Below are 72,089 nucleotides of genomic sequence, written 5' to 3' on the forward strand. Positions count from 1 at the left end.
TGTGCCACTTACCTTCCTTCTTTGGAGACACCACCACGAGTGAAACCCATTCTGAATTCTCCGTGACGTGAAAGATAAAACACACTGAGTCGATTAATCTCTATCTTCAAGTCATCATGTTGCATGGTCCCCAATCTTTGAAGTTGTAGCATTGGCTTTGCCTTGGGCTTTAAATTTATCTTGTGCTCAATCATAGTCACTTGTCGAAGATCCGTATACTCTTTTGCAAGAAAACCATTAAGCATATCAAGGTAATGCTCCTTCTCTTCCTTCATCAAAGAGGATCCAAACATCTTTGTATTGTTAGTCCTCCTCTCATGTTTCGGCATGGTATCCCTATCTAAAACATGAAGATGAACCCCAAACTTATCCATAGGAATCTTTTTGAGTATGTTTTACCTCATTTGATGGTCATCATATTGCATAAGAAAGTCCCCCATCTTCTGCTTTTGTGTCATGTTCACTTGTTGCATATCCAAGGCCTTCTGATCCACCTTAGTAGGAATCCCAAAAAATCTAAAGGAACTTACATACCACATATATCAAATCTCGACCTTTTTAATCACCCCAAGAGCTCAGACAACAGAATTATAAGTGGGCTAACTTGATATGAAAGGGAGAAGCTTCATGGGGGCAAGGAAGCCCAAGATTTTCCATGGCACGTTGACTCATGATGTTCATGCGGCCACTCCTTCAATAGACATGCCCAAGACATTAGCTTATGGCATAGAAGATGGATTGGCCTACAAGAGCCTTGGATAATTACAATGCACATGGCCACGGTCTAGGCAATGAAAACACTCTACTTGGGCTGGCCCCCTCCTTCTCTAGGTTGAGTATTTTCAGGTCATTGTTGCTGCAACAACTGATCTTGAAGGCAAGCAAACTCATCAATGAAACAATCCATGGAACTCTCACCTTGAGCAACATTTGTGTAATAGCCGATTTTGAAGATAGTAAAGGTCACAAAGCCAATTTCATCTTTGTCTCTTTCTTCTTAGTAATCCCAATTGTGTTTGAAGCAACGGGTTGGGCCACCACTTGTTGTCCTTAAGCCACCGCTTGCTCAAATCCGAAATATGCGGCAATTGTAACGGAGGAAATTGATAAACTCATTGGTGTGGATTTCATCTATGAAATTGAGCACACACATGGCTTTCAACAATCATGATTGTGCCAAAGAAAAATGGAAAATTGAGGGTTTGTGTTGATGGCTCTTTGTTTTTGTAGTTTTTGTGATTTTTAGAAAAAACAATGCAATGCGTGTCACCAACTGCTAGCTCACGCTATAGGAATTGATGACGAAAAACAACAAAATTGAGTGTAGCTTTCCTCTAGGTTCTCACCCACACTTTTAACACACGATTTTCTATAATTCCTTCTCTACCACTCAAACCTTATCTACACCATTTCTTCACAATGCACCTTCCAAATGCAAAGGCAATAGTGAATCGGAAGCTGAAGCTCTAAGAGGATGGAAGAAACAATGGTGTTTCCCCAGCAGCGCCAAAAATGTTATAGGCTACCTACCGTACCTCCCAAGAGGGAGCTCCACACAACCACAAATGGGAGAAAAAATAGACACAACAATCGTTGGGTACTTACCAATGCTTCAAGCTCATGTGCCTTGAGGCTCCCCACGCTCGCTTTCAGAAGCTCCACTCCTCCAATCTCCACCTCCACGCTATCATCGCGCAAAGTCGCTTACACCACAATGCAAGGTAATCTGCCTCTCACTCTTCCACACACACACACATGCATAGAGAAGGAAAATGCACTAGAGTACACTCTCACTCTCTCTCTCTCTCTCTCTCTCTCTCTCTCTCTCTCTCTCTCTCTCTCTCTCTTTCACAAGACAAAGCAAGAGCTCTCATAACATAAAGGGGCATTGTGTCATTTCATTATATGAGAATTTGCCTTTTAGACAACTCCCCTTATTCACACTTGGGCACCCAAAACTTACTAATTAAGGCCTTAGGTGGCTAGTATCTCAAAATGTATAACTTTTATAGTGCCTTTACTTGACACTTATTAATGTCCTTAATTGGAGGAGCATCTTTGTTAATCTAAAATGGGATTAACAAACAAGTATACACTTTGCACAATGAACATACACGGTCTTCCTCCATTTATGTTTATGCATGAGATAAGACACACTCTTATATTTATGTGTGCATGGATGAGTATATGCAATGTGATATGGATATTTGCACCATAGGACTTTTACTTGAGGGGTCTTATTTCTAAGCACAAAGGTATTTTTTCAAGACATAGGGGCCTTCATGACCACCTCGTTCATACTATTCATCATGATTGTCTTACTCAAATTTTCCATCATGGCTATCATGTTCTTATTACCCTACATTTTCCATCATGGCTATCATGTTATTATTATCCTACAAGCTAGTGAAATGTAAAATTCATGGATATCATGGTCATCAATCCATCACTTAAAAAACATGGGGTTATAGTATTGTCCATACTGTATTAATGCCATTATGTATCAAGGCTATTGTGTCCATTAAGGCCATTATGTGTTGTGGCCACTATGTGTATGAAGAAAGATGCCAATCTACTTGTAACTACATGGAGGATCTTTTCAAATGTTCTTTGAAAATTAATGTTCCCACCCACTTATCTTCTTCAACACTATCACCTCCTCAATAAAATATATCTTTTGGATCCATCTCAATGACTTCCTAGCATATCACAAAATCCTCAATTGCCTCCTTTATTAACAATAATGTTGGTATCTTCTAAGGTTACACAATAAAATTTACAAGCGTAACCATTATGACCCCTGCTTAAAACAAACTTATAATAGTAGTTTTTTATTTAACTTTAATCTCTCTCCACCCATGCCCAATGCCCTCCACCTTGCACACAAGAGAAGTGTTAGAAGATTTGAAAAGCTAAAGCAATATTCATGCTTTTCCTTTTACAACAAAAGGTTCAATGTAAGGTAAAAAAAGCCTCGATTGCATCACGAGGGTCATGATGCAATTAAAATGGTTTGGGGGCAAGGGACAATAGATGAGTGGTTAAGGTGATGCCCTTCTCCTCCTAGGAACCCGACTCCACAAAAGTGTGAAAAAGAGTGTGTTTTCACGAAAAATAAAATGATAAAAATAATAAAAAAATCATTGAGGTAGACCATACTTAAAGTTTTTTTTTGTGTAAATAAAAATTTACACACAAAAGGAAGGGTCTTGATTCCTTTTTGAGGAGTTGAAGGCGAAGTGAAGTTACCTAGCTGGAGGGGATTCTAACAGAGAGACAAATGTTATTAAGCAAGATGGAGTAGCGAAAGGGTAGGTCAACCCTTTCCCTAGAGAAGAATAAAGGGAGCCCTAGGAGCCCTTTTCCTATGGTGGGGAAAGGTTTTACCCTCCTGGCCCTTCCTCGGCCCTCAAGATCTCTAGGAGGCATCTTTAGGGAATCTGGTAAAGTGCATCCCAAGCTTGCTTGTTGGTAGTTTTACATATGAGAAAATATGAAAAATAATGCTCCTCTTCACATAGAGTGCCACTAATGTATGTGCTTATGTATCCTTGCTATCCCACGTAGCTTGTTCTATTTGTGGGAGGTGCGGAGGCAAATGCCACAGGTACATCTGAACTAGTGTCACAATCCAAAGTACTTTTACTATCATGTGCTAGTGAGATAGGGTGCGTCTCAATGCTAATGACAATATTCCAAAGCCCTTTGGCAGCCAATACATGATGCATCATATATGACCACAACAGGTGGCTGGTCCTGTCAAGCTTGTCCTCAGCAAAAGGCATCCCAAATACATCATTGCTTACCATTTAACTAATCTCTAACATCACTACGCCTACCATTTAACCAACCTACCTGAATGCAACCAAGGTAAGGCATTGCCACTTGATCACTGATGATGAGGAAACCTACAAAGTGTATGAAAAATTATAGAGTGTAGAGTGTGGAAACGATCCTTAGTAGAAATGCAAAATCGATGATAATGTTAACGATGCTATTGAAGCTGTTGAAAATGAGCTGAGGAATACAATGTCAAAGATGATTTGAAGGTCGTACAAGTAGTTCAAACTGACACTCTCCTGAGATGTCTATGGAAACCTTACAGCATGTGAACGAGCCTCAAAACGCACCCGAATTACTTTGAAACATGCTTCAAAACACATAATAACTATGTTAACATAATTAACAACACACTATGGGGTATACCTTCTCCATCTAAGAGGATAGCTCAATATGAGATAATCAAAAAAAGCAGCTCAAGGAGAAGATGACAAGGAGGTGAGGGCCAAGAGATACCAATTATTGGAGTGGAGGTCAAAGTAGCAACACACACATAAATACAGTAAAAGTAAGAAGATATAGATGGAAGCATAACACTCAAAGTAGATTGATGGGAATGAATGAAGTGACATGATAAGATCACTTACACACATTCAAGTGACATGATAAAATCACTTACACACATTCACAAGAGTGTGTACATAACACTCAAAGTAGATTGATGGGAATGAATGAAGTGACATGATAAGATCACTTACACACATTCATAGATTGACAAGAATGAGTGAAGTGACATGATAAAATCACTTACACACATTCATAAGAGTGTGTACATAAATTGATGAGAATGAGTGAAGTGACATGCTAAGATTACTTATACACATTCATAAGAGAGTGTGTATGTAGATTAATGAGAATGAGTGAAGTGACATGATAATATCACTTACACACATTCATAAGAGTGTGTACATACTCTTGACAAGGGAAAAAACCTCCTAAAGAGGAAAAAAGTTTATTGGCCTATTATTAGCCAATGTCCACACATCACTACCATATAAATGGCAAAAAAAAAACTCTAGGTTTAGCAATCTCATAGTTATTTTAAAAATGAAGTCATGTGTGCTACCATCATTAGCATAATAGTAACATCTTGGTTTAGCAATCTCATACTTCTTTTAGAAATGAAGTCATGTACTACCATCATTATGCATAATAGTAACATCTTTACCATTAATAGTTCCTTTCATCCTCAATAGATAATGAGATTTGCTTTTACCTTCATATTTGGAATACTCATGATCATTGTTACTACCCTCTTTCTTGAATAAGTCATCCTCCTCATCATCCTCAATCTTGTGTAGCTTTACCACGTTGCTCTTCTTCTTCTCTACATAATTCATTACAATATGACCTTCTTTATTACATTTGCAACATCAAATGACACAAGGCTTGGAGTCCCCTTTATTACACTTGGAACATTGAATGACACAAGGCTTGGAGTCCCCTTTGTTAGTCTTATTAGAAGTGTCAGCCCTCTTAGCATTGTTGTCATTGTTGTTGCCCTTGGGTTTGTTAAATTTTTAAAAAAGAATCCCAATTTATGGGGTTACTTGATGTTCAAAATTATTAACTTCTTTTGGAAATCTATTTTTCCTCTTACAATTCATGGCTAAAGGAAATAGCATGGCTAACATCTAATAGTGAGTCTAAGTCTTGCTGTAAATTTTCCCTTTTGCTACTTCTCATCGACCTTGACTATGGCTTTGCAATTGAAGAAGGATCTACCAAAATATATCAATATAGGTAGGCATAGACTCTTTCTCTAATTTGTGTAAGATGTCCCACTATTGCCTAGACCTAGCCTTGTATTATGGTAGAAAATTTGTTTGATTAACTTCTTGAAAGATTTCTAAGTTTAGGGTTTGTGATGGTTATTCTTGGTGACATTCCACCATAAAGCAGCACCCTCCACTAGATGATTAGCAGTGTACTTAATTTTATCTAGTTTAGAGAATTTCTCCCCCAAATAGTAATCGTTAGGCTAGCTAAGCAAAGAAAGTACAAATGTGTGCATCTCTCTTACCATCGTAATTTTGAAAACTAAAAGCTTTACGGCTAATCTTACTATCCTTCCTAGAATCTTGGGCATGTAGAGTGGTCTCAATACTCCTACGGATTCTAGAGTCTTCAAAATTTGATGACTTTAGGTTGGATGTGCCTCTAGTCATCTTTCTTTGGGATAACCTATCTTTCACCTCCCTCCTCAACTGCCTCTCTCAATAGTTATTTGATTATGCAAAGTGTTATGTTTCTCTTTAATAGACGAAACTTGTGGATTTTTCCCCATGATAGAGAAAATTTAAGGAAAAATAGAAGATAAATGATATTTTTTAAACAGAAAGATAAATAAAGCAAATAAGTAGCTTATCTTTCACTCGAATGCAAGAAGAAAGAGTTGTAGCCCCACCTTGAGGTGATTTTCCCATGAAAAGTCAAATTTCACTCTTCATTCGTAATGTAAGATGAGTGTTGATAACTCCAAGTAATATGATTTGAGTGGTAGAAAATCAAGGGAAAAAATTCAAGGCACTTACAACAACCAATGTTCACACCATTGTTGGAAGCTGAGACGATTTGGTAGCTTTTTGGAGATGTTTTCTCTTACTTGTAGACGCTAAGATTATGTAAAATTGTGTGCAAGAATTTCTTGTAGTTGATCCCTGATTATGAAAAGGACATAAGTGTTGGACCCCAAAACAATGTATTTTTAAAGCCTTACAACAACAAGTACAAGGTTTAATGAACAAAATTAATCTTGAGCTTGGGATTAAGGAATAAGAAAGTTGCCTAGGAGAGCTCACAAAAGTAGTGCTTTTCAGCTAGGGCTTGATGCTTGATCTTTGCACATAAGGTGGTCATGTTTTTGCATTTATAGGACCTCTAGGACATCACTAAACACCATGTGTAATCAGATCTTGGAGATATGGCATGAAGTAAATTTTGTTATATAAAATAATTGGTATTGAGAGGGTTCCTTGCATTCTTGAAACCTTTCAACTAAATAGCCTTTGTATTAAGGTTCCAAGCACCTAGCTCACCTGAAGGTCCTTGCCTTTTCTTCTTCCTTTATCCAAGGGTCCTTCGTAAGCCCTCCTTTGTACGTTAGCTTCCCATTTGTAAGCTTTTAAATTGCCTCCTTGATTAAAACATTGGCTCTGATACTATTAAAAGGATCTTAATACAAGGAGACATAAAAGGATCTTATGAAGGACCCTTGGAAAAAGAAATAAGAAAAGGCAAGGTGAACTAGGTGCTCGGAACCTTAATACAATGGCTATTTTGTTGAAAGGCTTCAAGAATACAAGGAACCCTCTCACAAAACAATGCCTATCATTTTATATAATAGAATTCACTACATGCCCTCCTTTTAACTTTAGCTTCCCGTTTATATAATAGAATTCACTACATGCCCTCCTTTTAACTTTAGCTTCCCGTTTGAAAGCTTTTGAATTTTATCCTTGATAAAAACAATAGCTTCGATACTACTGAAAGAATCTTAATACAAGGAGAAATCTCTCGCTGCTCCCTTATCTTTCAAACTAGAAGTGAACAACCATGTGCAAATGTCGTGATGGCTCCACTTTCCACATGTAGGCATTTTTTAGATTTCTTCCAAAATAGCCCAAGGAGCTATGATTATATTTCCTTACAAAATTGGGTTTATCTTTTACAAAAATAACCATAAGCCTTGCAGCTAAGTTTAAAACCATAAATAATTATGCTCACATGCACAAAAAATAGCATGCCGCCCTAACTATACAAAATGGGCGGTAACATAATAACAAAATGTTGGCACATGGCCAAATAATGAAGTTAACTCTGTGTGATATTGCAAATGATAAACATGCACCATGTACAACCCTACACCCATGAGTTATCCTAGTCATCTCCATTGTAGTTCTCATCACCTATTACTCAACAATTCCAAAACATGTTAGTTACATAAAATCTATTGGACTCCTCACAATCAATCCTAACAGGATACAATATAATAGGCATAAACACCAATAACACTAGCTCAGTATATAACACACAATCACTTGCAATACCAATAACAATAGCTCAATATATAACAGGGAATCACTCGCAATATTAATAAAACTAACATGACCCCAAATGTGCATATACAAATAACACTAGACCGTTAGTATTTAATTAGAATAACCCATGATACCAACTACTAGCATGGTGCAAGGGTATATTTTAGGTATCCTAAATATACCATAAAAGGGTTTAGCTAACACTTAATCTATATATTTGCATAAAATATTAAAAAAGGTACATAATCCTAACAAACTTATATGTTGGCTAAAGCATAACGAGTAAATTCCCAACTGTGCCCATTTTGGCACAATTGGGAAAGCACCATCATATAATTAATTATCATGTTTTTAATATGGTTAACTATGTTAAGGAAAAAGGCTATAATATTATCATGGACTCAAGCCACACACAAGGCTATAATATTATCATGGACTCAAGCCACACACAAGACTACCACTTTAATATGGAGGTCCCATATGGCCAGAGGCCATAGGTAGTTACTTCTATGTAAAATGGCTAGAGGCCATAAGCAGTTAGATAGAAGTAAGAGGGCAATGTGTACTGACATTACGGCATTAGGTTGTGGTTTGTTATAATTACCTTCTTAACCTTCCTTGACTAATGATGGGCAAGTGTGAGCCTCCAACCATGTTCTTTTTCATGGCAACTTCTACACTTTATCATCAATCCTCACCACACTCTATTGGCATTCTTCACCACACCCTTGAAATGTGTGATATATCCCAACTCTTACCACCTCTTCCTTGCATATGATCTAAACAAGATTAGGGTTTTGATTTCTTAACCTTTCTTAAATAACAATGGGAAAGTGCGAGGCTCCAACCATGTTTTTTTTTTCATGGCAAACTCTCGGGCGATCCTCTCACCACACCCTTGAAATGTGTGATATGTCCCAACCCTTACCACCTCTTCCTTGCATATGATCTAAACACGATTTGGATTTTAATTTATATATGCACACTTTCATGTAGTGAGGAGTTTGAGGCACGGTGAGGGATGTGAGAGAAGTAAAAGTGCATGTGTGTGTGTGTGTGTGTGTGTGTGTGTGTGTGTGTGAGAGAGAGAGAGAGAGAGAGAGAGAGAGAGAGAGAGAGAGAGAGAGAGAGAGAGAGATTGACCAAGAAGGGGGAGGCCAATGCATGGTGGAAGAGCTGTGAGAGGCACAACTAGGCAGTGGCAACGAGCTGGTACCCATGCATAGAATAAGTGCACCACTATTAACTTTGTATTTTAAGAGGCAACTAGGTGGTGGTGGCGAGCTATGCAGTGGATTGGTACCCATGCATAGCACACGTGCACCACTAACAACTTTATATTTTGAAAGGTTCATGTAAAAAACTCATTAAAAATATCCAAGTTGCAAATTACCTTTGCAAATCATGTATTGCCATCCTTTGGATTAGTAGATTTTTTGTTTTCTTTATTTATTTCACTTCTAAGCAGTATTAGATGTGATCCATTCTCATATGTTGTGATATTTTGTTATTTAAAATAATAAATATTTTTTATTTACAATTTATAATCAATATTTCATATTATCGAATGACAACAAATATGACAACAAACTTAGGGTTCACCCTATCTCAATAATATGAAATATAATCAATATTTTATATTATTGAATGACAACAAATATGACAACAAACTTAGGGTTCACCGTATCTCAATAATATGAAATATAATCAATCTTTCATATTATTGAATGACAACAAATATGACAACAAACTTAGGGTTCACCCTATCTCAATGTCTTTTATTTCAAAATGCTTAGCAATAAGATGCATATCATTGTGATCTTTGACTACTAAGAGATACATAAGATAGTCAAATCTAAAAGAAAAGGCGCTTAGAGAAAGTTAATGCTCACTTGTGCGGACTAACAACAAAAAACTCACTTATATGAATTGACAATATTTCAATGTAATGTAGTGATGCTTGTCCTTTACAAAGAGAAGAGTTTATTACTTTCAAGGACGTGTGTGTGTGTGTGTGTGTGTGTGTGTGTGTGTGTGTGTGAGAGAGAGAGAGAGAGAGAGAGAGAGAGAGAGAGAGAGGGAGAGAGAGAGAGAGGGAGGGAGGGAGGGAGGGAGAATTTGATGATTGAAAAAACTTCAAAAGAGTTTGATATTATCATTAAAAATATACTCAATGACATGATGGGAATGTGGAATACAAAAAACCAAGTCACTATACCTCTTGATTAGCCATTTTGTGATCTTTCCAAAAATGTTTTTTTTTTTTGCATGACTATTAGGAATAAAACTTTATTGAGAAAAGTATCTCTCTCTCTCTCTCTCTCTCTCATGGGCATAGATCACCTCTCTCATCTTTGTTCTTTATCAGTCTCCTTTTCTTCATAAATGATAATAATAAAACAACAAGCAATACTAGTGAGAACATTTTGTTGTAATATGATTTAAAATTAAAGCCAAGCCTGATTAGAAAAATCCTTCTACTTTAAAAAAATATTTTATATATTTATATTTTTCCCAAAAAAGGAACATCCTTCTACTTTATGTAAAACGTTCTACCCAATGGTAGTATTATGTAAAGACCAATAAGGCCTGCCCAATGGTAGTACTATGTAAAGACCAATAGGACCTACATTTCAAGAAGACCACATAAAAGGAGATCCAAAAATGTCACCCTTGACTTTGAAAATGGTAGAGAAAACACATGAACATGTATTAACTTGCTAACTCCATGATTGAGGTTAAAGTAAATTAGCTTTTGCAAGCACTAATAAGACCATCTTCCATGCAATGTCTTGTTTACACATGTTTTTTGTTTGACTAGTCAAATATATTTATACCACTATTAAGGAAATATATAAAATCCACATGGTAGCTCAAGTCCTCTCTCCATTTCCATATTATTGGACTATAAGAAAACCTATGGCAATGAAATGAAGGAAGGGGTCACATGAATTTTTGATAAAATATCCTCCAATGATGTGATAATTAAACTTGAAAATCTTATTTTGGATAGTATGGCACTTTGGACCTTCATGCCCTCTATTGACATAATCTTTGACACTACCCTTGTTAAACAAGGTCTTTGCCATTGGTCAAGTTGAGCACCCACAATATCTTCACAACAAAAAAATGGACGGCTATAGTATAATATCCTTTTTGTCAAACCCCCACTACATGACCAAATTTCCATGCCCAATCTTCCATCTTTGCGTGCTACATCAAATGATTGTGTGTAACATTAATACCAAGTAAAAAGTATTAAGTAAAACTATGAAAACATTTTCTAAATCCAATCAATGGATTAACAAGTGAATGTTATCACACTTAACATTTCAAAACGAGAAATTAGAAAACTTGAAATGGAATAATATAGATATCTCAAAATTTCTTCTAGCGTAAGCAATCTTCAAGGTATGAAACCCTCATCCTTACCTTAAGCATTTTTCAAGGTATGAAACCCTCATCCTTACCTTAATAACGGAATGTTTCCTATATCATATAGAAAAAAACTTATTTTGAACACGATCCCATGATGGCTATGAGAAGCTGAGAGATACTTGTAATATGCGTTGTATTTATAGAAAATGTATTACTTCAAATTTACAAAGATACATCAATGTGAGGATAAGAAGCTAAAATACTTTAGAATATCATTTTTCTATCAACCCCTCACATGTTTGTGCACCTACAAGTTGAGTTCATGCTTAGAAAGATGCCTTGGTACATCAATCATGCGTAGCGTTGTTGTTTGAGAGAGTCCACATGTATGAAGGAAATCTACATCCAAAGGGCATCAAGAAATACTAAGCATATATACTGAGCTAAAAATCACAAATTAATCATTAATACATGCAAAGCATATTTTTAGGAAAGGGATATTGAGACATAAAGCACCTTTATGGCATCATGGCCTCTTACTTGGACTTGAGATATTGTCACCAAATGGGCACCAATGTGTGTGTGTGTGTGTGGGGGTGGGGGGGGTGGGGGGGGGTAAAGGTGTAAGTACCTTGAGAAACCTATAAAAGTAAGAGGAAAGATAATTACAATCCTTCTAACTCCACATTTACATTCACTAGGTTAACAATCAACATAATTATTAGACTCACTTTGAGTTTATACGTGTGATCTTAATCTTATGCTAAAAACTGTGAATGAGTTTTTTTGCTGATGGATGCATGTGATAATACAACCAACGTAAAGATACTTTTTAAGTAAACAGATGTGATCATAATCTTTTACTCACAAATATGTTTGTAATTTACCCACACGTATAAGATTTGCTTATGTGTTGTACAACCACATCCAAAATTTGTCTCACAAACATGATTGTGATATCTCATGGAGACCATCATTTTATGATTATGGGTGATTTACAATCGTAATATTAATTTGCAAACCGTGACTAAAACCCATACCATATCAACTCACAACAATGCGAGTGAAATCTTACACTCATGGATGTGATTGTAATTAAGTGCATGTGTAGGGCACAATAACGTTGCATGGCTTGTTAAGAACTATAAGGTTAGGCTAAGCTCATGAGTACCTAGTGTTAAATGTGTCTAAAGTTCTGCATTTCTTTAGCATGGGTCTCTAGCCATGCAAAATCATCATCACACCTAAGATGAGAGACCACACATTGATGTGGGAATATAGTAAAGGGACTTCAATGTAGGCAGTAATCGGTCAAATATAGTAAAGGGACTTCAATGTAGGCAGTAATCGGTCAAATATAGGATAAAATAAGTAGACACCAAAGGAAAGAAAAAACCCATCTTAGGCTCAAATTGAAAATGTTTGGGTGAAAATTTTTCTTGCAGCAGTATAAAGATAAGACTTTGAAAATGTTAGTAGTAAAATCGAATGATGTGTAAACTTTTCAACAAGGAAATATGGCAAAGGTAAAGACTTCGCCTTATTTTGATACATTGCTTATTTATAACACTTGAACTTGTCACTATACTAGTCCTTTAGTGTGTTCTCTTTGTGCTCTTGTCACTCTTTAGTGTGTTCTCTCTGTGCTCTTGTCACTCTTAAGCATAGATTATAGAGCAAAGAAGTTTCAGGCTTGTAAAATGATAATTGACTTGTGCAATAAATAACATGCCCAAGGATTCTTCATAAAAGTATTTTTGTGGGTGTTGGCGAATTGGCACCTCCATCCTAACATGGCTAGTCATCTTAAGATTCTTGATGTTGGCTTTCTCTAGTGATGTGGTACATTTTGTGTTCACCACGGAAACAAACCCCATCACCAAACAGAGACATCATGATGTCGTGTATCTTAAGCATGCATGATCATGTGTCATGATGACACACATGCTTGCATTAATTTATAGGACGAAATAATTAGACACCAAAGAAAAGAAAAAACCCATCTTAGGCTCAAATTGAAAACGAGTGGTTGAAAAGATAATGGTCAAGACTTTGAAAACGTTAGTTATAAAACCGATTGTGATGTGTAAACCTTTGAAGGAAATTTGGTGAAGGTCTTTAAAGACCTCGCCTTATTTTGATACATTGATTATTTATAACACTTGAATTTGTCACTGGGCACAATAACGTTGCATGACTTGTTGAGAACTATAAGGTTAGGCTAAGCTCATGAGTACCTAGTGTTAAATGTGTCTAAAGTTCTGCAATTCTTTAGCATGGGTCTCTAGCCAAATTTTTCTTGCAGTAAAGATAAGACTTTGAAAATGTTAGTAGTAAAATCGATTGATGTGTAAACTTTTCAAGGAAATATGGCGAAGGTAAAGACCTCGCCTTATTTTGATACATTGCTTATTTATAACACTTGAACTTGTTCTCTTTGTGCTCTTGTCGTTCTTAAGCATAAATTATAGAGCAAAGAAGTTTCAGGCTTGTAAAATGATAATTGACTTGTGCAATAAATAACATGCCCAAGGATTCTTAAGAAAAGCATTTTTGTGGGTTTTGGCAAATTGGCACCTCCATCCTAACATGGCTAGTCATCTCTAAGATTCTTGATGTTGGCTTTCTCTAGTGATGTGGTACATTTTGTGTTCACCAAACGGAAACAAACTCCATCGTCAAATAGAGACATCATGATGTCGTGTATCTTAAGCATGCATGATCATGATCATGTATCATGTATCATGATTACACACATGCTTGCATTAATTTATAGGACGAAATAATTAGACACCAAAGAAAAGACAAAACCCATCTTAGGCTCAAATTGAAAACGAGTGGTTGAAAAGATTTCTTGCATTAAAGATAATGGTCAAGACTTTGAAAACATTAGTAATAAAACCGATTGTGATGTGTAAACCTTTGAAGGAAATTTGGTGAAGGTCTTTAAAGACCTCGCCTTATTTTGATACATTGATTATTTGTAACACTTGAATTTATCAGTGGGCACAATAACGTTACATGACTTGTTGAGAACTATAGGGTTAGGCTAAGCTCATGAGTACCTAGTGTTAAATGTGTCTAAAGTTCTGCATTTCTTTAGCATGGGTCTCTCGCCATGCAAAATCATCATCACACCTAAGATCAGAGACCACACATTGATGTTGGAATATAGTAAAGGGACTTCAATGTAGGGAGTAATTGGTCAAATATAGGATAAAATAAGTAGACACCAAAGGAAAGAAAAAACACATCTTAGGCTCAAATTAAAAATGTTTGGGTGAAAAGTTTTCTTGCAGTAAAGATAATACTTTGAAAATGTTAATAGTAAAATCAATTGATGTGAAAATTTTTCAAGGAAATATGGCGAAGGTAAAAACCTCGCCTTATTTTGATGCATTGCTTATTTATAACACTTGAACTTGTCACTATACTAGTCCTTTAGTGTGTTCTCTTTGTGCTCTTGTCATTCTTAAGCATAAATTATAGAGCAAAGAAGTTTCAGGCTTGTAAAATGATAATTGACTTGTGCAATAAATAACATGCCCAAGGATTCTTAAGAAAAGCATTTTTGTGGGTTTTGGCAAATTGGCACCTCCATCCTAACATGGCTAGTCATCTCTAAGACTCTTGATGTTGGCTTTCTCTAGTGATGTGGTACATTTTGTGTTCACCATGGAAACAAACCCCATCGCCAAACAGAGACATCATGATGTCGTGTATCTTAAGCATGCATGATCATGATCATGTATCATGTATCATGATGACACATGCTTGCATTAATTTATAGGACGAAATAATTAGACACCAAAGAAAAGACAAAACCCATCTTAGGCTCAAATTGAAAACGAGTGGTTGAAAAGTTTTCTTGCATTAAAGATAATGGTCAAGACTTTCAAAACGTTAGTAATAAAACCAAAGAAAAGAAAAAACCCATCTTAGGCTCAAATTGAAAACGAGTGGTTGAAAAGTTTTCTTGCATTAAAGATAATGGTCAAGACTTTCAAAACGTTAGTAATAAAACCAATTGTGATGTGTAAACCTTTCAAGGAAATCTAGTGAAGATCTTTAAAAACCTCTCCTTATTTTGATACATTGCTCATTTATAACACTTGAATTTGTCACTGTACTTTTAGTGTGTTCTCTTTGTGTTCTCGTCACTCTCACAAAGAAGTTTCAGGCTTGCGAAATGTTAATCGACTTGTGCAATAAAGAAAAGCACTTTTGTGGGTGTAGATAAATTGGCACGTGTGTCAAAAAATAATTTTTTTTTCTAACCAATTAAAAAAGGATGACCTTCAAGCCTAGCCAGTTTTTATTGAAAAAATGTATAGATTGATCGGTCGAAAGCTTAAAAAATTTGAAGCGTTAAATTCAAAGCTAGGCAAAATTCTAACTGACTTTTCTCAATTTGAACCGATAGTTGTTTTTTTCTTGACACATGTGATCTCCATCCTTGAAGATTCTCCATGACAGCATAACGTCGTGTTGACATACATGCTTGCATTATTAATTAATTAATATATAATCATAGATCTCGCCACAGTGTACTTATTCGACGCGTGTGCTATAAGTTTATATGACGCATGCTTAACAAGGCTCAAATTCATGACTTGAGGCTCACCAAGTAGAAATCACTATAATATCTTGCTATTTTTTTGGAAGTTCCCTCAATAATTGATAGAAATAACTTTAATTGCTTGAAACTCATACAACATCTAGCGTGTATGAAAGAAAGGCAAAATCTGGAATATGTTACCAATGGTAATTTTATGAAAATCTCAAATTTATACTATGGTTAGGACCCTCAAAACTCGGCATAAAAAAACGTAAGGGTTAGATCGCCTTCAGCCGCCATGGACGACCTTGCAGCTACGATTGGGATTTCCGTGCCTGTGTTCCGCTTTCTGCTGGCCTTTCTGGCGACGATCCCCTGCAGCTGGCTATGGCGATTTGTGCCAGGAGCAAGCCTGCGACACTTCTATGCGGCCATCAGTGGATTCTTCCTCTCCTACTACGCCTTCGGATGGGAATCCAATCTGCACTTCTTGGTGCCCATGGCCATCGGCTATGGTAGCATGGTGCTGTTCCGGAGACACTGTGGATCCATCACATTTGCAGGAGCCTTCGCCTTCCTTATATGCTGGTATGTGAATCCCATCCTTAGGTACCTATGTGCTGCTTTTTGGCAGTTTCCCCCCATACACATGTGCTGCTGGTTATAGGCAACCTATTAGCAATTCAGTTGCCCGTGGCAATGCTTTGCCATTTTTTTGTGGCTTTTGATGATGATACATGACTCTCTCTCCTGCTTATTGATCTGATCTCCAAATTGGATGTGGTTTTGATGATGGTATGGATCACATATTAATGCTCCCATTTGCTAATTCTGCAAGACATCAAGTAACTTGGATGTCCTTTTGCCTCTTGTGCTTTCAACTATCTTTCAATGTGCCTGTAGTAGATATTCACGCACACGTGCTGCTGCTTATTGTTCTGATCTCAGAACTGGTTGTCACTTTTGGGTGATGGTATACATCACATCCTTATATTTCATTTGAAAGGCATTTAGTAGCTCAGATGCCCACGTGGGTTTAGGTGGAACTATCTTGCTATGATGCTCTATGTCCACAGATGTATGCACATGTGCGGCTGTTTGCAAACAACTTGGCATATTTTGCTGTGCTTATTGATCTGTTAATAAAACTGGATGTGGCTGATGGTATGCATCATCCCATGTGCAAGGCATTGAGTAGCTTATATGTCCGTCTGGCTGTAGTGTTATAATTCTGTGTGTGTGCGTGTGTGTGTTTTGAGAGCATAAACAGCTCTACACAAATATACAAGATGGTGCACTTCCTGTATACAGGCCAAAATATTAGTTTACAGAGGCTACTTTTCAACCCAAACCAAATTATTAGTTTACAGCAGCTACGTGTCAAACCAAACTGAATTTTTTTTTTGGTTTTCTGTTTGTCTTATTCCCTTGCATACTAGTTCAGAATTGTTGCTAGCGTGTTAAGACTTCCTTTACTTTTTAATTTATACGTCATCTTAATTACACCGCATGCTTGAGGATAAAGTAATTAATTTCCATCAAGAATAATATTTTAATTTTCCTATCGGTAAATATATGGTTTAGTTTTAAAATTTCAAACTTAGAGCATCCTGGACATGCAATGTTGCAATAGACTGCCTTGGATTGAAGTGATGAACATTGAATGAATGTGATAAAGGCACTAACATCTTTGATTATTGGCTTTTGCAGCCATGTTTATTACATGAGTGGAGATGCTTGGAAAGAAGGGGGCATTGATTGCACTGGTACTGCTTGAATTCCTCCTCCTTTGCTACAGCTGCTGACAAATTTTATGTGTCTAATAATTTGTTTCTTCACATAAGAAACGAAACAAAAGGTCAACTTTTTATCTAAGCACTGTCATTCTCAATGATAGTTTTTTGAATATTTTTACAATAGGATGACCTGCCATTTCTTAATAGGCACCTTATTTGTGTACACACTGAGGACATGGACATGCGTGATATATATATGTATGTATATGAGAGAGAGAGAGAGAGAGAGAGAGAGAGAGAGAGAGAGAGAGTAGGGCCTTGCTTTTTGGCGCTAGAGGTGCTTTTTGAAAAAGCGGCTTTTAGCTTTTTGGTCCGGCTTAGTCTCCTCTTGCCAGTGGTGCTCCTGGCTCGCGGTCAACACAGTTTGACTTTTTGCTTTTCTCTGCTTTTTGACCAAGACTGGTGCTTTTCCATGTATGAACTTTATGGTCCCTGTCTCCTTGCCTTCTTCTACCTGTCCTGCGTCTGGGCAAGGGTTCCATCATGTGAAATAGAGCTAGGAGGGCCAAATAGTTACATTCCTGTGTGGTGAGCTTGTGCATCTGGTCTTGCTCCATATCTGTGGTGTCATCTGCTCATGTGGCAACATCTCTATGGCTTATCTTTGACCAATGGCTTAATTCTTGATGGTACTTCTTTAGAGCTTGTTACATGTGTTAGATAAAATAAATGCATACTTACCTCTTGTAGAAACTAGACAGAAGCTAGTCAATAAACATGTATGCATCATTTGCTTCTACTGGGTATTCGAGATACTGGCTAGGTAGTTTGGAGCCCAATGGACTATCACATGCCATAAATCCAAGCATTGTCCACAATCAAAAACAGCACACAAAGTCAAAGAAATTCAAAAATACATCAGAATGCAATGCGCAAGTAAAGATTCTCCTATTCATGGATTGTCTTGTCTGGTTTCATTGGAAACCTGTGCTGAGCTATCTGGCTCTCGAAGGAAACCGCGTAGTCTATCCTCAAGGCCATCTGGTCACTAGGACCGCTCGAGTGTTCATCAATAGTAATCTGGGTCGTCTGGTCGCATTGACCGTTTGACTATGAAATCCAATACAGTCATTTGGGCTTCTTGGTCGCAATGACTGCCCAACTGTGAAGTCCAATACAGTCATTTGGTATCTGGTCGCAATGACTGCCTGACTGTTCATCAATAGTCATCTGGGATATTTGGTCACAATGACTGTCCGACTATGAAGCCCAAGATATCTGGCACAAAGGCCGTCCACTGGGTCATCTGGCATCATTGCCACCCAAATACAAATCTTGCTCCAGATGGGTCATTTGGCATCATTGCTAACCAAACTAGAGCATGTCCAAATAACCATTATATAAGCAAAATAATGATCAATTTCATATATATATATATATATATACAATGAAGAGGGCTAGAGGTACAATCCATCCCTCTTGAATCTGTCTTGTTCTCAAGACGTCTATGCCTGCACTTCAAATATATTTGGACCAATCACTTTCTCATAAGCTCAAAGTATCTTTGGATAGTCCTTGAAGTACTCCTTTCGTATCCTTTTCCTCGAATACAGGATCCTTTGGGGAAGGTCCCATATATGGTTTCAATAAACTGACATGGAAGGCATTATGTATCCTCCAATGCTCTGGATAATCCACTTGATAACATACATCGTTGATCTTCTTGGTATTTTGAAAAGGTTCATATACCATCATTCCCTAACTTTGGCAATCCAAAGATAAAATTCATAGCAATACTCTCCCATAGAACATTCAATGGGTGCAATAATCCTATGAGCTTTTGTCGATCAAACTTTTGACAGATCTTTGGCAATCCAAAGATAAAATTAATAGCAATACTCTCCCATAGAACATTCAATGGGTGCAATAATCCTACGAGCTTTTGTCGATCAAACTTGATCTGTTGACAGATCAAATATTCTCGAACATATAGCTCAGTGTCCGTTCTCATGCTAGGCCAATAAAAGTGGTTCTCCAAAGCTTGAGTTGTAATCAATGATAAAGTTGCACTATGGAGAGAGGGAGAGCAAAGGAGAGAGACATCAGACAATGAACATCATGCTATGTAGCAAGAGGCTTTTACAAGGGCAATATCAGCTAGCAGATGGTGTAGAACATGTGCTTATGAATGAATGAACTGATTTTAATAAGTGAGAAGGGAAGTGGCCTTTATATAGGGAAGGAGTGGAGCTGGCTGATTGCAACAAATAACCCCATGACCAGCACAAATGAGATAAATACATATGTGCCAATAAAAGGCCCGGTCCCCACACAGTGAGATGCACAAATTCTAATACTCCCTCTGCAGTTCATAGTGTGAAAAAGTCCAAAGAAAACTGAGAGTCTGACCATGGACACCCTAGTACCGGCCATATACTGAATACATTGCGGAAGATGCACTTGCCAACCCATCTCTTCAAAACAAAATGCCACCCTGAGTAGCAAAGAAATCTGCTTGGCTCTAAATTCTCACACTAGTGTGCAGTGAACTCCAGGTATAGAATGATGAGCTGCCGGACACATTGCGCCCATTATCCCCCAACAGTGAACGATGAACACCACATTTCAGAAAACCTTGAACAATGAGCTTGTAACTCATCTAGTCCATAATCTCTGCTACATCAAGCAATAGACGTGGAACACATCCAGTCCATAGCTCCAAAAAATGAACTTGTCTTGCTAGATATTTTGCATGCTTGGAACTCTAACTCACGGTTCCCATGCACTAGAAATGGAGCTACTAACAGTCCCTTGTCTTGCCCACAAGCCTTCTCTGGTTGGAAGCACATGGGGGGGGAAACTATCTGTATATTTATAGAAGCTAACCATCCAGGTCCTCCGTGGCTTTTGCCGCCTTGGGAACACTAGAAGTATTAGAGTCTTCATCCTGTCTATGATCATTGCTCATTTCTGAGAACTTGGTCTTGGCTTGGGTTGTACCTTTGGTCTTGCAATCCTTGGCTAAATGAACCTGCTTTGCACAAGAGTAGCAGTGACATCGTCCTGTCTGTTGCACTGTAGCAAGTGCCTGATCCTGTCCACTAGGAGGGAACCTTACTTGCTCTTGAGAAATAAGAATAGATGCCTCCTCCAAGAGGGAACCCGTATCCACGGCAATAGCACACCTCTGCAAGCAAGCCTTTGTGCCACTGATGATCTGAACATTCCACAGCCAATCTCCAACACTTCTCCAACGGAATGAGGTACGAGGAACAAGCAACCCCCTCTCATAACTCAGAGAGAAAGGGGACGAACAGCAGCAAACAGTCCACTCCGGACAATTTGTAGCCATATGTCCCTTCTTTCCACATTGTAAACACTTCCCTTCTTTGGCATATTCCTCACGTTGCTTGAGAGATAATCATCTTCGAAAGAGTGGAGGTTTGTCCCCACTCATATCCTTCTTTTCTTGAGGCTCGGCTCTAGATGGGGATCGGTCTTTAAACTTCTTTTGCGGTGGATCCCGATTGTCGTTCTTTGTTTTGCCGTCCGTCCAAGGCATGTACAATGCCTCGGCTTGCAAAGCTTTGTCTTGGGCTTCCTCCAAGGTTTTCGGTCCAGCCATATATATTGCTTGCATAAGCTTGGGTTGAAGTCCATTCACAAACTTACACATTTCTATTATCGGTGGAATAGGGGTATACAAAGTAAACTTCAATGAAATAGCTAAAAAGTTGTTGAGATAAGTTGCCACATTCTCACTGACTTTCTGCATTACCTCGTCCCATTCTTTTTGCACATCTGCTTCGAAATTTGCGGGTAAAAACTTCTTGTTGAACATATACGGGGAACAAGCCTCCCCCCCCCCCCTCTCTTCCTTTTCAAGAATTTATTTAGGAACAATCCATGGGCTTATCAAGCCAAGATCAATACAACCAATGAATACAAAATCAAACAAATATGTCGATGTAGAAATCCGGGTCGGAGTTGATGTCGAGGTACGAGATTTGTGATGCCGAGCACACTACGGGGATGACCCACAAGATTCTCTTACCGGGCTAGTACCAGATCCAAGTCCAAGTCCAAATCCAAATCCAAATCCAAGGAACCCATGTCTTGTAGACAAAGTACACAAGAGATATGAGCAAGAGTCGAAGCTTATGATGACGAGGTGTAAACTTTGTTGCCCAATCTGGAGTAGAGAAAGCAGCCCACGAAAAGACGCATAGGGGTGTACGTTTGGGATCAAGTACACATGGTAGATAGCGGCCGTTGGCGTCTCGGTGCACAAATACAGTAGGTGGCAATAGATCTGATGGCGGTTGTACGTTGGTGCCGGCCGGGCAGGTATGGCTGTCTAGGAGACGGCGCAGCAACTCCAGCTGATGGCAGTATAGCACGGGCAGGCGGCGGTGCTAATTCAGAGGGCAGTAGCGTTAGCCGCTCAAGCAGTGGTGGCGGAGATGGTGGTTGTAAGCTTAGTGGGGCGTGTCGTGACAGATTCTACCACGTGTGCAAGAGATGAAGCTATAGAGAGAGTGGGGGGAGAGAGAAGGGAATAGGGATCTTGCACAGTACACCACATTGAGCAGGGAACAAGCCCCGCTCCCTTTCAGGAATTTATTCAGGAACAATCCACGGGCACGCTGGCCAGGATCAATACAACAATGAATACAAAAGCAAACAAATATGCCGATGTAGTACATTTGAGTCGATGTCGATGTCAAGGCACAAGATCTCTGATGTCGAGCACACCACGGGGATGACCCACAAGTATCTCTCATCGGGCTAGTACCAAATCCAAATCCAAATCCAAATCCAATGAATCCAAGTCCAGGTCCCAGGTCCAGGTCCAGGTCCAGGTCCAGGTCCAGGTCCAGGTCACTTCCCAACTTCAGGGCCTTGCTTTTTGGCCTTGGAATTGCTTTTTGAAAAATCGGCTTTTTAGCTTTTTAGTTCAGCTCAGTCCCCTCTTTCCAACGGTGACCTTGGCTCGCGTTCAACCAAGTTTGACTTTCTGCTTGTTCATGCTTTTTGACCAAAACTGGTGCTTTTTCATGAGCCAACTTCCCTCCCTCTTAAATCGCAGTTGTCCTCAACTGCTGCAGATTGCAAGTGTTCCAAGCACATCCATATGTTCCATGTATACCCATGTGTTCCAAGTACATCAAGTACATCCATAAGTTTCAAATATTTCCTAGTACTAGCCTTGTCGGGTGAGCTTGTGCATCTAGTCTTTCCCCATATCTGTGGTGTCATTTGCTCATCTGGCAACATCTTTATAACGGCTTTGTTCTTGATGGTACCTTTTCAGGGCCTGTCACAACACCTCACTTGGTGGACCTTGCTTTGAGAAGCATATTGGATGCTTGGGCCCGTCTTATCATCATCCATTGCATGACTCTGTCTGTCTGTACAGGCACAATTTATATCTACTTAGAGTAATGCTCATTAGATGTGGACAGAGATCCTGAGGAGGTATGGGAGAGTTTCGACAGTGAAGATTGCCAAACTGGAGTTCGATAACATGGTTTAGAAGATTGGAGAGTTCACTCGTATCAAGCTGCAGCTTGAGGAGTACGGGAGCACAATCAACAATCCTTTTCATAAACTTCTTGGTAAATTGCCTGCGTCCTTTGATTCTTTTAAGGATAATATTTACTTCCGTGTTCCTCTTTCCCCTATTGAGGAAGTCGTGAGTTATCTCCACGACAAGTGCATGCGTGCATGCTTCGTGGAAAAGGCAAGTCGGAGTTTGCTTTTGTTGCCTCTGACATGGGCAAAGGCAAAGGCGGAAAAGGAAACTCCAACAACAACAAAAACAAAGACAAAGGCAAGGGTAAATAGGATTCAAAAGAGTACAAGGACAAAAGCAATGAATGTGATTACTGTGGCAGGGCATGTCATACTGAAGCTTGCTGCTTTGCGCATCGCGATAGCTCTCGAGCAGCCAAAGCCAAGTGTAAAGCCTAGGATGCTTCCAAAGCATCTGACAAGGACAATACCAAAGACAAGGGCAAGGACAAAGTTTCAAAGGAGGGATTTGCCAAAGTTGCATACATGGTAGTCATAGATCCATCCACTTCTTCACAGGATTCACTCCTCGTGATCACAAAGATGACTTCTCTAGAAGAGGTCAATGACACACCTGAAGCGGTGGAATGGGTTGGTGATAGTGGTGCTTTTGCCCACATGACTAATCAAGCCCATATCTAGATTTCCAAAATCTGTTTTCAGTGTACAAAGCTTCTCAGAAGGGACTTGGTGTGTACTTTGATGATGAGGTCATTGAAGTGATCGATAGGAAGGCTCTCTCGGTTGTTGCCAATGGAGTCCATGATGGGGATCTCTACAAGATCACCAACTTTTCTCCCGAGATCCCTCACACTGACTCACATATTCGTCACGGACTACCTTAGCTCAATTCTCTTTCACACATCTGCTCATCCTGCATGATGGGCAAGCATCATCAAGATGCATTTCCAAAGGAGACCCACTCATCGAATACATGCAGATCTTGCTAGACCTATGGAGGTTGAGTCTCTTGGAGGGGCTTGATATTTTCTTCTTGTGGATGATTTCACTCGCAAAGTTTGGGTATGTTTTTTCCGGCTCGCAAGTTAGATGCTTTTGCCAATTTCAGGACTTGGATCGTGATGGTGGAAAATCAGTTTGAGGGTACAATTTCTTTTCTCCGAACTGACAATGGTGGCGTGTTTGTATCGTTTGATGACTTCCTTGTGTGGAAAGGCATTCATCGACAGACCACAGTTCCTTACACTCCTGAGTCCTCGGCAAAATGGAGTTGTGGAACGGAAGAACCGGACTGTAAAAGAGATTCTCCCAGTAGCATCGGATGTCATGTGCATAGTGTGTATCTACCGTGTGCTACATGCACACAAGACTAGCTTCGAGGTTTGGGGAAGCTTGGAGCTAGGCAGGCCGATTGGCGAGCTGAGCTAGGGATAGACTAACAGGCAGGCACCCTAGTATGGACGGGCGGGTGGGCGCCCAAGTGTGGACGCCCGATGATCGGCCAAGAGCCTATAAAAGGGTGGCCAAGGTTAGTCATTAGTTCATAGAGTCTCGCATGTTGTGATAGCTCTATGGTCAGGAGCCTGGATCTAGTGCAGACGTGCACCTGCTTTATGCAGTCGAGGCCGACAGTAGTCTCGAGGCCCGCGAGGGTAGCTTCGTGGCAGTATGGGACGTCACGAGGTAGAGATTGGTCGGTACGTCCATCTAGTTAGCTCAGCTCGTGGCTCGGTGGGGACAGCCAAGACTTGTGGGCTTGCCCACGGCTGTCAAGGTTGGGAGGTGAGTCAGGCCTTGATGTGGATCACATTTCCACCTTCAAGGCTGAGTTACATGTAACATGGTACATTTGAGATATCAGATTTAGCATAGGCATGATGACGAGCATTAAGTTTGAAGCTCAAAGTGCTAAGCTAGTGCAAGAACCAACTGGAAACTCGAGCATACCATACCCAGGGTGGTCTCAAGTGCTAGCTGTCTCGAGGACTCCAAGGCAAGCCTTGAGTACCTGTGGGGATCCACGCGATTGATGGGATGGAGGTATGTGATTGTGTGGAAGAGTGCATCCACCCATCGGGGCTGCAACAAACTCTACGTGGATAATTTTGTGTGGGGTTGACGGTTTGTTGTGGATCATATGGGAGAACATGACTTGGGGCCTCTCAACTTGCTGCCAATCCTCATTGTCGATTGGGTAAATCTTTCCCCCAGAAGACTGCTCCATACATCAATGCTAGTGTGATGAGGGTGTCAAAAAGCCAACTCTTCGTCCCAGGCTTGTGGAAATGTGCCTGGAAGCATTGCCACTCAAGTAAACTCAAGGCTACATATCCCCGTGCCATTGTGGCATGTGCTGCAAGAAGCATGGGGCACTGACAGTGACACCAATGTAGACATAGGATGAGACAATCTCCATAGGATCCCCTCGATATGTGAAGCTCAATCTGGAGGTGGAGGGGCGGGAGTGTTAGAATGAAGGTTGTAGCCAAGCACAGACCCCCGCCCCCCCCTCCCAACACACACACACACACACACACACACACACACAAAAAGTAATGGTGAGAGTACAGGGAGAGGCACAAATTGCAATGTATTGATGAGTGCCAAAGTACAACATAAGTGAACTTTATATGTAAAATAAGGACATGTTCACATTCATAAGAGCTTGGGGGAAAATACCCCTCTTATGCAGGGTAAAAGTGCCCCAGATGGTCCTAGTGGTGTTCACTCATCACTACTCGTGCATCTGGCAACAAATCTCCCTCAGAGTGATGAAGTGAACATTTTAGGGATGGCTGATCGATCCTTGAAAGGCAACATGCCCATAGCTTTGCTGAAAGCTTCGAACTTTTCCTGAGGAAGTGCCTTCGTGAACAAATCTGCCAAGTTATCATGTGTAGGCACATATACCAAGCTGATCTCTCTTGCAGAGAGTCTTTCCTTGAAATATAGATAACGCAGCTCAATATGTGTAGTATGAGCATGAAACACAGGGTTTCTCACAAGTGCCAGTGCGCTCTGATTATCAGTAAAGATAACAGTGGAGGATTGTTGTCCTACACCCAAATTAGCCATAAGGCGTCTGAGCCAAACACACTCAACTGTCGTCGTAAAAGCTGCCTTGTACTCAGCTTCATTGCAGAAGTGGCCATTGATGGCTACTTCTTGTTGAGTCATGATATACAAGATCCACCAAGATGAAAGAAAAAGCCACTAGTGGACACTCTAGCCACATGCTTACAGCCTTTAAGATGAAACCTTCTTAGCATCTTCGTATATATGTAGAGTGCAATGAAACAATGCCATACGTTGGATAAACCAAATGCCCAAATAATAGTGCAATGGTCCCAAATCTGATATCTCAAATGTACCATGTTACATGTAACTCAGCCTTGAAGGCGGAAATGTGATCCACATCAAGGCTTGTGAGCAAACTTACCTCGCTGATTCGTGATATAAGCTTGATCCCCAATGCGCATGACATTCCTAATCTGCCTTGATGGCTCTTCTTGCAAGAGCACAGAGACCAACTCGTCAAAAGTAAGGGCGTTTGGATTACCCCTTATGGTCGAGGCACAACTCTGATAGGAATCAAGCAATGCATTCAGATTTGCGGGCACAAGTGAACTGTCTGGATAAGCTGCTTTCTCAAATAGGCTACCTTAGCCCTTAGCCTCATTGCATACACGGTACAAAGAGGCAAGTGCATCCCATGCCTGCTTGGTAGTGTCACAAGAGTGAATATGTGGGATAATGGATTTCTTCACAAAAAGAGCAATCACTGCATTTGCCTGTGCATCTCTTTCATCCCATCTAGCTTGGTCCGGAGTAGAAGCCGGACTAACATCACCAATACATGTTGTTGTAACTTGGTTGAACACAATGCTAATCAATACACTTAAATACACTAAGATTTGATGGACACTTGCCCAAATACAAGAAGTAAATTGCTGAATTGACAAGAGACACACAATGAGCCGGAACAGCCGACCCCTCTCTCAAATAAAGTATATTGATCTTGGGAGAATCAAGTACATAGTGTCATGGGCATTTCTGACCAGATTTCCATACCAATGCATATGAATACAGTATTGCAAACAAGTTGTTGTCGATGTAGACTTGCAACCCACACTACCCTCTCAAGTGCCCATGTTTCCTACCATGTGCTCTCTATTGTTCCACCAACACATGGTAGCAACAATCTGCAAGAGAGCACGTAGGACAAGAGAACACTACACAGGGTATGTGAGCTTGTAATCCGGTTCCTCCCTCCTGCTACTTGCTCCCATATTTAAGCATAAAAGCTTACCAATAGCAAGTAGAGTCGATGACAGCGGAAGTCTTCACGATGGAAGTCCTTGGAGTGTTGAGACCTTTGATTTGTCGCCTTTCTTCGCGACAAAAGTCTTCAAGAGAACCTTGGGAAAGCTTCCCCTATGGTTCAACTTGAGAAAGGAGAGCTGAAATTAGGGTTTTCAGTAAAAAGACCAGAAATTAAAGCAAAAATGAGAGCTGTTTTGCTGAATTTCAGTCATTAGGAGTGAGTAGGAGAGTGATTAGCACTTGGAAACACTCTTGGAAGCTTGGAAAACACCCTAGCAAGTTGGGTATGGCTATGGAGAGCTTGGAAATGGAGAGAAATGGTGGAAAAACAGAGTTTTCAGTCTCCAAAAATCTTCATGAAGAGAAAACACGAATTTTCTCTTAATAAGTAAGTGAATTGGGGTCCAATTAGGTGAAGGGACATGGGGAGATACCCATTTATGAGTAAAAGGGGAGGATCAGGTCCTGGACATTGAGTCTTATCCGCCTCGGGACTTCAGTGAGCGTGAACTTGAAAGCGGTCATAATTTATAAGTGACTTTTGGGCGCCCAAACTTTAATGAAGTGGGAACACACTCACTTATAAATATTGGCTATGTCCTAAGGGCTATTTGAGCCTAGATTGGGTAATACTTACCACTTGTTCACATGCCACACAACCATGTCAGCTGATAGTTTCACACGCACGGTTTGCGGGCGGGCGTCCCCTTACCCGGAACTACACATTGGTCAAGCAAGCATGAAAACAGCATGCAATTTCAATTGCAAGCAAGCACATAAAGATGCTATGCAATGCAGCATTGGTATGGACAATCCCCGTTCATGAGACTATACCAAAATAGACGTGCTCCAGGCAAGTACACGAGGTACTAGACCCAATGGAACACCAATCCACCAAGCATTTTCGGGCATGTACACGGAGGCACAAGTCCCAACGGAAAGCCAAGTCTACAGAATCACATGAGTGGCATCAATCCCCGGCATAAACAACTGCCATGGACACCAGTCCAATGTACATACATGATAAGAAAGCACGGGTGTGTTGGGGTAAAGGTATTATGTCCACCCTTATAGTGTGTACTAGCCCATAAGTTGTATAGTACATAGTACACTTAGTACTTTTAATGTACTAAGTGCACTATGTGTACTAGAGCAAATATACATGTGTGATAGGGGAGTCACACACTCATACTTGAGTTGACTTATCCCCACATGTCTGTCTCTCTCTCTTTCTCTCCCTTCTTCTCTGTGTATGTCTCCCACATGAAACCCTAACTCTCTCCCTTCAACTGGTATCAGAGCCTGCGTGTGCTGTGAGGACCTGCGTGCTGCATCAGAACTGGTCGCCTGGGTGTGCTGCGTGTGCAGAATTGGTCGCTGGTCGCCTGTGTGCAGAACTGGGAGGCGGTTGGCTGAGCCCTGCCACCCTTGTGGCTTACGTGCATCTCGTCGTCATCTGCCTCAACCTGCGCTTGAGAGATAAGCTCTCGCTTGTAAGCATGCGCACCTCCTTGCAATCCGACTCTGACCGTCTGTAATCACCGTCTTCAACCTGTAGAGCTACGCGTGTCACAGCTTCCCGCCGTCTACTGGGTTGCACGCCTGTTCCGCCTGGAGAAGAAGCGCAAGAAGTCAACGCGTAGGGCAGGTGTGTGTGAGGACCACGTTGGCAGGGGTCGTTTCTAGGGCAGCGCTGTGAGATTGTGCAGCATTGATTGATCATCGCTTCAGAGGTATTTGCTTCAATTTTGGAATTTGCATGTCCATTATCATCAATTGAGCAGGTACAGGTCCAAATGGCTCAGATTTTGAGCAAAATTGGCAACATTGAGTGACATTGGTCACATTGCTGTATGATGTGAGCAATCTCACATTCGGGGCAAAATTGGAGGAAATTGGAGTGCAAATGAAAGGGCTTTTGTGCCAATTGGGTTGTTTTGCATGCAGGCAGTGGCATTTGATGCTTTGGGCAATGTGTTGATGCCTGTCAAGCACTTAATGTGCCAGTAAATCAAGGGGCTTTTATGTATTGGATGTATATGTGGCCAGGGGGAAGCATTGTGAAGACTCTGGATGCCTTCATGTGCATTAATGTACCATTCATGATCAGAAATTGATCTTGAATCAAGGGGCTTTTCAAGATTTTGTGCTTGTTGAGCTTGGCAAAGCAGCAGGGAAGACTTTTATGCCTTGAACCCTCAGTAATCCACTTGCAGTCAAGGGGCTTTTGCTCAATTTCTGTCCGGGACTGTTGTATGCAGTGGTGAGGACTGTCAAGGTCTGATTTTCACTCATTTGGACAGCCAGGAGAGCATTTATTGCTACTGTACTTGCTGGTACAGATTTGGTACAACTTTGTACAAGTTTTGGCATGGCTGTACATTGATTTGAGTGAGGAAAAGGCTCATTTTCAGCTGCTGTACTTGCTGGTACAGATTTGGTACATCATTGGTGAGCATTTAGTACTGTTGTACAGTATTTTGGAAGGGGAACAGAGCACATCTAAGGTGCTGTCATAAATCTGCAGCAACCAGATTTTGGTGATTTTATCACATTAAGTGGGAGGAGAATTGCATTCGTGCTTCCGCAGTGGGAGATAAACTTTGGGAGAACAACTGTGCGCACTTTGTGTGCTTTTGGTGTAGTGTTCGCACACCTTGCAGGGAGTCAGGCATTGACTGTGTCAAAGGTTGCATATTGCTATGGCAACCACAGGTGAGAGCTCTTCATTGCTTCACATCAAGAAGCTTGAAGGCTCACATAATTATGACATTTGGCAAACCCAGTGCTATAATGTGTTGCTCCAGAAGAAGCAGCACAAGCCCATCAAAGAAAGAGATGTAATGTCCGCTTCTCTTACTGCTGAAGAATGGGAAGATATGGATGAGCTAGCAAGATCCACCATCATGTTGTCTGTGTCAGACACTTTACTTTTCAGCATACGTGAAGAGAAGACAGCTTGGGGAATGTGGCAAAGATTACAGGACTTGTATGCCCAGCAAAGTGCCTCAAGCAAAGTGTATTGGTTGAAGAAACTCATAGGTCTTCAAGTGAAGGAAGGGGCGTCTATGACAGCCGATCTAAATGAGTTTAATGGTGTTGTCAGCCAGGTCATCAATCAAAAGTTGGCAATGGACGATGAGTTCAAAGCCACCTTTCTCTTATGTACTTTGCCAGAGAGTTGGGACACATTCAGGACAGCCACTAGCAATTCAAATGCTATGTTGTCATATGCAGATGTGGAGGGTGCTCTCCTTCAAGAGGAGATGAACAGGAAGAACAACTCTGTTGGAAAGTCCAATGCAATGAATGCACGTGGGAGATCCCAGCAAAGGGGTAAAAGCCAAGAACGGGGAAGGCTCCAAAAAGGACTTGGAATGCCATTATTGTGGCAAGAAGGGACATTTCAAAAAGCAATGCTACAAATGGAAGAATGATAAAAAAGAAAAGGGCAAAGGAAAAGACAAAGACAAAGATGAAGCCAAAGATGCAAAGCCAAAGGGCAAAAGTGGAGTCAAGCTTGAAGAAGTCAATGTGTCACATGCAGGTGACAGTGAGGATGAAGTCCTTTTCACGTCTTCACTTGATGCCCATTCACTCCTTGCAGGAGATGGTCATGGTATGCACTCGTGGATCATTGATTTAGGTGCCTCCTTTCATGTCACAGGTTGCAGAGACTTGTTTGTCAGGTATACTGTTGGCAATGAAGGAGTAGTTTATTTGGGTGACAACCATGCATGCGAGATTCTTGGCAGAGGTGATGTGAGGCTTGTGTTTTCAGATGGCTCACAGCTTATGCTCCATGATGTCAGGCATGTGCCTGAGATCAAGAAGAACCTGCTTTCTACTGGACAGCTTGATGATGCTGATTATGTTACCACATTTGGTCGTGGAAAGTGGAAGATTAGTAAGGGCTCACTGGTTGTTGCCAGAGGCTCTAAGGTGGACACTCTTTACTTTATGCATGCTGGTGTTTGTCACCATGTTAATGTAAATGCAACCGAGCTGCCGGAAATCTCTATGTGGCATAGCCGGTTGGGACACATGAGTGTCAAAGGAATGGAGCAATTGTCTCGTTTTGGTTACTTGCCTTCTCTAAAGTTCTCAAGTTTTCAGTTTTGTGAGCATTGTATATATGGCAGGCAACTCCAGTGCCCCCACAAGAAAGCTCTTGGACAGAAAGATGCTCAGTTAGAGCTTGTGCATACAGATGTATGTGAGATGCCTCAGCTTTCTTTGGGAGGGGCAAAATATTTTGTGTCTTTTATTGATGATGCCACACGCAAGGTGTGGGTTTATCCTCTTCGTTTGAAGAGTGATACATTCTCAGTGTTTGAGAAGTTTGTTGCTCATGTTGAGAATCAAACAGGCAAAACACTGAAGGCTTTGCGTTCCGACAATGGTGGAGAGTATATGTCCAAACAGTTTCAGGACTTTTGTGATGCTAAAGGCATCAAGAGGGAGCTCTCTACTCCTTATGATCCTCCACAAAACGGGACAGCAGAGAGGATGAACAGAACCATTCAGGAGAAGGTCCGTTCTATGTTGTCACATGCTGCGTTACCTCATGGTTTTTGGGCTGAAGCTGTTATGACAGCCGTTCATCTTATAAATAGGTCACCTAACACGAGGCTTGGTGGGAAAGTGCCAGAGGAAGTATGGACAGGGAAGCCTCCGTCCTACAAGCACTTGAGAGTGTTTGGTTGCGTTGCGTATGTGCACATATGCAGGGAAATACGCACCAGACTTGATCCTAAGTCTCACAAATGCATATTCCTAGGATATGGTGACAGAGGTGAAATGGAGTATAGACTTTGGGATCCAATGAATAGAAAGATTTTACGCAGCAATGATGTCATTTTTGATGAAACATGCATGTATAAGGAGCCTGCAAGGCAACAGGAGCCTGGCAGAGTCATCTTTTTTGATGATGGACATCATGGACAACATCCAAGGGCTGTAAATCAGCCATTACAGCAACAAAACCAGCCCTTAAATGGTGCTGAAAATGGTCCAAATGGACAGCCAGAGATGGCAGAAGATATCCCTATGGATATCCCACAGTTAGAAGAGATACCGGGCATGATCTTTCAACCTTATGGCATGGAACAGGAGCCACCAATAGGTGATATGCAGGCTGGACAGCAACCTGCAAATGATGGTCATTGGGTACGGAGGTCCACAAGACCCTCCAGACCCCCTGACAGGTTTGTTCCAGGGGTTGACTACTTGATGCTCACTGACTGTGGGGAGCCCTCTTGTTATAAGGAGGCTTTACAGAGGGCGGACAAGGCTCTTTGGGAGTGTGCTATGAAGTCAGAGATGGATTCTCTGCACAAAAATGGAACATGGAAGTTGGTGCATTTGCCTACAGGCAAGAAGGTTTTGCCATGCAAGTGGGTTTACTGGCTCAAAGTTGCACCTGATGCAAAGCCAAGATACAAAGCCAGGTTAGTGGCAAAGGGCTTCAAGCAGGAATATGGTGTGGACTTTGATGAGATCTTCTCTCCAGTGGTCAAAATGACCACACTTAGAGCTGTATTAGCTTTGGTTGCTCATGATGATCTGGATTTGATTCAGATGGATGTGAAGACTGCTTTTCTTCACGGTGATCTCCATGAGGAGATATATATGCAACAGCCAGAGGGTTATGCAGTGAATGGAAAGGAGAAGCTTGTATGCAAGCTGAAAAAGAGTCTTTATGGGCTCAAACAGGCACCAAGGGAATGGCACCAAGGGAATGGTATCATAAATTTGATACATTCATGAAATCCTAGGATTTCACGAGGAGTGACATAGATCACTGCTTATACACCAAGAAAGCTTTGGATGGCAATCTATTGATCCTCATCTTGTATGTTGATGATATGTTGATTGCCGGGAAATCTCGTAAAGAGATGGATGCCTTGAAGAAGAGGCTGTATCAAACCTTTGATATGAAGGATTTAGGTGATGCAAATCACATTTTGGGTATGCGGATACTTCGGGACAGAAATCAGCATGTGTTGTATTTGTCTCAGAAGGAATACATTGGCAAAGTTTTGCAGAGGTTCAATATGGAAGGGGGGAAGAAGACTAGTACTCCTTTGCCTCCATATGTGAAACTCAGTGCTATGGACAGCCCACAGTCAGATAGTGGCAGGGCTGATATGGCCAAGATTCCATATGCTTCAGCTTGTGGCAGTCTCATGTATGCCATGGTTGCTACCAGGCCGGACATTGCATTTGCAGTGGGAGTAGTTTCTAGATACATGGCCAACCCTGGCAAGAAGCATTGGGAAGCAGTGAAAGGTGTCATGAGATACCTGAAGGGCACACAGGATATGTGCATTTGCTTTGGCAAACAGGATGCATTAGTGCATGGTTACACGGATTCGGATTATGCCGGTCATCCAGATAACCGGAAGTCTACTACCGGTTATGTGTTTACATTCACAGGAGGTGCTGTGTCATGGATATCCAGGATGCAGAAGTGCACTGCCTTATCTACTACAGAGGCCGAGTATATTGCAGCCACAGAGGCTTGCAAGGAGGCATTATGGCTATCTTGGTTAGTGGTTGATTTGGGTTATACAGGGGATATTCCATTGTTGCACTGTGACAGTCAGAGTGCCATCCAGTTGGCAAAGAACCCTGTCTTTCATGCAAAGACGAAGCATGTGGATGTGAAGTATCACTTCATCAGAGAGGTGATAGAGAACAAGCAGATTGAGCTTGTCAAGATTCATACGGATGACAACCCGGCTGATCTGTTGACAAAGAGTTTGCCTCCAGAGCGGTTTGCTCATTGCAGACACTTGATGGGCATTGGATGAGGCCAGTTTCAGCCTTGATATGGCCTTGTATATTATCATGTACATGCTGGTTTTTTCTTTTCCTTCCTTTAAGGGCACTTTGCCTTTAAGTGGGAGGTTGTTGGGGTAAAGGCATTATGCCCACCCTTATAGTGTGTACTAGCCCATAAGTTGTATAGTACATAGTACACTTAGTACTTTTAATGTACTGAGTGCACTATGTGTACTAGAGCAAATATACATGTGTGATAGGGGAGTCACACACTCATACTTGAGTTGACTTATCCCCACATGTCTGTCTCTCTCTCTTTCTCTCCCTTCTTCTCTGTGTATGTCTCCCACATGAAACCCTAACTCTCTCCCTTCAGGGTGGACCAATTGGGTGGCCAAATGGTGACATCTCCCCCGACTTCTAAACAGTTGTCCGCAACTGAAAAGCATCCAAATATGTCTGAAGCACATGCGGGCAATCTTTGAAGAACTCTTCATCTACCCATTTAGCGTCAATGGGAAGATAGTTCTTAAACTTCACAAGGTAATGCCTCACAACTTTGCCTGCAGCAAGCTTGCGTTCCTTGTGGTACACAATCTGCTCTGGCTGCAAGATCTCCTCAAGCTCATCCACTTCTGGTGGATCCTCAATGACCATTTCACTGGGCTCCGGCCCTATATACTTGCGAAGGAGACTCACATGAAAAGCATTGTGTATGTGCCAATGACTAGGTAATGCTAATCTGAAAGCCAGTGGTTGCAAGCTTAGGATATGCACCCTCTTTGCCAGGCCTCTTTGCAAGTCTTGCTTTCTCAAATTTCAACAATACCCAATCATTCTCTTTAACATCCAATTGCCTTCTATGCTTGTCGGTAGCCTTTTTATGCTTGTCTTGTGACCTTGCAATGGCTGTCCGCACCTGAGCAAAAGCAATATCCAAGTCTCCTACATACTCATCAGCTGCAAATATCTCATCCTTTGTGCGAAGGATGGGTGGCAAAACCACCTTACCATAAACAATCTCAAACGGGGCTTTTCCCGTAGATGCATGCATCGTGTTGTTGTAAGCAAATTCCACAAGCGGTAAGTACTTCTCCCAAGAAGACTTCTGATCTGCCACATAACATTTCAAGAGATCCAACACGGCTGAATTTGCAGCCTCACTTTGCCCCTCCGTTTGAGGGTGATAGGCTGATGAGAAGTCCAATTTGGTGCCTGTATTATCAAATAAGGCCCGCCAAAAGAGACTTGTAGTCATGGGATCTCTATCCTTCACAATAGACTTCGGCATTTCATGATGTTTGAACACTTGTGCAAGATATATTTTAACCATATGCTCAGCTTTGATGGTCTTTTTGACCGGCAAGAAATGAGCTTGCTTTCTAAACCTGTCCACAATTGTCCAAATTGCATCATTATCCTGTTGGGTCCGTGGCAAGTCCATAATGAAATCCATTGTAATACTTTCCCATGGCTGCGTGGGAATAGGCAATGGCTGAAGCAAACCTGGTGCCTTTTGCCTATCAAATTTGACCTTTTGACAGGTGATACATACACGTACATGTGCCTCTATGTCCTTCCGCATACCTGGCCAAAAGAAATACCGCTCAATCATGTGCGTAGTAGGCATTATGCCTCTATGACCAGCATATGGAGGAGCATGGCACTCATCCAAAACCTTTTGCCTCATGTCAGATACCACACATAGGCAATTATCTTTCATGAGATAACCCTCTTTGATCACATATGAGGCATGTGCATGACCAGCCATCAAATCAGCCCAAATAGTGGCAAAATCAGCATCCGTATGATACAAATCACGCATGGTAGACAAGTCCCCATGAGAGGCAACCGAGATAGCCGCTACATACGGCTTTCGTGACAATGCATCGGCCACTACATTTTTCTTTCCTGAGGTGTGCAAGATCTGAAAATGAAACATAGAGAGGAAATTGGCCATCCTCATATGCTTCTCTGATAACTTAGTTTGAGTAAGAAAATACCTCAAACTCTGGTGATTTGTCTTCACAGTGAAATCAGCCCCAAGATGGTAATGTTTCCATATAGTAAGTGCATGAATTACAGCCAAGAGCTCTTTCTCATAAATGCCAAGAGATAGCTCTGCATCATGCAATCTACGACTCTCATAAGCCACGGCATGTCCCTCTTGATTAAGGACAGTCCTATGCAATTTCCAGATGCATCACATTCCACACAAAAAGGGTTTTGCAAATCTGGAATGATCAACACTGGACCATGAATAGTTGCATCTTTCAATTTGAGGAATGCATCTCTCTCTACATTAGTCCATTTGAACACGGCCTTCTTCTTTGTCAAATCATGTAAAGGAGAAGCAATCCATGCAAAGTGCCGAATGAACTTGCGGTAGTAAGAGCATAATCCAAGAAAACTATGGATCTCATGCACCGAACTCGATTCGGGCCAATTTCGAATTGCATCAATCTTTGTAGGATCCATGCGCACTCCATCTTTGGACACAATATGCCCAAGATAATGTATCTCTGATAAGAAGAACTCACTCTTCTTCGCATTTATGAAGAGTTTATGCTTATGGAGCTCTTCAAAAACAATGGCCAAATGAGCTTTATGCTCTTCTTCGGTCTTCGAGAAGACTAGGATGTCATCAAAGAAGACACCTGTAAATATCCTGTACCCACGGAATATGTGATCCATCATTCTATTGAATGTAGCCAAAGCATTTGTAAGACCAAAAGGCATAACAAGATACTCATAAAGCCCAAAGGCTGTCCTGAAAGCAGTTTTGTGTACATCCTCAGGCACTACATGCACTTGATGATATCCACTCTTGAGATCAATTCGGCTAAAGCATGCCAATCCATCCAACTTGTCAAGGATGTCGTCTATGCGTGGAATCGGAAACCGATTCTTGATGGAAAGCTTATTCAAAGCTCTATAATCCACACACATACGAAAGAATCCATCCTTCTTGGCTGAACCAAACCCTTCTCAAGAAGCTCATTCACTTGCTTCATGATCTTCTCTTTTTGGGATGCACTTACACGATAGGCTGGCCTATTAGGTGGTGAGCTACCCGGCACAAGATCAATGCGATGATCTTCCGGTCGTACGGGTGGTAACTCATCAGCAAAACAATCATTGTGCTCTTGCAAAAAATTTAGCCTATCATTACTAAGAGTGTTTACATGTACATTATTTTCCTCAACATGATCTCGTACAAAAATCAAGTAGGCAAAAACACTCTTTTTCATTACTTTCTTAATTTGTATATGAGATACAAGGGGAATGGTATCACCCTCTTCACCAGCATCAATTACATGCTCTCGGCCTTTATGCATGAAGGTGATCCTGTTGGTCTTGTAAGCCTTTCAACAAAGGCAGCCCCTGCTTCAATTTGAGGACCCATGTCCTCCATTTCAATACCCAAAGCAGCTGCCATCTGAGTGGATATGAAATTTTCAGATGCACAATCATCAAACATGAACAAAGCGGGCTGATCTTTGAGCTGTCCCCAAGCTTTACATACAACCCTATCTTTGCTATCATTTGAAGTTTTGCCCTGCACATCCGGAACCATATGCACATTAGGCTTTGATGCATTTGCATTATTACGCTTCTTCTTGTTTGGGCATGCCTTTGCAATATGCTTAGTGCTACCACAAGTAAAGCATTTCCCCTCACTCATATATTGCTTTTTCTGCTCCGGAGTGAGACCATAGTCTCTCAGTTTGAAGGGACGCTTCTTGGTAGTGTTATTTTGAGCCTTTGGACCATTTTTATCTTGGTTTTGGTCCTTTTTAGGTGGTTGTCCATCATTTTGCAGGTTTTGGACAGTCCTCTCTTTGCCTTGAAATGAGGGTTTAGCCTTATTGGATCGACTCAATTTTAGTTCCAATTGCTTGGTGGCGGTGGCGGGTGGCGGCTGCGATTAATTGGTGTAAGGTATGACCAAGATACATTTTTAGTCCCGCTTTGTACACGGGTTGCAATCCCGATTGAAACCTTCTCTTCCTTTCCGCCTCGGTGACATGCATAAATGGAGATACCTCCAAAAGCACTATCCAAAACTTTTATATATATGCATTTACCGATTCACCCTCATTTTACTTTACCCAATCCCAGTTTATTGTTATCTCATTCAATGCATTGGGAGGCAAGAATTGAGCATAAAACCTCTCCTTGAACTCTTCCCATGATCTAACAGGATTCGGTGAGAGCGTCTCCGTGAGCCACCAATGGGCAGCAGTGCCTTTCATGAACATGCTTACATGCCGGATCATGGATTTCTGAGTGAAATCCTCATCACTGAAAGCAATATCAAACTGGGCAATAAAAGCAAGTGCCTTTGATGCATCATATTCTCCATGGTATGTGTCAAACTTCACAGATTTGTCTCCGGCTTTGAAATCACGAGACTTTGATGCATGTGTGTGCATCTCAACATGTTTTTCCCCATGTTTGTCCATTGGGACAGCCCCTGTGACTGGCATCATTTTTGGACCAAAAGGTGATGCATGAGGCATAGATACATGTGCCCTGTAAGCATGAGGCATGGCTGACTCCTCAACATGCATTGATACATTTTCAGCCATAACTTCTCTCTCACGAGCACACTCGAAGGCATGAGTGGCATGAGAGAGACGCAGAGTACTTGCACCAATAGAAAATTGCAGCCCATGTTGCATGTGTTGTGCATGCACATTTTCAGCCGGCAATGGCATTTGACATACATTTTGACCACTGCTATAAACATTGTATCCTTCATGGGCTACATAAGATATTCCTGCATGGCGTGAAGTCACTGATTTTTCCTCTCCCATAGCATGGAGATTCATCCTCTTAGACATAAGTTCTTGTTCGGACACTTGTGGGGATTCCAAGACGTGGGATGGTTGCCTTTTCTGCATAGGCATCCTTGGTACGAGCCAAGTATGCACGTGCTGCATCTCTCGGTTGCATGTGCAACTCTTGAGCAATCATTGCCATTGCATGATCCATATAAGATTCAGCTTTCTTAGCCTTCAAACGGTCATGTACCAATGGATCCTCGCGGCGGTAGAGATTCAATTCTTCTTGTTGTGCATGGAGAAGAGCCTGCATACGAGTAAGTTCAGCCCTCAAGACTATGAACTCTTCTTCCTGCATCTTCTCTTTGCCACGGGACGGCTGTCCCACATATTCATGTTTCCTATTGTGTACCACATGAGTTTTCTCATCCTGTAAAGCATTGGAAGCATGCATTTCATTGTCCCTGCCTCTTGTGTTAGCATCTCCAACATTCATTGTATGGCTGTTCATAATGTTCTAAGTGTAGAGATAGCTAGTGTTCACGGTGATCATCTCTCACGATAGAAGTGAAAGTGAACCATATACTCGATACCAATGTAACTTGGTTGAACACAATGCTAATCAATACACTTAAATACACTAAGATTTGATGGACACTTGCTCAAAATACAAGAAGTAAATTGCTGAATTGACAAAAGACACACAATGAGCCAGAACGGCCGACCCCTCCCTCAAATAAAGTATATTGATCTTGGGAGAATCAAGTACATAGTGTCATGGGCATTTCTGACCAGATTTCCATACCAATGCATATGAATACAGTATTGCAAACAAGTGGTTGTCGATGTAGACTTGCAACCCACACTACCCTCTCAAGTGCCCATGTTTCCTACCATCTGCTCTCTATTGTTCCACCAACACATGGTAGCAACAATCTGCAAGAGAGCACGTAGGAACAAGAGAACACTACACAGGGTATGTGAGCTTGTAATCCGGTTCCTCCCTCCTGCTACTTGCTCCCATATTTAAGCATAAAAGCTTACCAATAGCTAGTAGAGTCGATGACAGCAGAAGTCTTCGCGATGGAAGTCCTTGGAGTGTTGAGATCTTTGATTTGTCGCCTTTCTTCGCGACAAAAGTCTTCAAGAGAACCTTGGGAAAGCTTCCCCTATGGTTCAACTTGAGAAAGGAGAGCTGAAATTAGGGTTTTCAGCAAAAAGACCAGAAATTAAAGCAAAAATGAGAGCTGTTTTGCTGAATTTCAGTCATTAGGAGTGAGTAGGAGAGTGATTAGCACTTGGAAACACTCTTGGAAGCTTGGAAAACACCCTAGCAAGTTGGGTATGGCTATGGAGAGCTTGGAAATGGAGAGAAATGGTGGAAAAACAGAGTTTTCAGTCTCCAAAAATCTTCATGAAGAGAAAACACGAATTTTCTCTTAATAAGTAAGTGAATTGGGGTCCAATCAGGTGAAGGGATATGGGGAGATGCCCATTTATGAGTAAAAGGGGAGGATCAGGTCCTGGACATTGAGTCTTATCCGCCTCGGGACTTCAGTGAGCGTGAACTTGGAAGCGGTCATAATTTATAAGTGACTTTTGGGCGCCCAAACTTTAATGAAGTGGGAACGCACTCACTTATAAATATTGGCCAAGTCCTAAGGACTATTTGAGCCTAGATTGGGTAATACTTACCACTTGTTCACATGCCACACAACCATGTTAGCTGCTGACAGTTTCACACGCACGGTTCGCGGGCGGGCGTCCCCTTACCGGAACTACACATTGGTCAAGCAAGCATGAAAACAACATGCAATTTCAATCGCAAGCAAGCACATAAAGATGCTATGCAATGCAGCATTGGTATGGACAATCCCCGTTCATGAGACTATACCAAAATAGACCTGCTCCAGGCAAGTACACGAGGTACCAGACCCAATGGAACACCAATCCACCAAGCATTTTCGGGCATGTACACGGAGGCACAAGTCCCAACGGAAAGCCAAGTCTAAAGTAACACATGAGTGGCATCAATCCCCGGCATAAACAACTGCCATGGACACCAGTCCAATGTACATACATGATAAGAAAGCATGGGTGGACCAATTGGGTGGCTAAATGGTGACAGTTGTACTCCTCAAACTAGTTGTATGTGATGAGCCATGTGTACAAGTAGAACTAGTTATTCCACCTGGATCTTGGTTTTCCTCACCTGTAATCTCATTTGGGTCAGTTGCTTGATTGCCACTGAGCTGGTTGCTCCTCTGGTCAAGCTTCGCGGCCATTGACTACATCCCATAAGCCTTTGGCAACCAAAACATGACGCATCATGTATGACCAAAGAGGGTAGTTGGAACCATCCAACTTGTTCTCTGCTACCAACCAATTGAATACATCACTGCCAGCCATTACTCAAAACAAATGCACTATCTGAGCCTAACAAATGCCATCGCACAATGCACTGTGGACACCCAATGTCCACTGATGAAGGACAATGTTGAGAGATGCTAAGTGACCCACTGATGGCAAAAAACTGCAAATGTATTGAAATGACAAAGTGTAGAGATAAAAAAGTTATCTGAATACAGTCTTGCTAACAAAAAAGTAAGGTTTGAGAGTTGTCAGGATGCCGAAAGTTGATGCCGATACTACCGAAACAAAGCTGGAAGATTACCAATGCTCTGTTCAGCGTTGTTTTGGTGAAGGTGTTTTGGTGAAGGCTGAAAATTTGCAGAGAGGTTTTGGAGGCCCAAACGGACTCCAATTTTGGTGATCTTTGGCTCGGGAGACTCGGGAGATGATGAGGAACACAATGGTGAAATTTGAATTCAAAAATCTGGCTCTGTTATGGTGGCGCCGTCAGCTGAGCTGGGCGGTGGGCAAGCAGAAGTGGGCTGAGCCGCCAACTGTCGGGCGCTGGATGGCGGAGTCGAAAAATTGTTTTGGGGGTTCTCTAAATAGATGCTTGGCGAGCTGTTTTGTGTAGGCGGCTTTATGGAGGAGGGGGTGGAGAGGATGGCGCTGCCCTTCTTGATGGCGGTGCTGCAGGTATCCTACGTGTGCTGAATCTGCAAAAAGAGGATCTCCTAGATGACCAAGATACCTACACTGATACCAAATGTTGGAATGAAGGCTGCAGCCAAGCACAGAAACCCACACACACAGAGGCAATCGTGAGTACAAGGAGAGGCACAAACTACAATGTATTGGATAAGTACCAAAGTACAATATAAGTGAACCTTATAAGTAAAATAAGGGCAGGTTCACATGCATAAGAACTCAGGGGAAAAAAGCCCTCTTATGGAGGCGGGCTTGGGGTATAGTATCAAAAGTTTTGCAAAAATCCACAAAGTAACAAATCCTTTGATGTCGTGCTCTACCCTCCTCAATGATGGCACGGAGGGTGAAGATGTGGTCAAGGGTAGAGTAGCTCCCTCCGAAAGCTTACATGTTCTGAGGCTCTGCCTCCTTGTCTCTTTGCAAATGAACAGAGCTCCGCCTCTAGCACCGATCCATAGAGTTTGGCCAATGTGTGGCCAGTCATGATAGACCTGTAATTATTAGGATCAAGTGGATCTCCAGCTTTGAGATGGGAATGATGGTGTTAACGGACCCACAAAGGGCTCTATTGAACATGTACGCTAGTAGGGATGCTAGGGTATCATGGGAAAGACCATGCCATTTGTTAAGAAGGTGGAGGTGGGGGTAGAGGTGGCTGATGGGGGCTATGATAGAGAGAGCGTGCATAGGAGTGCCATGTGTCCGGGCAGGTGATAAGTGTGGGGGGCGATGGTCTCGGACTTTCGTCGAGGCTTCTTTGCGGTTCGGCTCTAAGAAGAGTCGGTATAACTCATTCTCTTTCCAAGCGTAGAACTCCCGTTTCTTGCGTTCGGTGAGGCGTTGAGAAATCTACTGCATTTGGCGCTTTTTGATTTGCTCAATCCATACCTCATGCTTAAGACGAGAGCGCGTGGATCGGCATTCGTCATCATACCAATAGTTATGGGGCATGGAACCGCAAGGTGGCTTGGCAGTAGACCACCGCATGCGGATGAAAGAAGTGATGGCAGATTTGTGGAGTATGGTGTTGAGCTGTGATGTGAGGGCCGGTAGGGGGAGATAGTAGGATCCACATCCTGGAGTTAGCGGTAGGTGTGTTGGAGTAAATAGGAGCAAGCTTGTGATCAAAATGGGCCTGGGTGTAATGTGAGATGGGGAGTGGTGGCGGAAGGAAAGGTGGTGTGCAAGTAAGAGTGAAAGAGAGGTAGGCATGGTCAACTGCGAGAGCGGGTGGCGGGATGGAGAAGTCGGGGAGGTGTGCCAAAGCTAGAGATCCCATCAAGTAGTCCACGGTGCTAGCACTTCTCGAGTAAGGGAAGGAGGTGCTGGCTTCAGAGGAGGGCCATCGGGACATCCCATTATAGATAACAAGACCCTGTGCAGCTCCCCGTACACTGTGACCTCCTCACGGTCCTGTGATGATCTCTTTAATCCCGTGTTAGTGATGTCTAGCTCCTATAGTTTGATAGGGTCGTCCAAATCAAGAAGTGGGACCTACTGACTCCCTGTGTTGGCGTTGAAGTCCTTGAGCAAGACTTCCCCCAGCTGTGAGAACTCCATAATATCCCCATATAATGATAAGTACGGTGATTGGCCATGCTGTCCGGCATAAGGGGAGTGGCTTGGTGCAAAATAGCATACAACAATTTGGATGTCTCTGTCCCCGGTAAGCTGTAGAAGACACCATGCATCCTTGTCCTTTCGGACAATGTTGAGAATCTGTTGGAGGTGGGGTCTAAAAAGGACAGCTATCTTGAGTATCATGGAAATAAAAATTGAAATGAAAAGCTAATCCTAGTCATATGCAGCTCACTATGCAGTCACTGTCTAGCATACAATCATGATAGGTGGTATACTACTAATTCCTCCCAGTGAGATGGTGGGGTGTAGTACATCATACATGGGGCATGGGGAGGAAATCACCAAGTTTCTGTCCAACGTCTTCGAAAGGCCAAAATGACCTATGAGACCAAAAGTTACAATAATCTGGTCAGATGAAGTACAAATGTTAGTGGTGTGTAACAAAAAAAGGTGAGAAAAGATCTAAAGATCTATAGATCAAGAGTAACATGGGAAACTTGGGAAGATACTAAGAGGGGATGAAAGTGTCCACACAGAGATCTCTGGGTGCATGAGGCTCATGAATGTGTGAAGAGTATAGACAGGCCCTCAGTGGATGAAATCCCTCATAGGTTGCTGAAGCATGAAGACAAGCTCCTCCGGGGTGAACTGCCTGGAGGGTATCTGCTGGTGATTTGCGATGATCTCTCTAATCCTCCCATGCCATCTGGATCTGCCTTGGATACCCCGAGGTCTAGGGCGTCTGTCCTGACATAGCTGAGAGGCACGCTCAAGAGTGACCCCTCTGGATGTGGATGCAGCTGTGTCTTGACCCTGCCTCTGTTGTTACTTGCATGCAATAGAGAGAGAGAGAGAGAGAGAGAGAGAGAGAGAGAGAGAGAGAGAGAAGGTTTAGGAGATGAATACATTGTTTACTTGCATGCAATAATTGAAGAAATATAAACAAGGCTGCCCAAGTGGAAACTTAAACAAGCTAAAGGAGGTTAGAAATGTAATTTTATTATATCGACCATGATAAGCTTTGATTTGATGTTATGGCATGGAAGCATCACCACCAGTTGTTTGATTCATAAATTGTCTCAAGACATGACAAAGAAAGTATGATTACATGTATAATGAAGAATACCTGGTGCTTTGATCCATTCACCATACGTGTTGTGACATTGGTAGATACTGTCAGAATACGCAGCGGAGATGATGACCAGATCTGGGAACACAAGAGCAAAAACGATGCAAAAAAAAACAGCACAACAGAGAGAGAGAGAGATGTAGGCGTGTAACTCTGCTCTGATATACACAAGAAAATCCCGGTACGATACAAGTATGGTATGGGGGCTAGGGGCCTATTTATATGCCCCCAGATGGGCAGACGGCCTGCTGAAAAAGCCTCCACGACTGTAGCATCAGTCGGCCAGCACTGAATGAAGCCCACGACTGTATATGCCCAGTCGGCCAGCAGTACAGAGGTCCACGACTGCTGTTGGGCAGTCGGCCAGTCACCTGTCTGCTGATGGGTCAGTCGGCCAGCTACTCAGTGCTCCTGCCAACTCAGAACTGCCTCCCAAGCCACAAAAAAAATGGAAAAAAATAGGAAAAAATAGGGAAAAATACGAAGAGTGGGGAAAAATGATAAAACACCTCATAAGGGCGGGCACACCCACAACAAAGGCCCTGGTGTATAAAACTGGACAGGAGATGACTTCTAACAGATACTTCATCAAAGTGTCACGAACTTGCAAAGAACATGCAAGCATACCTGTTTACATGTACAATAAACGGTTTATCATTACAATACCCGAATGATGAAAAATGGGTTGCATGTGTCCCCCATTCCATTTTGTCAAGAGTTACATGTGTGCTCCAATTGGTGTGCCACTCTTGGCCAGACAAAGCCAAGAGAAATACAGTGGTGGAAATGCTGCTACACCACAGTACCATTAGTCAAAGAATCTCATTGACCGGATAGCTCATGGATAGATGTTTTTAAGCTCCAAGTAGACACTACCCACTTAGTTGCACCATATGGCATGTGATCCCCTCTTGTCGTTTATTTCTTATAATTGCACAAGAAAAGAACCAACGGTAGTATTCACCAATGTCATAAGAGGTGGTTTCTGGTGGGGGGGCTGTTCTAACTTCTGGCATGTAGTAGAAATGCACAGGCTGCTACGCCACGAGCTTGTAGTGCTATCATTTTGTATGATGATGCACAGTTGTGATAATTGCGAGGGCACGAATTTCTGATATAGTTGGTTTGTGAACTATAGCTATAAGATTAATTTGTAGGCTTTCCCCTAATGAGGCATAAGTTTTCTCCACAGGTGCTCTCATGGTTTTGACACTGAAGGTTGTTTCGTCTGCAATTAACTATCAAGATGGTTTGTTGAAGGACGAGGAGCTGCGTCCGGCTCAGAAGAAGTACAGAATTTTACATCTTCCTTCTCTCAATGAGTATGCCGGGTTTTGTCTCTGTTGTGGCAGCCACTTAGCGGGCCCCGTGTATGAAATACAAGATTACCTTGATTGGACAGCCAATAAAGGGGTAAGTGGTTGTCATTAACAAGAGCAAGTTTCTTTTGAAAGTGGTTTACCTCACCAGTTTTATTTTTGGACTTGTTAATTCATTTTCAGATATGGAGTCCTCCACCTCAAAAGCCTTTGCCTTCTCCCTACGGTGGGGCTTTCCGGGCATTTGCCCGGGCCCTTCTATGCATGGGGATCCACATGTACTTAGCTCCACGCGTGCCTGTGTCTAGGATATTTGAGCCTCAGTACAAGGGTTGGGGGTTCTGGGAGCGCTGGGGCTATCAATGGCTTGCAGGCTTTACAGCACGCTGGAAGTATTACTTCATCTGGTCCGTCTCTGAAGCTTCAGTTATCATCTCAGGCTTTGGGTTTAGTGGCTGGTCGAACTCACAGCCATCAAAGCCTAGATGGGATCGTGCAAGAAACGTGGATATTATTGGAGTCGAACTTGCTGAAAGCAGTGCGGTTTTGCCCCTTGTGTGGAACATTCATGTCAGCACGTGGCTACGTCTCTGTATCTGTGCCTCTTTTGTCTGGCAAATTTTCAGCTTATAATTGTTTTAAAACAAGTCTTTGTTATATTCTCGTTGCAAATTCAATTCCACCTTGACTTCTAGCACAGATGTGTATGAAAGAGTCTGCAGGAAGGGGAAGAAACCTGGTCTTTTTGAGCTTTTAGTGACTCAAATTGTCAGTGCAGTCTGGCATGTAAGTGCTTTCTTTGACATGTCATTGATGCACCCAGTTTTTATTCTCTTTTGATGATCTGTGATGGGACCTTTGGGCCTTTTAGCTTAGGGATAATTTGTTTAGTAGCTCATGAATGCTTTGATACAGGGTTTGTATGCTGGCTATATACTTTTCTTTGTCAACAGTGCTCTCATGATTGCCGGATCAAGAGGTGAGTTTTGTAGTATTAATCAAATCTAGCTTTGGATGGAGTTTTGGGTAGGGGCCTTCTGAAAGAGCATTTTCTTTTGCAGTTATTTATCGATGGCAGCAAGCAATCCCGGAGGGCTCGTGGTTTTTGAACAAGATCAGCTGGCTTGCCAGCTTTTCATACACGGTTTTTGTGTTGAACTATTCCTGCATCGGTTTCATTGTACTCCTCTTTCCTACCATCAAGATTTTTAGTTTGGAATCTGGAATTGTGTAGTCTCAAGTCCCAGCTTCTTAAGCCTAGGCACTGCAAAGTAGTGTAACTTACGTAAAGTTACACTTAGTACAAGAAGTTTCTTTGTGTGCGTGCATGCTCGCATGCACGGGCTTGTGCATGTGCGTGTTTTGGCAGGCATGCAGGCGTGGAGGTGGCTGTGCTTGTGCTTGAGGGTGTTTAGTTGGAGCTGGTTTGGGTTGACCAATTGTCATGGTTTGGGTTTTTTTGATGACCAATTGTCGGTTTTGTTTTTTTGTGTAGGTATTGAGTCTCCATCAAACCTTGGAATCGTACAGCAGTGTTTACTACGCGGGCTCGCTGCTGTCTGTGGCTCTGATCATTTTTGGCACTGTGGTGAAACCCCCGAGATCTATAAGATCAAAGGCAAAGAAGACGTAACTTTGATGCCAAGCAACCAATGCAAGGACGGTTTAGAAGTAGGTGGGAACGTAGGTTTTTTTATTGTAGCCACTTCAGAACTTGCCAATTGTGTAATCTACTGATTGCAGGACATTCTTGCAACAGACACGATTCAAATATTTTTTAGGGTTTCTTGCCTGGCAGGTTAATTTGTTGTACCAATAAGGAGGTGCTTGATTGGGGCATTACCATTTGGTAAGACACAGAGTGATGAGATTACTGAGATTTTAGAGGTTTCATTAAGATTGTGTAACATCAAAATAATTGGGGAGTAGTTAAGTGATTCTGAACACTGCAGTTTTTTGGGTGCTTTGTGTTATTGCTTTTTAAGAGCATTCATGTGTATTGCTCTTGAAGTGCAGATTTTCACATGGAAATGGCTTCTTTATCTGATACTTACCTCCGGCTATGTGATGCCATCATGGCCAGCTGCAGAAACCTCATGAAACACCTTATAGCTCTTTATCCTCTAGCAGGTTGCTAAGATGGGTGAGAAGCAAGGGTCGCTTTCCACAAAAAAAATTTTTAAAGTAATAAACTTAATAGTTTATATAAGATTTATTATGACCGTAACTTTAATTGATCAAATGCCTGATGGCTTTTACATCATGTAAGACGTCGAAGGTTATGTGGGAACACATTCCTATAGGGGGTGCGGGCTAGACACATCGCAAGTTTTATGCATATGATTATTGAATTTCAATGGATACCCATATAACGAAGGAGCATGCCTAATATGACATTGTGCAACTTGCTAGCCAAGGATCCTTGTGCTGGAAATGTATCCCATACTATAATTTATTAGGTACGAGGGAAGTTAAAAAACAATGGTGGTATTCCATATATAGCTAGACAACTATTGAGCTCAAAGTTCGATACATGGGGGATGCACGAGAAACTCTCTTTTCATCGCAGGAGGCTAATTTTCGCATATAGACTCCAACTGTTATGCCAAGCTAAATTGTGACTACCCCTTCGTTGAGCGAGTGGGCACTGTAGAATTCAGTTACAAGGGAGATGTTCTTATTTTGGGAGACATGAATGCACAGGAGTTACAATTGAGTATAGAGGATTGTTATACTGAGAGAATTGATAACCTCAAATGTGAGAAACTCCATGGATTAAAGAGAGTCTGGCCGCTATGGGAAAGAACTCATGTAAATGTGAGATGTTAAGCCCCTAGCTTGGGCCCACAAAATGTAGTACCGCAAGGCTATTTGGATTGGACACTGCTTACATGTCTAAACACACATCCTCTTTAACTTAAAAACTACACCTAATCCAACTTGTGCCATGTGTACATCACAATGAGCCACTCCCACACTATCAAGCATTTCTTAACTATTTCCATGAGAAAGGAGGAGTTCAACTCTCTCAAAAGCAAGGAACGTTTACACATGACAAGCTCTCCCTAGCTCTCTCTATCACTATATAAGCACAACTCAAGAAATGCATCTCATCATCACATCCCCTCATCACTGAGACATAGGCAACACTCAAGATAGCTTAGACATGATGCACAAATATAAAACTGAACCTGAACATAAGAATGGATGGCTCCAATACAATATGTGACTTGGCATAAAGCCCTTCTCTTATTGCTTATATATGGGGGTATAAGCTCCTTCTTACGAAAATGGGTACAATGTAGCACCTCAAAAGGGAAATGGAAATGCTATCTATGCTCACGTCCAAAATGAATGAGGACCAATGTGGTACTTTAAAGAAAGATGATTAGCAATGGTATGCTCCCATGTCATGTGAATGGTGATGAGAATCGTTAGCATCTCATCATCACATCCCCTCATCACTGAGACATAGGCAACACTCAAGATAGCTTAGACATGATGCACAAATATAAAACTGAACCTGAACATAAGAATGGATGGCTCCAATACAATATGTGACTTGGCATAAAGCCCTTCTCTTATTGCTTATATATGGGGGTATAAGCTCCTTCTTATGAAAATGGGTGTTTAAGGCAAATGTGTAACAATGTAGCACCTCAAAAGGGAAATGGAAATGCTATCTATGCTCACGTCCAAAATGAATGAGGACCAATGTGGTACTTTAAAGAAAGATGATGAGCAATGGTATGCTCCCATGTCATGTGAATGGTGATGAGAATCGTTAGGAAGTATGTAGCCGAATTAATGGCCATATGCCGATGTCAATGAAGAAATCCATGAGAAAGAGGGGCCTCAAAGGCCTCAATCTAAGATGTCACACTGAAGTTGAGATGCACCTTGTCATGAGAAGTAAGCTCATGATGATGACCAAGAGAAGGTCTTACGAATCATGGGGAACCTATGTCGATGATGAAGAAAGCAAATCATAACGAGGCTCATGTGTCAATTTTGATGACAAACCTAACGAGAGGGGTTCGTATGGAGAGGCACTTTCCTCCTCAATTGGTGATACAGGATACATGAGAGGGGTGGGACAAGTTGATGATGAGACTAAGGAGTTGGGCTCATATGGAGAGGCACATTTCACCTCAATTGGTGGTACGTGATACACGAGATGTGGTGGACGAGGCAATAGCTCCACAAAGATACATAAGCGTCGATCGAAGTTGTGAAGAACATGATGATGATGATCCAAGTGCCAAAGGATTATAGGATCAGAATCCTCACAATGTTTGGACCAATGGACACAATCCCACTCTAGTGCCTCCTCAAATGGAACATATGAATGTGTGAGTTAAGGTATAAAGATCATATGTGTGTGCAATAGTAAGACTTAAGGGAGGCTACATTCTTTGGAGATGGATGGGAGCAAATGTTCAGTACTATTGCACACTTTTTTTTTTTTTGGCAAGGCCAAAGTTTGTAACCAAGGTGGTTGAGAAAATGTCAGAGACAAAGAAATTAAGCTTTCAATGAACACTGAGTCATGGCACTTCTTGGGAAATGTTTATAGATCACAAGGAAAGATTTTAGTAGGAGAAAAAAAATGTGGGGTTAAGTATGAATGTAAGTACGTGTGTGAATGTGGGTTGCGTGCAGGTCAATGAAAGTTAATGTGAGTGAGTGTAGGTGGGGGGTTAGAACTTAGTGGGTGGGGTTGGGCGAGATAAGGAGGTTAGTTGTTCAAATGGAGAAGGTGGCCTTTGCAAGATCAAGGCTCCATAGGTGGCCATTTGCTGAAGGAAAAGATATGATAATCCCTCTTCTTAAAGGAAAAGAAGAAGACGAAAACGATGAAGTGCTTCTACTGTGACAAAACTAGTAATTATCAAAATGACTAGAGGAAGAGACATGAGAAGAATGGCACTTTGAAGTCCACCAAGGAGGAGTTAACAGTGCTAAAGTTGACTTGGAGATACTCTTTGTGGTGATTGAGAAATCTATGTAAAGTGTAACCGTTTAACTTTGTTCAATGGATCATGGATCTCCAATAGTGGATGTTCAAGTCAAGAGCTCACCTTAGCTTTATCAAAGCATGTGTCGTTGGAACTTCCCTATGTGGGTGCACTAGTGTGTCTGTCGCATCCTCTCACATCGGAATGCTCCTTTGCCAAAGGGGTGAAGGAAGAAAAACAAGAGATGGTCCTGCGATTCTCACAATAGACGGAAAAAGAAGAAAGCAAAAAAAGAGAAGAACCTACAATCAAACCTGTTCAAAAAAACCGTCCATCTAACATGTAAGAATCCAATAGCATGCAATCAAGGATGCAATCAAGGAAGAAGAGGGAAGAAGGGGAGCTCACAAGAAAACTCTTGTAAGGAAATGATTGTCCATTGCTTATTGTAAAAAATGACTAATATACAATTGACTTATTTTCATTCTAGGTTGGCTAAAATAAAAAATGGACCAGTCTCTATTACTACTCTTAAGCAAATGACTAATTTTCATTCTAGGTTGGCTAAACTAAAAAATGGACCGGTCTTTATTACTACTCTTAAGCAACTATGTACATAGAATCCGTAGTCTTTCCCTCCTGACATTAAGCATAGGGTAAGGTCACTTTATACGTTCCGTTGTTGCCATATAAAAGATAAGTGTCTGTCTACACCACAGGTAAGATGGCAAAGTTCCTTATGGTAGGTTGGGTGGATGAAACCATGTTAATGTACAGAGTGGTTACATATCCCCCTTCCTAATAGTGTCTACATCCTCGCATCACCTAAATCGGTGTAGTGAAGCTATTGTCGAGGTGGTAGGTATGGATGGTCTAGGATACACCATGAAAGTGGCAATTGATGTTAAGTACTATAATTTAGGACCGAACTGCACTTCTGAATGCATGGCAAAGTGGTGGGAAGCTTTGGGTAGCCCTAATGGCAGGCAACTTGTTGTTGAGGCGACATGGAAAGTGATAGGCGATGTAGAGGTTCTTCATGCCAGGTCTCCGTTGGTTGTGGAATTGGTATGGACCCTTCAACATTAGGTTGGTAGAAGCAATGGACACCTTGTGATTAGCGGAACGAGTGCCAGGACCATGATGGAATGATTTACATGGATAGATGGTAGTTTGAATCTTCATGGCACTACATATGTCCCGATCTCACCGTGATGTTGAATGATTTGCATAGGTAGATGGTGGTTTGGATCTTCATGGTACGATATAAGAGTATGTCCTGATCTCACAACATGATGTTGAGAGATGAGGCTTCTTTGTGGCAAAAATGTTGGCCATGGCAAGGTTGTGTTGGTGATGAATTGGAGCCAAATCACAGGATACATGCATGAAATCTCATTGGAGGTACTTACAAGGTCAGGGGTTCTCCAAGCGATGGGTTATAAAATGGGCCAGCTTACACTTGCCATGGTTCCCCATCCAGAGATGTGCGTGGAGGGTTGACGATGATGAGGTTAATTTTTTGGTTGGGGGCAGTTATATGTGTCACTTATGTGCTAAATAGAGTCCCCACTAAGCCTTTACAGAAAATTACCCCTTGTGAAGTTTGGAATGGCACGAAGCCCTTTGTGTCTCATTTGAAATTTTTCTTCAACTTTGTAAGAAAAAGATGTCTTTGAATATTGTTTTCTTAGTTTTAGTGTATTAGAATTTTTATAATAGAACCATCAATATATTTTATATGATATCACCACGTAATAATTAATTATTATACAAGAATCTTATTATTGGATTAAAGATTTAAAACTTATTTTTTGAATGTTGCTTTCTTAGTTTCCAGTGTATTGAAATTTTCATAGTAAAACTATCAATATATATTATATGATATCACTAAGTAATAGAACTATCAATATATTTTATATGATATAAGTAATAATTGATGATTCTATAAGAATTTTTTAATTAGATTAGAGATTTATTTGTGTAATTATAACATAATGTTAATTCTTATTTTTTGAATCGATATGATAATTTTTTATGCATGATGATTTAATGCAAAATGATCACATAACTAAATCTATAAAATTAATTTATAATTGTATATTCTTATTGGAGCCCAATTGCTTTGTTGTGTAGCATATAATGGTTTGTAACCATAAGGCTTTGTGGTATTAGTTTCTTTATTATAAATTTATTGTGTGTGATTTTTCCTTTATGATTTGAAAAACTCATGTATAATAAGATATATACTACATTTATAAAGTTTTTAGGTACATTTATATGTATATGCATCAAATATATATGTAATCATGTTAGTTTTATGAATATGTGACAGTGTGTGTGAGAATATAAAAAAAAAAGATTTTGTTGTTGTTGTTGTGTGTATGTGTGTTTGTGTGTGTTCATAATCACTATGACGATGTTTGTTTGTATGTATTGTATGTATGTACACACACACACACACACACACACACACACACACACACACACACACACAGTGTAATAGAGCATATATTATAATTAAAAAATTATTCAAAAGAAAAAAGTAGATTAAATCTTATGAAATGTTAAGAACTTTAAAACTCAAAAATTACAATCACATTAATGACATGAATTCAAGAAAATAATGACAAAGCCCTAAATCATAAAGTTTTATAGAACTATAAAAATACCATATTTTTGTGTTATTTCTAGAGTTAAGATTTTTAAAAAAACACTAGAAATCACTAAAATATGTATGTTTTTCAAAATAAGTACACACTCTACTTCTTAAAAACATGAAATATCAACTCAAATTAAGAGAATCTTTATTTGGGTAAGCAAGTTACTGGTGTATCCATAACTATGTTATGTGTATAAGTGAGGTAAAACTTTTTAAAGAATTATACTTGGGCGCATTTTGGCCTTTTGCAACCTATGCCTCAGGCTCATTTTGGCCTTTGGCGATTTGACTTAAAGTCGGATGCTTACTTGATGGAATTCCCGTGTTGGTTGCTATGCTTTAAGCAACAATGTCTTTAGCTTTGTTATTTGAGTTAAGGGTGCCTGCGTCATCTTGCCTAGGTTAAGAATGAGGCTTTGATGGTCTTTAGGATTTCTTGCCTTGGGATAGTCCTTACACTGTGCTCATCAGAGGCTTCAATGGGTAGGGATGCTCGGATTTTGTGCAAAGCTAAAGAAGAGGGTAGTTCTTGGATTTTCTTTTGAGGTTTCTCTTGCTCTTTTATAGTCCATGTTTGCTCTATCTTAGCTTTCCCCTTATCTTGTTTTTTTGGGTATCCTACTTTGGTGTGACATGTTGATGTAAGGTCCTGAAGCATGATGAGGATTTTGTTAGCTTTTCTTTTGTTGCTCTGAGAGGATTGCATTTTCGTGTGGATTGCATCTTTGTTGGCACATAGTTTTGACTTCTTCCTTGGTAGCATCCTTGTGTTACTAGTGGCATTTTTGTGGGCACCCATCCCTGTGTGGTTTGATTATTGCTTTGGCTTTTGGCTTTTTCTTGGCTTATGGATGCACACTAACTTGTCATCAACTTAGGTTAGCATTCTGGAGACACTCTCCTTTGGAATCCACACCTATTTAGGCTTTTTGTTCTTATGCTTTGGTTGTTTAGTGGGCACATAAGTTTCTTGGTGTCTTTGGTACCCACACTTGATTTATCTAGTTCCTTGGGACCTTATGAGAGATTGAGGTAGTAGGATTGTAAGTATTGGTTATTGGCCTTTGGTTTCTCTTGCAGTGCCTCCTCGGTTTTTGATGAAGCTTTTCCTCTTTGGTTGGGATTTTGCCTCCTTGTTTTTTGGTTTTATGGCATGTGGAAAGGGTTGATTGGATGAGTTCTTGAGTTTATGGATAATTGCACTTACCAGCTTGATGGGACCTACCTTTAACAACATTAATAAAACTTCTAGATCTTAGTAGAGATTTGTCCCGACTCTCCTTCAGTGAGAGGAATGCTAACCATCCATTGTGCTAGCCTGATTGTGGCTGTCCTCATTGTCCAATCTATGCTATAGACATGTTTGGCTATCCATACCCTTCCAAGGATGATCTCTTTTTGGCATTGTACCTGTAGTCAAAACATAGAAGCTACCTTCCATGGGGTAATAATTGATATGAAACTTAAGCTTCAACATCCCTTTGCATTCATCAAAAAGGCCCGAGACAGTTTGGCTTGAGTTGGATCAAGGGGAGGTTTTCCTAATGCGACCTAAGTCTCATATGGGATTAAGTTCCTTCTTGCTCCGATATCTAATAAATCAAGTTTGGCTATGGTTTGTGTGTTTATGGGGAAGTCTAGGCACAGCCTAGACTACCCCATAATTGTTATGCAAGACTTCCTTGGAGGAAGAGGTCAAATCCTTGTGGGTTTGACCTCTTCCTCCTGATGGTTATTATGCATTTCTGCATGTGGACAGGTATAATACCTCTCCTTTGTTTTTTTTTTTGCCCGGGCTTTAGCTTCTTGTTGGGCTCGTCTCTTCATCTCAGCCTCTTGTTTTCTCCTTTCTTCAGCATTGTGAATGGCTTGAAGTCATAGGATAGCGGTCCACCGTAGTAATTTCTAAGTTACTCCCACAACATTGAGGAATCCTTCCATTGAGACTCCATCAATGGTTTTTAGGCATACTGCTCCACCAATCTGAGTTCATAGATCCTGCAAGGACCCATCCCTCTCAACTTCAATTTTCTTTTATTTTTCTTGAGGTCATAAAGTAGGACTAGGTCCCCTTCCTTAAACCACTTAGTTTTGATGTTGGCATTGAACCACCTTTTTCTTCTCTTTTTCTTGGTATACATACCCATCATTGAGTGTAGCCTTGCTTCATCAAGTTTCTCGAGTTCTATGAGTCATTCATGTAATTCATTGCCTGTCTATTCCATTTGCTTTGCTATCATAAAAGTTGGGATTATGAATTCTACTGGCAGTATAACATTAAGTCCAAAGACTAGGTTGTACGACATAGTCCCAATTAAGATTTTGTATGTAGTTCTATAAGCCCAGGCAACGAGTCATTCAGATAACTAGTTGCTTGTCCATTCCATTTGCTTTTGTATCCTCAAAGTTGTGGTCATGAATTCTACTAGGAGTATAGCATTAAGTCCAAAGAATAGATTGTACGACATAGTCCCAATCAAGATTTTGTAGGCGGTTCTGTAATCCCATAAAGTGGATGAGAGCTTCTGCTCCCAATGTGTCCTATTTGATTATCTTTGTAAGCATAGTACATAGGACCTTGTTAGTGCTCTCAGCCTGTCTGTTTGTTTGTGGATTGTATGGGGAAGGCTTACGATGTACCTTATAAGAGAAAATCCACCAGGTCACTTAAGAAATTGGTCCCTTGGTTGCTACTAATGAGATCTAGAGGACATCCAAATCTAGTGATGATGTGCTCATAAATGAACTTGGCACTTGTTCCCACATCTACTTTTATTGCGGCCTTAGCCTTAGCCCACTTGGTCACATAATCGATAGCCATGATGATGTATGGCACTCATGTGCTTCTAGAGAGCAGGGCTAATAGGCCCTACAAAGTCAATGCCCCATTTTGGTAAAAGGTCTTACAAACATGATTAGCTAAAGGCATTCTATTCTTTTGTTGTGGAATGGTGAAGCACTAACAATCATCACAACAACGTTTGACATAATCCATTACATCACTAAAGAGGGCCACCATAGTCTTACGTATAGGAGTTTTCTTGTTGTGATATCTCCTCCGAAGTGCCCCCGTCTAGCGACTTCTATGTGAGATTTTCTAGAATATTAACATACTCATCCTTGCATATGCAGAGTCTTAAGACATCATGTTTCCATCTTCTATGGAGTTGTCTGAAAATGAGGGTGTATGGGCCTGCTACCTTCATTCTGGTATTTCCTTCTTAGGAACATGGTCTCATCTAAGGAGGGAAGTCCATTGCTTAAATACTCATCAATCTCATAAATCCTCCTTGGAACTAAACTTATTTGGAATAGGGATGCGTCTGGAAGATCATCCTTGATCCCTATTAGTCCCTTCCCATTAAAAATTCTAGATAGGTGATCTGCTCTGACATGCAAGGTTCCTTTACAAATTGACACCGTGAAATCGAACTCAAGAAGAAGTAATAACCATCGAGTAATTTTCTCTATGGCGCATGGTTTGTTCACAAGATATATCAAAGCGTGATGGTCTACAAAAAATATAAATTTGTTCACCAAAGATAATGGTGAAACGTCTTAACTGCATAAACCATTACTAAGCCTTCTCTCTTTGTGGTGGTATAACTCTTCTCATGATCATTGAGTTGTCTATCTTGATCACATTGCCTTAGTAATGTCCTCTACCCTCTTGGGCTCTTTTATTTTCCTAGTGTCTTAACTATTGACATTGGGTTCTATGTTTTGACCAAAGTGTCTAGTCTTATTCTTTCCATGGAAGGGATGCCTTTAAAGTTATCATCAAAATCTATTGCATCTAGGTAGCACTAATCTAGTGTTCTGTGCCTTTTAGATTAACATTGCTTTCTTAATCCCTCTAAGAAAAATAAGGTCAGCTTGGTTTGGCTCAATTTTTTGATGTTCAAGTTCTTAATGCATTGATACAGTCTCTCCACAGACTCGTGCCCAAGCTACTTAAATTGATACAATTGTGTAATTGAGTTGTGCTGACACTAGTCTTTGAGAAGCATTGATACAGTCTCTCCACAGACTCGTGCCCAAGCTACTTAAATTGATACAATTGTGTAATTGAGTTGTGCTGACACTAGTCTTTGAGAAGCCTGTGCTGACACTAGTCTTTGAGAAGCCTGTGGTGGTAAATGCTAGCTTGAGATCCTCCATGGTTCCTTTTTGTGAGTCTTCTAGAATTGAAACCACAACAATACACTACCTTCTAAGGTCAATCCGAAGGCATTGATCTTAGTTCTAGGATCGGTCTACCCTCTTAGTCGTGCTGATTTGTCTAAATGCAGCTAGTTGGTTATAGGGATCTCATGATCCTTTAAAGTTGGACACTAGCTTGGATATGTGTGAGGCTCTAATCCTCAGATGGCCATGGTCATATTCGTCTCTTATTCCTCTGGGCGATCTGACCATCATAGGAATGGCCTCTAGCACTCTTCTCATTTCATCAGGTACACGAGCTTGTGCTCTAGGTTTTGTAGGCTTGACTATTAGTTTTGGAGCCATCAAGGCTACGTATCTAGGTCTAGCTCTTGGAGGTACATGTGTGTAGGATGGTCACGAGGCTGGTACTCCAATTGACGATTCTGGTAAGGGTTTTGGGAGCACATTGGCTGTATGTGTTATCAGGTATACCACTACCGGTATCCCATTAACTATTGGTAGGCTCATAGCTCTTCGTCGTTCATGACTGCGTAGTCTCTTAGTTTCCCATGCTCCTTGAGCTAGAACTTGGGTCTCTAAGAGAGTGCTTACCCTTTTTCTTTCAAGAGGTGCTACCTCTCTTCGGATTATGGTACTACTTTTCCTCATCCTTTCTTCCATGATTGGGTCCAATATGAGGAATGAATCCAAAAGTTGGATGCCTTTTCTTGAAGTGATTTCCTCCTGAGAGGTCCTTATTTCCCTTCTTCTTGATGTCCTTTCACTCTAGTAGGCTAAGGGAGGTACAATGCCCCACTTTCCTAGGCCTCTCTTTAATCCTTGCCTCCTTGGCAAGTCTTGGAGTATAGGTGTGACCTTTCTCATCAATAGACATTGTTAGACCTATGGCATAGGCTGGTAACACTTGCTTATTAGGGGTGCCTTAGGTAATTGAGATGATCTCTGCAAGTCCCTAGGAATATCAATAATTTTGTAGAGATTGCGTGAGGCATCCTCATACAACATCATTCCTTCATTGTTGACTCTAAGACTCCTTAAGAAGAATTTGACATTAGGGAGGTAAGTCCTTATCGACTCTGTTTGAGTTCTGGTAGCTTCGTGTAATTTTCTAGGAGGCCTTTCTATCTCATTAGCCATGGCCAAAGCTTTTGCTAACTTTCTTGATGTCCTAAAGGTCTAACCTTATCGATGGTGGCCAAAGGTTTAACATTCTCGATGTCCCTTGTTTTTGGAATATACATCATCCCATCGAAGTCCAAATAGAACTGTTGGTTTCCACTAGCCGATAATGCCACTCACACGGTTTGTCCAAGGGGTCTGTCTTAATCCCATGCACTGACGGAATTGGCCATCTCTCCAAGAGAATCCCATTCATGTCAATGTAGATTGGGGCTTGGTTAGTTGTGCGGAAGCCATAGTCCATGCTTGCTTAATTCTAGGCAATTGGACCTCGACGATTGGATTTCATAGGCCGAGGATTGGACATTTCAGAGAGTAGTTTTCGCTTGCACATTCTTGCTTCTACCCTTTCTTTTGGGTTTGATTTATATCCTAGACCACTTATTGAATAGATTAAGGTTCTCCTTGATGGCACAATGCCATCAATGAAGCATCACAAACACCAAAAATTAAGAAATTTTATAAGAATTAAAAGTTCTTAATTAGCCTAAAATTAAGCTAAAATTATATAATTAGATAAAATTGAAGCAATTGATAAAGAAATTGGTACCTAGGGAGGTCGTGTGACTTCAACCTAGGCACTTGGAGGGTTGCCCTTCCTTCTTCCATCACCATTGATTAAAACCAAGAAAAGAAAGAACAAAAGATGGCTAGCGCTAATAAAAATCACACAAAGCCCCTACTCTAATCACACTGCTTCAACAATTATCATTCCAAATATCACACCAACTCCAAACTTAATCACTCTTACCACAAGTTATGCAACTCATGGGTAAACTAAAATAAACAATGGATCAATAGAATGCTCTAATACCACTCTAGCACTAGTTCTATTCCTCCTTGGTAGGGCGGTGCCTCAAGGGTGGGAATGGAATCCTCAAGGGTGGGAATGGAAGCACATTGAACGTGAGAATGAAATCCTCAAGGGTGGTTAAGCCTCCAAGATCTATCAATCCAATACTTGGGACTTCCGTAATCTAATCACTCATGAGGGAGACGCTAGCAAGCTTCCTCTCTCTCTCTCTCTCTCTCTCTCTCTCTCTCGTAATCTAATCACTCATGAGGGAGAAGCTAGCAAGCTTCCTCTCTCTCTCTCTCTCTCTCTCTCTCGTAATCTAATCACTCATGAGGGAGAAGCTAGCAAGCTTCCTCTCTCTCTCTCTCTCAATCACACTCCAAATCAAGTTAATCACAATCAAGAATCAAGCAAGCTTACCTCAAACACGCACACACACACTCTCAAGCACTCACACAGGCAATAAAGAGCAACTCCAAAAGACTCCATAGCTAATAAGAAACATAAAAATGTAAGTACATAAGAATTAGAAAAGAAAAAAGACTTGCAAGAAGGAAGGAGCTCTCAAGATTGAGCTCAATTGTAGATTATATTATCAAACATGTGGTTAAGCCTCCAAGATCTATCAATCCAATACTTGGGACTTCCGTAATCTAATCACTCATGAGGGAGACGTTAGCAAGCTTCCTCTCTCTCTCTCTCTCTCTCTCGTAATCTAATCACTCATGAGGGAGAAGCTAGCAAGCTTCCTCTCTCTCTCTCTCTCTCTCTCTCTCTCTCTCTCTCTCTCTCGTAATCTAATCACTCATGAGGGAGAAGCTAGCAAGCTTCCTCTCTCTCTCTCTCTCTCTCTCTCTCTCTCTCTCTCTCTCTCAATCACACTCCAAATCAAGTTAATCACAATCAAGAATCAAGCAAGCTTACCTCAAACACACACACACACACACTCTCAAGCACTCACACAGGCAATAAAGAGCAACTCTAAAAGACTCCATAGCTAATAAGAAACATAAAAATGTAAGTACATAAGAATTAGAAAAGAAAAAAGACATGCAAGAAGGAAGGAGCTCTCAAGCTTGAGCTCAATTGTAGATTATATTATCAAACATGTCTTTACACACTCCCATAAGTCACTTATATACAAGTGGGCTTTGCTCAACCACCACACTATGGGGTGCCCAAAACGTGTTCTCATTACAAATTCAAGCTTTATATGGGTCGATTTTTGTTACAATAGTGATCCTTTGGCCATATACAATGTGAAACACCTAAGCTAGGGCAAGGATTACAAGGAATGTATAAAAAAAGAGTAACACTAACACTGACGAGTTTACTCAAGATTTTGAGAATATATACACAAATCTCAAGAAGTATATACTAAACAAGAAAACAAGAAATATAAAGCTATATATTCAAAATATGGTGATTATTTTCTTTTAAGAATTGAAAAGAGACATTGCAAGAGTGTCCAGAATAATTGAGAAGAATCAAGAACTGAAATTGGCACGAAGGTTTTATGGACGATTTAGGGTCACCAAAAAATTAATGACCTTACATTACGATTAGATTTACCATCACACTAACACATTCATAATTCTTTCTGGCCATTAGTTTGTTGAAACCATTTAAAGGATAGTTGAACTTAACACAATCATTGATTTCATCAACACACTACCACACACACAGGAAACACACACACCAAGTTCCTTTTGACCTTTAAATACCATTTTAAAAAGATGGTAAGTAGATGCCTGACGATATTTTTGCACTTGTTTAGAGCTTAATTTTGCTCATATATGCAATTGAGAATAATTGTCAACTCAAGAAAGATGAAGGATCCATCTTTGGTAGATGGGGATGCCTAAAACACCATTGCATCATACTGGTGGTTGGTATCATGGATGATTCCATATTAAATACTAATGGGCTAGCGTTATTAGTGTATGTACATTTGGGGCCATGCTAGTGTTATTGACATTACTGGTGATTTTATTTTATTTATTGAGCTAATGTTATTGATGTTTATGTTTGTGCCTATGATATGTTGTCATATTGGGATTGAGTCCAATTGATTGTATGTAACTAACATGATTAACATTGTTGAGTAATAGGTGATGCGCACTAGGACGAAGCCAACTAGAACGTCGTATGGGTGCATAGTTGTATATAGCACATATTTATCATTTACAATATCATGCAGAGTTACTTCAATTTCTGGCCACGTACTAACATTTTGTTACTATGATGTTGCCTATTTTGCATAGTTGGGGTGTGTTATATTTTGTGCACATGTAAGTGAAAATATTTATGGTTGTAACCTTAGTTGCAAGACTTATGATTAGTTTTATAAAAGACAAGCCTAATTTTGTAAGGAAAGCTAATTATGGCTCCTTGGGCTATTTTGGAAGATATATAAAAAATACCTACGTGTAAGAAGTGATGCAACTCACTTGGGGGGGGGATTACACCCAATGCTTGTCTTGTGTTAATTTTCTTCATACTTTTATATGCTTTTGCCATGGTTGATTTATTTGCACATGGTTGTTCAATTCTAGGTTGAAAGGTAAGTAGTGAGAGAATTCTCCTTATACCAAGATCTTGTCAGTAAGTGAAGTGATACACTTTATTATATAAAGAAAGTGTGGACTTTGGAGCCTATAGTATATACATAACTTGTTGAATTACAAGCAATGTGGGACCTAGGTACTACATTTGACATACTTGACATGGACATCAAATGAACCATGATTTTAATGTTTGTATAAAACATGTTGAAATAAAGGTAGTTTGACTTTCTATTTTAGACACATGCCAGGCTCTAAAAACATCACTTATTTACATATTCTGGTAGACATTGGATATTTACCAATAAAATGTGCCTTTTTGGTCCTACCATAGTAGAACTATGTTGCAAACGTGCATAAGTTAATCAAAATTATCATTGACTTGGGATTTTGATGTCTTATTTTAAGAAACCGTGTAAGTGAGTTTTAGCCTTGTTGTGTGAATCTAGGATTAGGATAATGTGAAGAGCTATGCATAGGAATGAAACTCTCATGTTCTTCATTAAATAGCTTACTTAAAAAATTAATGCTCACTTGTTTATAATAAGTACATTTTTAAGATTGAGGGGATGTGCATTCAAAAAGTTGAATATATTTTTTAGAAGTATTAAGGCTCACCTCACTTGATCTTAGTAAGTATATTTTAAAGAAATATTAAATCTCATCTCACGTGATCTTAGTAAGTAAATTCCTAAGAATGCAAATGTGTCAAAAATAAGGATATATAGATATATTATCATCGGGCGGTAGCTCAGTCGTTAAGGCGTTTCGTTGTCAAAACCCAGGTTATGGGTTCGAACCCTGCTGGCTACCCCGATTGATGCCTTGTGTTCCGATTGAAGCCTTGCCCCTGCTTTGTGGGATAAGGGGGGTCCCATGGGTACTAAGCCCGCTTCTAACGCCAAACTTTTTTTAAAAAAAATAAGGATATATGACCTAGTTGCATTGATCCGCTTGTTTATATAGTAAGTTGCTTCTTAATTGTGGCAAATGCTCAGCAATTTGTGTCTAGTTACATCTAGCATGTGACTTGATTTAATGGAGCAACATACACTAGTATGTAAGAATTTTGATTCCAAATGGGTTAGGCATGTTGATCCATGGTCTTCTTCCTATGGATGTTGATGCAATCAAGACGCGTATGTGCATGTGTGTGTGAGAGAGAGAGAGAGAGAGAGAGAGAGAGAGAGAGAGAGAGAGAGAGAGAGAGAGAGAGAGAGAGATGAAGCAAGTGGGTAACCTTGTGTGAACTAGGGTGGATGGAGTCATGCTCTCATTTTGAGAGCAATGAGAGAGTTGACATGAGATAGCTACTTAGACATAGGACCCACAATGCCAAGAAGAATGTGGAGAACTTTGTCCAGTCCATGCTCTCATGCAAAAAATAGAAAAATATATGCCCACATGATCTCTATGATACGCTCCATCGCTTGTACAATTTGGATCAGCCATATGTGGAGCATTCAAGTGCTTAATAGGGTGCTAAAATTCAACCCAGAACAGGTCCAATTCAGCTCCCCACAGATCAGCCCATAAATGGAGCTGTTGTGGAGGATGCAGTGGTTGAAACTTGGTTTTTAAGGTAATTACTTATCTAAAAAAACAAAGAGGTAGAGTCCGATTGTGCTTGTTCTTTGCTTATTGAAGAGAACATGTCAAAATGAAGTGAAATTCTTGAACACTAAGTGACAACAAGTGAGACTCAAAATGTGTGAGAGGGGGGGAGAGATGCCAATTTGCCAAAAATTATACAAAATGATATGGTAATAGTCAACCATCGCCAATGGCAGCTAGTCCGTTGGATTCAATCACGAGATCGAACGGTGGACGGGGTCCTAGGCTCTAGTTCCTACCGCCTGTTTGACTAGGACGTTGATGGGAGTCCCTCTCTCTCTCTCCTCTCTCTTGTGCCGCTGACAAAATGAATGGGTTTCTCTCTCTAGCTTAACCTTCGGGTTTCTCTCTCTCTCTCTCTGCTTTAATAATCTGGGCCGCTTTCTTCTTCTTTACTTCTGCACCATCGTTTTTTCGTGGGTTTCTGAGTTCGGTTCTCTCCCTGTGGAGCTTTTCTGTGTTGGGTTCTCTCCTTTTTAGGGTTCCCTGTTTCCAAATTTTCAGGGTTTGCTCTGCTTTAAGGTTTCCCGTGCCCTTCCGAGCTCTGCAGAAGCTTGTTTTCTGCCCAGCTATGGCGGTAGAGATGCTGGATAACCACAGCTTTTCAAAGCTGCAGAGGGACCTGGAAGCGCACGAGGCTGTTTCTGCGGGTCTGGAGAGCATGCTGCGCCTCATAAAGCTTCTGTCGCAGCAGCAGGAGCAAAGCAGTCTGCAGCAGCAGAAGCAGAGAGAGGACTGCTCTCATATGACGGATGCCGCGATATCCGAGTTCAAGAAGGCCGTCTCTCTCCTCTGCAGGTCCGGCCATGCCCGCTTCCGCAGGCCCCCTGGTGGTTCCCCTCCTGCATCCCTCGCGGCTGATGCCCTCTTGAAAGCCTCAACAAACTGCTCTTCATCAAAAGGGGTTAATCTGTACGGACGTGGTGAGTTGTACGACAAGGGTATGTCTTCATCCTCTCCTGATAGCCAGTCTCCTGCTGCTTCCTCCCCTGCCCATGTTACAAACATCGCCATGGCTAAACCACATGTTTCCCACCTCGATTCAGCCTCTAACCCATGCAAGATCGAGCATGAATTGGCCCCCATCGACACAACTGTCTGCGGCAGCAGTGCAAATGCCCATGCCGTGCCGCAGTGCAACAACGTATATGGCCCTAATATCCCTCACGGTTATGGCCACGCCTACGCTCCTGATTCTACCATCTTGTTGTTTCCTACACAACAGCGCTTTTACGAAGCTCCTATCACTGTGGGCCCCCCTTCCCCTCAAGCCCAACAATGCATCTCACAACAACAGCTTCAGCCCCAGCCCCAGCCCCAGCCCCAGCCCCATTCATCAGAAGTCTTTGCAAGATCTTACTCTCAGCTCAACAACTCTATCAGCTTCACTCCTCCACCCTCCACAACCAACAGCTCCTTTGTTTCATCACTTAGTATGGATGCTGGCAATGTGACAAATGATAAGCAGTCAATTTTCCAGCGTGCCTTTGGTGGCCTGCCCCCATTGGGTGCTAAAAAGCGAAAGTGCTCAGGGAAGCCTGCAGAGCATGATGCAAAATGCAATAGTGCAGCGAGGTGTCATTGCGCAAAGCGCAGGTGTGTATCAAACCCAATTGTTTGTTTAATATTTTGTGGATGAAATATCTCAAGCTTTTTTTTGTCTAGTTTCTTTTGTGAGATTAATGATTGCACCTGATTTATTTTAGTTATGTTTGTAAAGTTTTGATTGACCAACCGTTGTGTTCAGGAAGTCGAAGGACAAGAGGACAGTAAGGGTGCCAGCCATCGGTACGAAGATGGCAGGCATTCCAGTTGATGAATTCTCATGGAGAAAGTATGGACAGAAACCAATAAAGGGCTCTCCTCATCGTAGGTGGGGCATCTGTAAGAAATGTATTTGACGTCCAATAGCATGCTAGCCTTGTGGAATGCTTTTTACTGAATGTGGGGCTGAAATTCGTGGCGTTTATGTGTTTACAGGGGTTATTACAAGTGTAGCAGTGTTAGAGGATGCCCTGCCAGAAAGTATGTGGAACAGGCTCTGGATGATCCAAACATACTGGTGGTGACATACAAAGGGGAACATAATCACTCTCAGATTCTTAGTGGGAACCCTAGCCCAATGGCTAGTGCTTGAGTAGCTTGCCTGCAATATAACCTGCTGGCATTCTCTAGGCTTTCCGCCTCGAGGCTTTCGTCAATGATTATTGGGGAGCTTCAATAAGCCATTGCCATGTCAAGGAAACTCAAGATAAAGACGTCTGAATGACCTGTGGGGCAGAGAAACGAGCTCCCGGTCCTTTCTGGTGAATCACTTTGTTACCGCATACACACAGTACACAAGCCTACTACTATAAATGCAACGCTCACGTTTATACTGTTAGAAATTTATATGACATGCACTTTTTTTTGGGAATTAGCTTTTCTCCTCCCAATATTTTCTATGGTTTTAGTTGTAAGTTTTTCCAAGTGAAGTGATTGGGAACGAACTCAAAACATTGAGGATGAACATTTTGTATGGGCAAAAGCCCAAAGAGATTGTATATAGTCGCATGATTTTTTGTAGTACAGACATTCGAGTCCCAATGTGTTGCTGATAATTGGTTGTTTTTAAAGGATAAACAATTGACCATGATTCTGACCTGGTTATCATAGATGCATTCAATAATAAACCTGAGATTTGTGTGTTATGATTACTGTAAAGATTCCATTGACTACCTTAAGTCATCAAAAAAAATAATATTTTTTTTTTGGGGACTACTAGAAGGGAGCAAAATACTCTGTGAGGACCCTTCATATCCTCTAGTGATGTCACCTGATCTTACGTATCAAAATTTTGATTATCCAAAATCTTCCTAGATTTAATGGACTACATCTTTTTTTAGTCCATCAAATTTTGAGGACGGTGATTGGATGGTTGCAATCCAAGAGGGGATTGTATAGATAGCAAGTTCCCTATGGTCCTATTGTCCACTAGATCTTGCCGATAACTTTCTCTCTTTTGTAGTTGTTGATGTGAAAGATCAACCAAGCAACTTAAGTAAGTGAAGGAAGACAAAATACCTAAGCTAAGGAGGATGAAATATAGTCAAAGCCATAATGATAAAATTAACAATATAGTTAATAGCTAATTTAGCAAGTTCTTGAGCACTAAAACATGAGCATAAGATTGACACAAAAAACAACTTACATTATAGTGAACCAGGTACATCATTTTATAGCTCTCATGGAGCTCCATCCCACAAGATATGTGCACCCTTGTGTCATCCATGTGTCCATAAATGCTCACACTACTCATATGTCCTTGCACTTTCCATGTGTTTGACTTTTACCTTTTACATTTACCGATTCCTTTCAACCTTTGAACCAAACCATCCAAACTAGCGAAGGTGCATGTTCCCCCTTGTCATGGAATGTGTCCCTGCATCGCTTGATTTTCTACACTCCCACTTAAGTAATGAATTCCTAACTCTGTCATGTGCTAGAGCGTGCATCCAAGGTGCATGCCTCAAATGGACCACTCTAGATGCCTTTATAGCATTTAAGGACACCATGTAGATTGTCTTGAAATTTTACACAGGTGGGAGTTGGGGTTACAATACAATGTGAGGATCTACGCTTTCTATGCTTAGAATAGGATTTATGGATTGCTCCCTTCTTTTGGAAAGCCTCGGTGCTGTCTTCATTCTTCACCATTATGTTGGCCTCCTCAGTCCTTTTCTTATGCCAACAATCCTTTATCATGTGACCAACTCTACCACAATAGTGGCAGGTCATGTTCACTCTTGGTCCAGTTTCTGGTCCTCGTCCTCCTCTGGAGAAGAAAGCCTTCTCATCTGTCGATGTAGACTGTCCTTTCCTTGCCCGGATCCTCTTCTCCTCTTCGAGTAGACTTGCTTCTATCCCTTCAAGTGTTGGGTCTAGCAAGTTCTTCAAGGTAGCCACTAATGGGCTAAACTCGTCCAAAGTCATACTCTTCAAGAGTATGGGAGCCTATTTGTGATAACTGATGTACAATGCTCTTCATTTTATTCAAATGAGCCGATAGGGTGTCTAAACCAAAAAATTGTATCTTTAAGTTGAATTTAGAGCTGTTTTGTTTAGCACCAAATAGTTTGTCAAGCTCGTCCCATGCATCTTTTGGGTGAGCATGTGACGCAATGTGGTGGAAGTAGCTGGTATCTATAGCAATACATGTATGCATTACTTCGTCCATCTAGCAAGGTCATCGGCCTCTGAGGACTCTTGTTATCATGGTCGAGTGTACAAAAACTAGTGATGGGTGGTTGTGAAGTGATTGGGGCTTGGGTTTAGACCTCCCTATACAAGTGGTTTCTATCTCATGTAGCTCCATCAAGTATATTCCTAGGCAACATTGGCTTTGAAAGTTGATGACTCAAGACAATGGGCCAAAACCATCTTTGAAGAGACAATGGAGCCTCCCTTGCTCCTCATAGTACTTAAAGCATGTGAAAATTTAGTGCTACTCCATATCAACCTCTGAGGTGGATCGGGTTTATAGATCATATTCTCCCTAGCAATGCTCTCCCCGTGTGTCCACTGTCACACAATCGGTATAAAAGATCATAGCCTTGGTCTTGCCACGGTTCATTGTTGGGAGGTCCAATAACTCACCAAAAAACTAGGTGCTACTATAGTTTCTTTGCTGAATTTGATATTGTCACTATGCCATCTACATATGGTGAGATGTTTATCAGTTGTCATTAATGAGGAGCTTGGGCTACCAAGTCTATTAATGAAGTAAAAAACCTATGCAAAGTCTAAAGGGAGGGGGATGTATGCATGTAAAGGTGGACTTAAAAGTAGTGTCATGTGGACACCACTAGGCGAGCGTCATTGAAAGATAAGGTAGTTTTCACAATTTAATTTCATGCTAGATTTATAATTTCAAAACACAAAGTAGTGCTAGGTAGCAGAGTTGCATCATTGCTACCTATAGTGCTAGCAAGAAGTGTGTCAATACTACTTTGGTAGTGTTTATAGTGCTAATTAGCAATGCCAGAGTCCTAGCTATGCTAGTTAGTAGAGCTACAGTGCTACCTAACAATGCTATAGATTGCAAGATAGTAGTGTGCTACAATTCTAGCTAGCAGTAACACATAGTGACACAATGACATAGTAGCAAAGTGACACAATGCTACCTCATAGTGCTAGCTAGGAATAGTGCTGCCATAGCCCTAGTAACTAGAAATGCTCAGTGCTATAGTGCTAGTTTAGTTCTACCTAACAATGTTAGTTACTAGAGCTACAATGCTACCTAACAATGCTATAATGCTAGTTAGCTAGCAATACTACAGTGTGCTAGATACAATGCTAGTTAATAGTACTAGACTCCTAGCCAAAAGTGTAGCTATGATGATAGTGCTGTAATGCTAATAAGCAGTGTTGCATTTTTGCGGTTAGTGTGCTAGGAGTCCTAGCAATGCTAGTTAGTAGAGCTATAGTGCTACCTATACTAGCTAGTAGTAGTGTTGCAGTTAGACACAATGCTAGTTAATAGAGCTATAGTGCTACCTATACTAGCTAGTAGTAGCGTTGTAGTTAGACACAATACTAGTTACCAGTGCCAAAGTCCTAGCTAGCACTATAGTGTTGGTTATGTGGAGTAAGAAGTGGGTGGCCTAATGAGGTCCACCTCTCCCAATGCAATAAGTTGTGAGTAGCTCTTGTATATTAACCAAAGTGAGCCACATAGTTATGTGGTCCTTCAGTGGAAACTCTAGCTCAAGGCAAGTAGTTTTCACTATTGTTTCTATTCCAAACGCACCTAGCATGAATAGGGATATTATCTCCATCCTATCCAACTGTGCAAATCTTGTCCCAAGCTTTTGGGAAGAGTGTCCATGGTTATACCAAAACATGAATCCAGTCCTCGAAGTCGTCATGCTCCAGGAGGGACTCATATGAGGAGTAAGAAGTGGGTGGCCTAATGAGGTCCACCTCTCCTAGGGGGCAATAAGTTGTGTCTAGCTCTTGTATATTAACCAAAGCTGGCCACATAGTTATGTGGTCCTTTAGTGGAAACTCTAGCTTAAGGCAAGTAGTTTTCACTATTGTTTCTATTCCAAGTGCACCTAGCATGAATAGGGATATTATCTCCGTTCCATCCAATCATGCAAATCTTGTCCCAAGCTTCTTTTGTGTAAGTGTCCATGGTTACCAAAACATGAATCCAATCCTCAGAGTGGTCATGCTCTAGGTGGGAATCATATAAAGTGTCCTCATCTTCACCATCCAATATCTTGTTTATAAGCTCTACATATTTTAATTGAAGTGGTGAAAGTTGATGTGTTGCATGCTCAGTTATGTTGGATTGGCCTATGAGAGTACCTCTCCCTATTTGATTCCTCCCTATTTTCAAGTCTATCTTCAAGAATTTCGCACCTTTGTGTATGTAAAAATGATTGGTTTCCTAATCGTGAATCATCCTTGCATCTCTCATGGATCATGGTGTAAGATCCTCTACTCTACAAATCCATCACCACCATGAATGAGTGGTGGACGCTCAACCCAAAGGTTTTGATTTTGACATCTTGAAAGATGCCCAAAGGTTTTGTTATGTTCCCATCAGCAAGCTTAACCACAAGACTTGTGTCTATAAGCGGTGGGATTTCCTAGGCCTACCATTAGTCCTTTGTGATTATGCTGACACTAGCACCACCATAAAAAATTTTGGTGATTATGCTAACACTATCACCACCATTGAAAATATCAATGACCTACTTCTCTTTGTAAATGACAAGGAGCTGACATTCATTTCATCACTTTCAAAATAGTCTCCCACTTGTTCATCACGATGACCACATCCTTGTGTCATCTAAGTTGGTGGTGAAGTTGCTGCCAATGTGGAAAGGAGTGGATAGTCCAGGATATGCCATGAAGTTGGCATGCAAGGTTAAGTGGTATGGTTTGGGACCAAGCCGTAAATAGTTGGGTGGGTGAAACCATGTAAACCTTTAGAGTGGTTAACATACCGCCCTTGCTAATGGTCATCGCGTCCTTGCATCACCCAAGTCAATGTGGTGAAGTTGTTATTGGGATGGAAAAGTGTGGATGGTCCAAGATACACCATTAAGTTGGATTGCAAGGTTAAGTGTTATAGTTCGGGACCAAGCCATAGCCGGATGCAAGGCATATTGGTGAGAATTTTTGGACAACCCTCGTGGTGGTGGTGGTAGAGGTAACTTGGTTAGGTGTGGCATAAACGGTATAGGTGATGTAGAAGTTCTTCATGTGAGGCCTCCTTCTATTGTGAAAATGGATGGGACCCTTCAAAATTAGGTAGTGGTTGGTAGAGGCAGTCCACCACCACCATGTAATGATTTGCATGGGTAGATGGCAGTCCGGATCTTCTTGGCATGGCATGATATTCTACCCCAATCTCATAGCATGATATTCTACCCCAATCTCATAGCGTGATGCCTAGAGATTGGTATTCTTTGTGAATACATCAAGAAGGGCAAGGTTGTGTTGAATTGGAGTTAAAGCAACATGCATTGAAGGTCCTTTGGTGGAGGAACTTGCAAGGTCGAGGGAAACGAATGAGGGAACATACCATGGGCCAACCACCACCATGGTCCCCTATCTAGAGATGTACGTGGATGGTTGACGTTCAAGGTTATGTGTTTGTGTGTTGTGAGATGCAAGATATGAAAAAAATGTGATGTTCAAATAAGTGAATTATATAGGTGACATGTATGGGCAATGGGTGGAAGGTGTGTCCCTGTGTGTGTACTCCTCCAACTTGAATATTTCTCCAACTTAACTACTCTCTTCAACTCTCTTTACTACTTTCTTTGACATTTTCTCGACATCCCTTTTATTGGGGAGTCAATATCATTAGATTGTTGATGCATGGCAATGGGCTTTGCTCATAGCTACAATGGAGTTGGGAGAGCTTTGTGGCTTGAGGGATTTGGCATTAGCAAGCACTAGGGATAGGGGATATAGGCAATGTGGATCAATGGGTGGTGGGGTTAAAGAAGAGGCCATGGAAGGTCCTACTGATTTGAGGAAGGTCTAAGCACAACGGGTTGTACCATGAGCCAAGCTTATG

At 41.2% G+C, this 72,089-nt stretch overlaps 2 protein-coding genes across 5 annotated transcripts; both read left to right on the top strand.

Moving 5' to 3' along the window:
- The first annotated feature begins 16,054 nt into the window (after nt 1-16,054).
- Nucleotides 16,055-48,118, top strand: LOC147635477 (lysophospholipid acyltransferase 1-like). Of its 4 annotated transcripts, none has more exons than XR_015266658.1 (10): nt 16,055-16,404; nt 17,527-17,582; nt 45,946-46,166; nt 46,256-46,664; nt 46,773-46,858; nt 46,988-47,051; nt 47,134-47,252; nt 47,568-47,743; nt 47,871-47,921; nt 48,089-48,118. XR_015266658.1 is itself a non-coding variant. In XM_086802769.1 (9 exons), exons 1-8 carry the CDS (start codon nt 16,115-16,117, stop codon nt 47,703-47,705), a joined length of 1,383 nt encoding a protein of 460 aa, XP_086658895.1. In that variant the 5' UTR covers nt 16,055-16,114; the 3' UTR covers nt 47,706-47,747; nt 47,871-48,118. The 4 variants fall into 4 exon arrangements, 2 of the variants coding, with proteins under 2 accessions (XP_086658895.1, XP_086658894.1); XR_015266657.1 differs by having other exon boundaries at nt 16,056-16,404; nt 47,568-47,747; XM_086802769.1 differs by having other exon boundaries at nt 47,568-47,747; nt 47,871-48,118.
- A 16,283-nt stretch (nt 48,119-64,401) lies between these two features.
- LOC147635478 (putative WRKY transcription factor 11) lies at nt 64,402-66,598 on the top strand. The gene is made up of 3 exons (XM_086802770.1): nt 64,402-65,608; nt 65,760-65,885; nt 65,993-66,598. Exons 1-3 carry the CDS (start codon nt 64,584-64,586, stop codon nt 66,147-66,149), a joined length of 1,308 nt encoding a protein of 435 aa, XP_086658896.1. The 5' UTR covers nt 64,402-64,583; the 3' UTR covers nt 66,150-66,598.
- The last annotated feature ends 5,491 nt before the right edge of the window (nt 66,599-72,089 follow it).

This window comes from Cibotium barometz, chromosome 9, assembly GCF_041138505.1.
Source record: "Cibotium barometz isolate CiBa-2024 chromosome 9, ASM4113850v1, whole genome shotgun sequence".
In the NCBI taxonomy this organism is placed as follows: domain Eukaryota; kingdom Viridiplantae; phylum Streptophyta; class Polypodiopsida; order Cyatheales; family Cibotiaceae; genus Cibotium; species Cibotium barometz.

What these genes read in the sequence shown, in the direction of transcription:
- LOC147635477 (XM_086802769.1), top strand. Translation starts at nt 16,115, where the DNA reads ATGGACGACCTTGCAGCTACGATTGGGATTTCCGTGCCTGTGTTCCGC. An exon ending in CAGCACGTGGCTACGTCTCT is followed by an intron (nt 46,665 to 46,772) that starts GTATCTGTGCCT and finishes CTTCTAGCACAG; the next exon opens with ATGTGTATGAAAGAGTCTGC. An exon ending in ATTCCTGCATCGGTTTCATT is followed by an intron (nt 47,253 to 47,567) that starts GTACTCCTCTTT and finishes TTTTTTGTGTAG; the next exon opens with GTATTGAGTCTCCATCAAAC.
- LOC147635478 (XM_086802770.1), top strand. Translation starts at nt 64,584, where the DNA reads ATGGCGGTAGAGATGCTGGATAACCACAGCTTTTCAAAGCTGCAGAGG. An exon ending in TGTCATTGCGCAAAGCGCAG is followed by an intron (nt 65,609 to 65,759) that starts GTGTGTATCAAA and finishes CGTTGTGTTCAG; the next exon opens with GAAGTCGAAGGACAAGAGGA. An exon ending in AAGGGCTCTCCTCATCGTAG is followed by an intron (nt 65,886 to 65,992) that starts GTGGGGCATCTG and finishes ATGTGTTTACAG; the next exon opens with GGGTTATTACAAGTGTAGCA.